This window comes from Parus major, chromosome Z (assembly GCF_001522545.3).
Source record: "Parus major isolate Abel chromosome Z, Parus_major1.1, whole genome shotgun sequence".
Lineage (NCBI taxonomy): Eukaryota > Metazoa > Chordata > Aves > Passeriformes > Paridae > Parus > Parus major.
In genome coordinates this window covers 57,467,349-57,539,236 of record NC_031799.1, presented here as the reverse complement: position 1 = coordinate 57,539,236, position 71,888 = coordinate 57,467,349, and the positions used below count along the sequence as shown (strand labels likewise).

General features: G+C 40.5%; 1 protein-coding gene and 1 long non-coding RNA gene across 2 annotated transcripts; one reads left to right on the top strand and one right to left on the bottom strand.

The window, feature by feature from the left end:
• The first annotated feature begins 14,845 nt into the window (after nucleotides 1–14,845).
• On the top strand, nucleotides 14,846–46,727 carry LOC107216433 (3'-5' RNA helicase YTHDC2-like). The gene is made up of 30 exons (XM_015653590.2): nucleotides 14,846–15,026; nucleotides 15,267–15,357; nucleotides 17,002–17,198; nucleotides 18,958–19,157; nucleotides 19,807–19,973; nucleotides 25,465–25,567; nucleotides 26,792–26,948; nucleotides 28,740–28,847; nucleotides 29,973–30,121; nucleotides 30,496–30,631; nucleotides 31,025–31,151; nucleotides 31,396–31,461; nucleotides 32,408–32,586; nucleotides 32,762–32,858; nucleotides 32,939–33,026; nucleotides 33,119–33,199; nucleotides 34,208–34,290; nucleotides 35,329–35,434; nucleotides 35,569–35,688; nucleotides 36,054–36,326; nucleotides 36,777–36,903; nucleotides 37,881–38,086; nucleotides 38,507–38,702; nucleotides 39,623–39,732; nucleotides 40,962–41,251; nucleotides 41,678–41,855; nucleotides 42,815–43,018; nucleotides 44,347–44,529; nucleotides 45,691–45,794; nucleotides 45,947–46,727. The coding sequence occupies exons 1-29, from the start codon at nucleotides 14,846–14,848 to the stop codon at nucleotides 45,751–45,753; spliced, it is 4,266 nt and encodes a 1,421-aa protein (XP_015509076.1). The 3' UTR covers nucleotides 45,754–45,794; nucleotides 45,947–46,727.
• Nucleotides 46,728–57,452: 10,725 nt separating this feature from the next.
• On the bottom strand, nucleotides 57,453–57,877 carry LOC107216434. Its single transcript, XR_001525531.2, has 2 exons — nucleotides 57,704–57,877; nucleotides 57,453–57,596 (listed from the first exon to the last, which is right to left on the bottom strand). It is a non-coding gene; the product is annotated as an uncharacterized LOC107216434 (long non-coding RNA).
• Nucleotides 57,878–71,888: the final 14,011 nt, after the last annotated feature.

Here is a 71,888-nt window from a genome sequence, read left to right as displayed (position 1 = left end):
GTGTGGCAGAGACACCCACTATCCACATTCTTGGAATTGTCACCAGTGTTGATGCCTAGCTGAGGTAAAGGTTTTTCTGGGTTGTGCTTGTACTGTCCTTTCATTGTCTACAAACAAAGTGAGTTTGATGTGATAAGTTTTGTTTCCCTCTCTCTTTGGACTGTAGGATGAGAGGCCTGGGAGGTTACACTCTGACCCACTGGGACAAATATGAGAACCCTGGAGGATGAAGACATAGTAGCTTGAGAAAGGATCAGACAGAGAATCCAGAACATTGATAGAGACATCCAGAACATTGGTAGAGACATCATCAAAACAACACGTGCCCATAGTTCAGACTTCTTCTATATGAGTATGATGTCTCCATCAATAAATATATGTTCATGGCAACCACCCACCATGATATGGGCACTGACAATTGGATGTCATGTGTCACAGGGCCCGTTGTGACCCACCACAATATGGGCACTTTATGACCTGTCTCTGTTGCCAAGGCATCCACCCACATAATACCAGAGAATATAACAGGACATGAGGGAACAGAGCAGGCCTGCAAAGAGGCCCTGTATACCCACCTCATGTCTTGCTGATGCATATATTTTCCACTTTTCCAATATATCTTCCATCCCTGTGGCTGCAGCCCTCAAACCCCAAGCTCCAGCAGGATTAACCAAAGAGAACCCCCAGTGGAAAGAACCCCAAGCATGCCCAGACTGACCTCAGTGAAAGGGAGGAAAGGGGAGGAGGGGGAAGAGGAGGAAAATGAAGATAAAAGCCCTGGGGCTACTCCAGTACAGCAGCCTGAAGAAGTGAACGGACTCCAGCAGCTGCAGACAGGTAAGTGGCTGAGCTGGGTCATCCCATCCACTCTTAACATCCTCAGGGAAGAAGGGTAAATGGGAATGGGGCTGATTCCCCCAGTACTCCTGCATCATCCACTGGGGGAATCAGCCCCAGGCTGCAGCCAGAGAGACAGGGATTGGTGTCTCCACAAGCTATTGTCTGAGAGCTGGCCCTTGCTGGGGAGTGCAGGGCTCAACTGTGTTCTTCAGGCCCTCCTGCAGTCCCTCAGGTCTGACTGTGCTTGCTTTTTGCAAATTCCAGTTAAGAAACTGCCAGAAGAGAAGAAGTACACCCATTGCCACTTACACAGAGGTGCACAGGTACTTGCAGACTTCCTTGCCTGGGCTGGACCTGCTGCTGCACCTTAGCCAAGCACGGCTGCAGAGCACTAGACTTGACATCCCTCTTTTTCCTGCCCTAAGATATTTCAAGACAACCATGAGTCTATTGATAGTGAAGACAGCAGCATCCTGGCCCATGAGGGCATGACAAATGCTTACATCTATAAAGCAAGGGATTGTCCTGCCGTGCTGGATGTGATCATGGGAAACAGCACTCCCAGACTGAAGACAGTAAGTTGCCTATGGCAAGGGCTTGGCCAATCAGCAAATGTGTACATACTCAAACTGGGTCTGCTACAAATCCAACAGACTTTTAGCTCGCACAGTGTGCTAGAAAAGGAAGGCATTTCATGGGGTTAATCTGGGTAAATTGTAGTGGCACTCCAATTCTCTGCCATGTCTCCTCCAGGTGCCGACCATTGTGAGGGACATTTACCAATGGCTCTCATGCATCACGGATGTATCTATTGAATACAGTCTGGATGAAACCCTGCAGGAGATGACCCTTGAACAGCCACATGATGTGGTGGTGACCCTCCTGCGGTGTGCCCCATCATGTGACAGGTAAAACACCCACTGGCCTGGAGGGCTCAGGACTTAGCAGCCTGAGAGGCCATCAACCTGTGCACCTTGCCCCACATGTGCTGGCAGAAAGGGGAAGATTTTCAGGCCACTCTGACGCCCTTCTTTCCCAGTCATGGCATGATGAGGCCCTACTGCCATGCTCCTTCCCTGCCTGTCAAGGCACCATCCTTTGGCTGTCTGCTACTCACAGTAACAGTCTGGATGGGTACTGCTGGAGAGGGGCAGTGGGCAGAGGCAGAGATGGGGACCAGCTGGAGTCTCTGCAGCTGCTCAGGCCACTGTGTTGTGGCCAAAACCCCACTGACACAGAGTTCTGGGCCTGCAGTGTTGCTATGGCCATGTGGAGGGCGATTGTCTCCTCAAGAAGAATTGCAGAGAAGGTGCTGCCAGAGCTCCTCTGTGTGCTGGAAGACTGGCCGCAGCACAGCACATCCACCTCTGATAAGGACAATGCAGATGTCTTTTCCTTGGCCGTGAGTTTCTGGATGACACCCAAGCACATCCTCAAAGGCTGCCTCTCTGGCACCTCTCCATCCTTTGTCCCCCACCACTGCATCCCCTGCCCCACTTGGTGTGCTAGAAACCTGGGTTCATGGCAGGTGCAGAGGCAGCCAGGTCAGATGCTGCTCCCCCTGCATCTGCCCTGGCACAGAGCAAGGCCTGAGCTTCATCCACCCATGGCTGGGCCCTATCACAGAAATGTCTCAGTGCTAGCATGGTCTCTGGCTGTTTTGTTTTTTGCAGGCAACCAGAGCACTGTGGGAGATCATTCACCTGCCCCAGTGCCCAGAGATATTGATTATGTATTTCCCACGCCTCTTTGTGGCTCTGCTCTTCCAAGTTTTCTCCAGCACAGACCAGCTGCCAGTGGAGGTCAAAGCCTTCTGGAGGCGATGCCAGCACAAGCACTGCCTGCCCAGCAACCCCACCAGGTGCGCCGTTCTGGTCCTCCCATCTCTCCAGTACGTTTGGAGCTGGGGCCAGGATCTGTGGCATGACCTGAGCTTTGCTCTGCACACAGATTTGCATTGGTGACCCTGAAAGCGCTGCTCTGTCACCTTGATTATGAGGATGTGGTGTCTGGAGTTGAACGTGAGTGTGGTTGGGACACACTCCTCAACCCTGACACCCACCACAATACAATGGGTCTTCTGGCCAGGTGAGAGCCCCACTCTCCCTGCTCCAGCTGTTACTTCTTCACAGTATGTACATAATCCCTGTGGTCATGAGTGAGGGGGACTTTGTCACGGATGGATGGTGCGGCAGAGTGACAAAGCCTTGAAGGGCTTGGGTGCATTGGAGCACCCACAACCCAAAATGCCAGTGTGTCTGCACTGATGGCACAAAGCAGGAGTTCTGTCTGCAGGCAGCCTCACTAAGGACAGCCTGCTGGGTACAGGGAATTTGCATCATGGGCTACTCAGCCTGGGCGACAAGACTGGCCCGTGGGCAGAATGGGTGGGTTTTCAGCCTCTTCATTCCTGAAATGAGCCTGCTGATGTTCACCTTCCTCCTTGCAAGAGGCAGTGGTGAAATATGAGACCTCTGTGAGTCAGTTGCAGGAGAGGTCTGCCTGCCCTGCTCATAGTTGAAGATGTCTTTTTCCCCTGCCAGAACAATGCTCAGGATCTCACAGTCCTCTTGTTACCGGATTGCACGCTACCTGTTCAGGCTGCTCCGCAGAGAGGAAGCCCACTGGGAGGTTGCTGCCATGGCTTTCCTTGTTGAGGTGAGCCTGATGGTGAGCACTGCCTTGCTGAGCTGTGTCCCACCACTCTGCTCTTTTGGAGGTGCAGCTGTTGGGGAGTCCATCTGGTGAAGGAGGGGTAGAGGTGGGCTCTACTTTATGCTCTTTGTCTCTTTTCATTGGGTTGATACTTACGACACCTATGGTTTGTGCTATCCTTGTGACAGCTCCTCCTCTTCCCTCATGCTTTTACAAGGCCATATTGCAGGCTGACTAGAGTCAGGGGATAAAGTGGAGCAAGTGAGCAACTTGTGCTTGACAGTGGAAACACAGGGGTGCTCTACAGCCTCTACTACCTTTGGGCTCTGCTGCCATTGATCCTGCATATGCCCTTATTGCTGTTTGTGCCTAGCCCTGTGCAGTGATAAGGTTGTATCAGCTGTGCATCCCTGACACTGATTTGTGTGTTTCAGATCCTCCCTTGCCTTACCACAAAGCAATGGGGTGAACGTATCCTACAGCTTTTCCCAATCTACCTGTGGAGGGAGTCCAGAGTGATGCGTCTCCTGGTGCTCAGATGCCTTGTGGCACTCTGCAAGAGACCCTCTATGGTGAGAAGCAGGCAGCCAGCCAGTCAGTGGGTGGTTGAGTAGCACAATAGCTTGCACTTGGCTGGACTTCAGAATGGCAGCTTCTTCCAGCTCTTCTGGCTTCCCAATCATCTACCAGACCCCATTGGAACAGGCCTTTGGCTTCTGGGCTCTGAGGCAGTAGCACGGGATTGAACTGCTGGAGTGGTTCTGGCCATGCAGCCTTTCATGGCTTCACAACGTTGCATTGTGTTACACACAGGCCAACACAATATGGTCCCTTACTGAAAGCCTCACAGAGCTGCTGAAGGAGGAAGACAGGGAGGTGAGGGAGATGACCCTCTCTGTGCTAAGTGACATGCTCCTGAACAGAGATGAGCCAATTGCTACTTCCATCGCTCTGCAGCTGGTTGAGGCACTCCGGACACTCTTTGTCAATGTAAGGCTCTGTGCCCCCCACCACATGTGCTGGGTGCTGACAGGAAACTGTTTCATTGTGGATTTTCAGTTCCATGCCCAGGTGGGCCTGGAGCAATCAGTTCTGAGGTTCTTGCTCTCTTCCTTTTTACTAGGATACTGGTCCTGTGCAGCTGCTCTCTATTCGCCTCTTTCAAGCAGTGATGGAGTTGGTAGAGAAAGGGGGTAAAATGCCCCTACAGAGGAATGTACGCCAGAGCCTGTTCCCACTGTTCTGCCACTTGCATGACAAGAACCAGTTTGTGGCAGAGGTTAGAATTTCTGAAATTCTGGTGACCAATTTGGAGGTGACTTGGCTGCCTCCTGTGCTGATGCCTTGATGAGCCAAAGGCCCATGCATCTTCCTTCTCTTAGCTACAGAGCAGCAGTTCTGGGGGTACCTCTGTTCTGCTGTCCTGGAAGTACTAGATGCCTGAGATGGGTCATACCTGTCACTCTGCCCAGGCAACAAACTGACTCATGGCTTCCCAGTTGCTGCATCTTCCTACTAAGGGGCAGGAAAGGCCCTGAGCCTTGCCCAGGTGCAGGTGATACAGGTTTTGTGCTCTCAGCAGAGGTTAAATCTTGTGTTATCTGCTGCTCTACAGGCCTCTTGGGAAACTCTGCTTCAACTTAACACATTTCTGCAAGAAAGTAAATTAGAGGATCTGTTGGAAAGCAAATGGAGAGGTGAAAAGTGCATGGTAAGGATGGACTCAATGCTTTTTAAGACCAGCACAGTGTATTGCAAAAGAAAGCACTTCATGGGGATAAGATGGAGAAGTGGCTCACTGTAGTGGCACTCCAATTCTCAGCCATGTCTCCTCCAGGTGCCGACCATTGTGAGGGACATTTACCAATGGCTCTCATATGTCAGAGATGTGTCTGCTGAGCACAGACTGGATAAAACCCTACAGGAGATGACCCTGGAACAGCCACATGATGTGGTGGTGACCCTCCTGCGGTGTGCCACATCATGTGATAGGTAAAAGACCCACTGGCCTGGAGGGCTCAAGACTTAGCAGCCTGAGAGCCCATCAGCCTGTACACTCTGCCCTCACATGTGGGCAGAGGCAGAGATGGGGACCAGCTGGAGTCTCTGCAGCTGCTCAGGCCACTGTGTTGTGGCCAAAACCCCACTGACACAGAGTTCTGGGCCTGCAGTGTTGCTATGGCCATGTGGAGGGCGATTGTCTCCTCAAGAAGAATTGCAGAGAAGGTGCTGCCAGAGCTCCTCTGTGTGCTGGAAGACTGGCCGCAGCACAGCACATCCACCTCTGATAAGGACAATGCAGATGTCTTTTCCTTGGCCGTGAGTTTCTGGATGACACCCAAGCACATCCTCAAAGGCTGCCTCTCTGGCACCTCTCCATCCTTTGTCCCCCACCACTGCATCCCCTGCCCCACTTGGTGTGCTAGAAACCTGGGTTCATGGCAGGTGCAGAGGCAGCCAGGTCAGATGCTGCTCCCCCTGCATCTGCCCTGGCACAGAGCAAGGCCTGAGCTTCATCCACCCATGGCTGGGCCCTATCACAGAAATGTCTCAGTGCTAGCATGGTCTCTGGCTGTTTTGTTTTTTGCAGGCAACCAGAGCACTGTGGGAGATCATTCACCTGCCCCAGTGCCCAGAGATATTGATTATGTATTTCCCACGCCTCTTTGTGGCTCTGCTCTTCCAAGTTTTCTCCAGCACAGACCAGCTGCCAGTGGAGGTCAAAGCCTTCTGGAGGCGATGCCAGCACAAGCACTGCCTGCCCAGCAACCCCACCAGGTGCGCCGTTCTGGTCCTCCCATCTCTCCAGTACGTTTGGAGCTGGGGCCAGGATCTGTGGCATGACCTGAGCTTTGCTCTGCACACAGATTTGCATTGGTGACCCTGAAAGCGCTGCTCTGTCACCTTGATTATGAGGATGTGGTGTCTGGAGTTGAACGTGAGTGTGGTTGGGACACACTCCTCAACCCTGACACCCACCACAATACAATGGGTCTTCTGGCCAGGTGAGAGCCCCACTCTCCCTGCTCCAGCTGTTACTTCTTCACAGTATGTACATAATCCCTGTGGTCATGAGTGAGGGGGACTTTGTCACGGATGGATGGTGCGGCAGAGTGACAAAGCCTTGAAGGGCTTGGGTGCATTGGAGCACCCACAACCCAAAATGCCAGTGTGTCTGCACTGATGGCACAAAGCAGGAGTTCTGTCTGCAGGCAGCCTCACTAAGGACAGCCTGCTGGGTACAGGGAATTTGCATCATGGGCTACTCAGCCTGGGCGACAAGACTGGCCCGTGGGCAGAATGGGTGGGTTTTCAGCCTCTTCATTCCTGAAATGAGCCTGCTGATGTTCACCTTCCTCCTTGCAAGAGGCAGTGGTGAAATATGAGACCTCTGTGAGTCAGTTGCAGGAGAGGTCTGCCTGCCCTGCTCATAGTTGAAGATGTCTTTTTCCCCTGCCAGAACAATGCTCAGGATCTCACAGTCCTCTTGTTACCGGATTGCACGCTACCTGTTCAGGCTGCTCCGCAGAGAGGAAGCCCGCTGGGAGGTTGCTGCCATGGCTTTCCTTGTTGAGGTAAGCCTGATGGTGAGCACTGCCTTGCTGAGCTGTGTCCCACCACTCTGCTCTTTTGGAGGTGCAGCTGTAGAGGATTCCATCTGGTGAAGAAGGGGTAGAGGTGGGCTCTGCTTTGTGCTCTTTGTCCCTTGTATCTGTGGCGACACTGTCACTGCTGTGTGTGTTTCAGGTCCTACCTTGCCTTAACTTAAAGAACTTGGATGGACGAATGCTACATCTTGTCCAAATCTACCTGTTGAGGAAGTGCAGTGTAATGCGTCTCCTGGTGCTCAGATGCCTCGTGGCACTCTGCAAGAGACCCTCTATGGTGAGAAGCAGGCTGCCTAGCTGAAGCTGTGCAAGCAAGCAGTGTGTGGCTGAGTAGCACAGTAGCTTGCACTTGGCTGGACATCAGAAGATGGGCAGGTTCTTCCATCCTTCCTAACTCCCAATTTGCTTGCCATAGCCTTTGGCTTCTGGGCTCTGAGGCAGTAGCATGGAGTTGAACTGCTGTAGTGGTTCTGGCCTTGCAGCCTTTCACGGCTTCACAACATTGCATTGTGTTACACACAGGCTGAAAGCATGCAAGACCTTACTGAAAGCCTCACAGAGCTGCTGAAAGAGGAAGACAGGGAGGTGGTGTGGCTGACCCTCTCTGTGCTCAGTGACATTCTCCTGAACAGAGATGCACCAATTGCCATTTCCCTCGCTCTGCAGCTGGCTGAGGCACTCCAGCCACTCTTTGACAATGTAAGGCTCTGTGCTACCCCCTGACTCCCTGAGATGCTGCCAGGAAACTATTTCCTTGTGGATTTTCAGTTGATTCCCAGGTAGGCCTGGAGTAGACAGTGCTGAGGTTCTTTATGTCTTCACTAGGATGCCAGCCATGTGCAGCTGCTCTCCATTCGACTCTTTCAAGCGGTGATGGAGTTGGTAGATCAAGAAGAACGAAAACCCCTGAAGGACTGTGTGCACCAAAGCCTGCTCCCGCTTTTCTACCACATGCATGATGAGAATCAGTCTGTGGCAGAGGTAAGGACACTGGGCTACTGGTGTCCCCTGTGAGGAGGCTCAGCTGCCTTCTACTGTAGCATCTCAAAGAATGCAGTACTCCTGCCTTCTTCTGGCCTTTGGCTGGTCCTGTGTCCTGGGATGCTGTGCCATCTCCCAGTCTCTGCTGCTCTGCAGGCCTCTTGGGAAACTCTGATTCAAGCAACAATATTCCTGAAGAAAAGGAATCTTGAGCAGCTGCTGGAGACAGAAGAGCTGTGGAGGTTTGGTCAGCGCCTGGTAAGGGTGGCCCCACACCATGTCTGAACAAGCCCTCTACCCTCAAAACCCACTGTGAGGGGCTGGCAGCTGTGGCCCCTGCCTACTGCTGCACTCATCACCAACAACCTGTTCACCACATACTACTCCCCTTGGGTGTGTGGCCCAGCAGGCTCTTCTCCAGGCTTCTGTGCAACCCTGAGCCAGTCTGTCAACAAAGCCCCAACCCAACTGTGCTTTGGCATCAGGACAGCACTGAGGCTACCTGTGGAGTAACCATGCTCCCTCCAGCCCAGCTTCTGGCTGGCCTTCAGGGGTTTCCATGCAGGGATGTCAGTCTGGGATGCAGGGGCTGCCCATCCAAGGGGAAGAGTCATTGCCAACCCTTCCCTCTGTCCCCTTGCGCTTTCTCCAGCTGGAAGAGGAGAGAGACAGAGCAGATGAGTACCTGCGCCAGTCTGTGATGTACCTGCAAAGCCCACAGAAGTCCATGCGAGAGGCAGCCGTCAGGCTCACTGGTGAGCCAAAACCCTCAGGGTCTCTCACTGCCCTACTGCAGTTTGGCCCCAGCCCCAGGAGCAGGACTCAGCCCAATAGCTCTGGTTCCCTGACTGTGCCTCAGGACTCCCTGCCTCTCCTACCCTTGCCCTTGTGCTTTATACATGGGGCTCAGTCCTACCAAGGGGAGGAGGACATGTGGCCAGGCTGGCAGCACTGGTGCTGGGGAGCTGTGCCACTGGGGTGATGCCAGGCTTGGCGTCCCAAGTGCTTAGCAGCTGCTACTTGAGCAGGCAGCAGGAACTGTTCCAGGTCACCTGTGAGGATCAGTGAAAGCAGTGGGATGTCAGAAGGGACAGGTGAAAGATCCTGGGCAGGGTTCTGCTCTCTGTCCACACAAGGAGTGGTGTGAACAGAGCAGACAGAGATTTAAGGGACACAAGAGGTATTCATGGCAAGCACTTTAGAATTTATCCTCTTCCAGTTCCCTTGTGTGCATGGGAAGATCTGGGATTGGGTGGGGTGGAGACAGGGTGGGGCTGCCCTCACAAAAGAGATTCCTGGAGTCCCTGAAGGTCTGGGCTCTGACCTTGTCTCTATTCCTCTCTGTTCCAGCTCTTCAAGGCACAACAAAAAACTTTAGCCCTTCCATCTCTAACCTCATTACTCAAGCCCGGCACTTTCTAAGAACTGCAGAGAGAAATCCTTACTCCAGATTCAAGCTTCTGCAAAACCAGCTCTGTGAGGCACGGAAGAAGCAAACTTCTGTCTCGGGACGTGGCAATGTTGGGTTACGCTGCAGGAAGTCCTTGCACTGCTGACCCCAGGAGCTCTCAGGGCCATATGAATGGAAATATTAGGTGGATTCTGGCCTCTCCCAACACACAGAATATCTCTTCTCTTAGATCACTTTTCTTCACCCCTTTTAAAGACACTTTTAAAATGCAAAAACAGGCACTATTTTTTGTGAACTAAAGGTTCACAGTCTCTTTCTTTGGGCTCCTGACAGTCAGAGCCAAATCTGCAGCTGGCACTGCAGCTGAACACTGAGCTATCTGCACTGATCATATATCTCAACGCTCCCACCCATATTTTAATTGAGCATATCTGCTAATACACTAGGAGAGAAAAAAATGTTTCAAAGCATTTAACCACTGCTCTTACATACAGCATTATAACAAATAACAAACTTAACAGAGTTAAGGCTAACAAGAGTGTCATAGGACAGAAATATTTATCAATATGAAACCACAAAGGACCCTCAAAAATCAGTTACTGATCAAGAGATTGATCCTTCTCTATTTGTTAGCATATTGAGTCAGGCAGACATCACCATCTAACAGAGAATATTCTGAATTGGAAGGGACCTACAATGATCATTGAGGCCAATTCCTTAAATAAACGGTTCATATGGTGATTGAAGGTGTCTGTGACCTTGGTATTATTAGCAAGCTGATTGATTGTATTTGATAAGGACGGTAGAACAGAACAGCATAGCCTTGGAGAAATAGAAACAGGACGTAACTTAATCAAGCAGAATTCATACAAGACACAAGCAGGATGCAAGGTAAGCTCTGCAAGGTTAACAAAGCAGGAGTTTTAAACCATTTTGCGCTTACTCAAAAGTAGGGGTCAAGGAGCGGCCACCTCAAAAGAACATCAGATGTTGAAGACCACAGAAGACTCCCTATGAACCATGTAAGGACTTCTGATAAGGGGTGTGACTATGTAACTTAAAGTAAGACATGTACATCAAGTAAGTGGTGATATCTAACGATTATGTAAATCAGCGTGGCATGATAAAAACTCTGTTTAGCCAACAGTCAGGGCAATTAATTAGAGGAAGGATCCTCCAAGTGACCAGCATGCTTCAATAAACAATGTCTGTTTTCTAATTCTCAAAGCTGTTGTAGAAAGTTTCTATCTGGAAAATTTTGGTATCATATTTGCTATATATAATGAGCACTGGTTTCTTTATGAAGGCTTCTATTCTTCCTCCTGAATAAGTCTTTCTTGTTGGGAAGGCTTCTGCCTAGCCTGACAGTTGGTCTACTACCACCCTGCCACAGGTGACATTTCTGGGGGGTCTCTTTGCAGTCCCTGAAAAGGGAAATCAGTCCATAGTCACCCGCCCAAGCGTGAGCTCATTCTGCTACTTGAAAACTCATGTCATGTTGGCCAGCCATTTGTGATTCTCTTTTGTGGTGGCATAAATTCCTGGGCTGGCCATATTTTTTTGTACTTGGATAACTATTGCCTGTGTCCCTCCATGGGATTTATCACGAAACCACATAGCCAGAGTGACTAAATATTCTTTGTCAGAATTGGTATTCCCCTAATTGCCCATATCCCATCATAATTTTGAGTTGCCTTTCATTTTTCCCATTGTACCTCTTCTTCTGTAGAGAAGTCCTTCTTTTACATTGTCTTAGGGTTTATAAAATTTGGCATTTCCTCTTGTCAGCCATCAGAGTCACAAGAGTACATTATACTGGGTGATGTGAAAATCCATGTTTTTTTCCCACAACACCCCCATTGCGTGACACAGCCCAAGAGCATACCAAGAATCTGTACAGACATTCACTCATTTCCCTCTTTCCGTAAGTGCTGCATGCATTAAAGCTACCAGTTCTGCTGTTTGTGCATGCATCCTTGCTGGAAGTGGTTCTGCTTCTGTTACCTGTCCCCAGCTCACTACAGCACGCCCAGCCTGTTGCTGTCCTTGGAGGGAGTAGCATGAGCCATATGCAAATAGAACTACATCTGGTTTATGTGAGGGAACATCACTTAAATCAGTCTGTGCTTTACTTGAAATTTGCATTACTTTCTCACACTGAGGATGTTTTTCTCCATCATCAGGTACTGCTATTAGGTTTTTGGATTAAAGGTGTTAAGATGCAGTATCTATGTGTCCGTTGTGGCATTAGGACTTTGGGCTCCTCCCGCTGCTGCCGATGAGTTAATACAGGCTGGCGCTCCTGCTACAACTGTGTGTAGTTGCAATTATTTCTTATGAGGTCCTAATTTCTGCATTACCTCTCCATTAGCCATACTCTAAGTTCTCAGTGGTCTCAGTCAAGGACTTAGTCTGTTCCCCTAACCTAGGAATCCATGGATTTCAGATCCCACAGCTCTGAGAAAACCTCATGCCTACTTTTTGTGATCAGACATGAGAGCTTAATTATGGCCTCTCTTTGTTATCATTTATTGTCCCTTCCCCATAATGCAGCCTAAAGATTTAAATTTCCTTTTGACACATCTGAAAGCATGGATGGAGATGCACTCTGTTCCCTTTCTGCTAGGGCAGCTTAATCTACCAATTACAAACATTCTTTCTCATCACATTTTTCTTAGAAGTTATTTTCATGAACTGTTTGTACAAGAGCTGATTCCAGTAATTTTGTATCTTAATTGCAGTGCAATAAGTGCCAAAGCCTCTGCAGATTCAAGGGGCCTAACATACTTCCTAAAAGTAAAAACACTTTCCCATTCACAGTTATTTTTTTCTTAAAACAGCAGCTTTTCCTTTTGTTTTTCATCAAAGGGGCAATTAAAAACACTAGGCAACAGAGACAGTTCCTTGCTCAGGCAGTACTCTTTGTATATTATCCTCCTGGAAGAAAATTAAACAGAATTCCTCAAGTTAATAGATATAACATTGTCTTGAAATTAAAAAGATTTCCTGCTCCTATGACCATGCCAGTAAACCAGGCCACTAAGAATGCTCTTTGTTTATAAATAGCAAATCTTACCAGACAACTGCAAGAGTTCTCCATATTCTGGAGGAAGTCTTCAAATATTTTTTGCAAGTTTACTATCCTCTTATTTAAAATAAATGTACACATAGAAAAATGTGGGGTTTTTAACTACACACACACACACACACACACACACACACACACACACACACACACACAGAATTATCACTATTACAAGCACAAGTACTAGTCATGCACATAAGAAAAATGGAGCAGCATTTCAGCATGACTTCTGAAGTACCTCCTTTTGGCATGGTATTTCAAATTTACACCACAACAATCAATTCAAATAGTCACAAACAGCACACAGTTTGAAAATGAGCGTACCTCTACATCAGATCTTTATGGGTACAACCCTTTGAAGAGACGCTATGTGCACATAGCAGCAATCTGGAGTGAACAACTCCTTCAGTGTGTGTGCTTTCCAGAGATGTGGTCCATCTGTGCACGAATTGCCTATTTGCTAGTTGCAAAATAAACTCTTGAAATGTATTGAAAGAATCGCCACACACTAAAACACTATCGCTTGCACATGATATAGCACAGGTCTTTAAATTGTTTCCTACTTAATCTTTTAAAATTCTTTAACAACTCTCCTACCAATGTTTTTTCGCTATACCAAGTTTAGTTGATCCCTCAAATCATCTGTCAATGTTCCTAGAGCAATTCTGGGAGATAGGCAGTTCACCTGCTGTGGATATGGGTGCAGTCTGACATGGACTTTTCCTTCCCCATAGGCTGGTGAGAACTCACTGGGCACTGTCAGACTGCTCCCTGGAGCTCCCGATGGCTTCTCTGGGATAGGTTTCATCAGCACACTGGGTGCCTTGTGACACCCATCTGTGCCACTCTGGATTTGGGCATCTGAATTCATCTCCTCACTCCAGTTGGTGAAGACCAGCAGAGATCATGAACCATCTGTTCTGAACAGCCTTTGCCTGCCCATTTAGGACTGCCTGACCCCTCTTCAACAGCTGTCCCTAAACCTCAACCTCCCTGCAGGTCTTAGGAAGGACCCCAGCCCCTGCATGCCTTACTAGGGACTCCAAAACCCCTGCATGCATCACAGGAGACTGCAGCCCACACATGCTTTAGGAGAGACCTCGTCTACCCTGCACACCGTACAGGTCACCTCAATCTGCCGTGCAGCTTGGGAGAGACTCTAAAAACCCCTGTGTATGTGCCTTTTGCAGAGGAGGCTGTGCTCCCATACTCAATGCACTAATCAAATTTTACCAACTATGGACATAATGCTGCAGCAAGGAAAAGTCTGGAATTAAGAAGTTTATTAAAAATAATTTGAGACTGTTACAGTTTATATTGAATATATTTGGGGAATTTTAGCATTCATCCTTTTTATCCTCCCTGCTTCAAAGATCTCTGGTCAACTCACATAGTTCCCCATGGACTCCACAGCAGTTGGATGTTTGAAGAAGGGGGGCTGTGAAGATGGTGGCCTAGGGTCCCCATTTGGATTGCCAAACTTTTAAGAAAACTTCCCTATCTGACTGTATCACGACCCATTTGTTTGGGGACATGATGTTCGCTGTGAATTCTTTGTACACTTGAATAAAGACAGCAGTCCATGTGTCAGGGACTTTTATCCTTTTACTATACAGTGACCTGAAATGCAGCAACTGGCCCTTCCAGCACTTCTATGGAACAGTAGAAGTGTTGGCTAACAAGCTCTCATTTACAACTAACAACCTGCCAATCCTCATCACAGCCTTTGTTACAAAGCAAGGGGTAAAATATGATAGCCATACTTTGCCAAGACATAACAAGAAAGGAGAGACATAAAGATGGAAGAGAGAGAAAGAGAAGGAAAATCTTGATGACTCCGTAAAACATTCAAAACAAGGCTGAGGACTGCGATATTACCACCTACACTTAACGCCATTCAATGAAATGACATGATTCGCGACCTGGCAGGTATCAGCGCTGCTTCTCCAGGCACGGCCGACAGTGACACTATTGCGCAACACTGCTTCCACAACACACACCCTTACACCCTGCCGGGAACAAACACCCCCAGGCAGGGCCTTCCTTCCGTTTGCAGAGCGGCTCCGCCTCCCGCAGACTCCGCTCCGCTGCCAGCTGGGCCCGCTGCCGCCCGGCGCTGGGCAGACGTCACGGCGCCGCGCCTGCCCGCTGCTGCTGCCGCCGCTGCTGCCGCTGCCGCTGCCGCTGCCCGGGGGCAGCCCTGCCGCCCCCCACGTGTGGCGGAGCCGCCGCTCTGTGGCGGAGGCCCCGCTCTGTGGCGCAGCCATGTCGCGGCCCAGGAACGTCCCGCCGCGGCAGCACGGCGGGGGCGCAGCGGGCTCGGGCGCTCCCGCCGCGCCGGGCCGCGGCCGAGGCGGCAAAGGTCTGAGGGATATCCGCGTGGACGAGGAAGTGGAGATCGCGGTGAACCTCGCTCTGGAGCGGTTCCGCTACGGCGAGGACACGGGTGCGTGGGGCAGCGGCGGGCGGGGAGCCGGGCCCGCGGGCTCTCCCGGGCTGGAGCATCTCCCGGGGAGGCCGTGTCCCGCACGGGTGCCAGGGGCCAGCGCTGCCGCCAGTCCCGCTGTGAACGGGAAGAGTGCTGGATTTGGGGACCGATAAACTCGCGGCACCGAGGGCATACGTCAGGGATACTGCCTGTTGAGTTTTTATGTTCGGGTTTTTAGTTTCTAAATTATCTTTCCAGAGATGGAATTCCCATCTTCTTTCACTAGAACCGAAAGAGCGTTTGTTCACCGGCTCTGTCATTCTCTTGGACTGATATCGAAAAGTAAAGGGTAAGTTTGACTTTCACGTATTATTTTCTCTTTTTGGTGCAAATTATGGGATTTCGTTATCGGTGTTAAAACTGTCTGTACTTTTAGCTTATCCTGCAGTGTTTACGGGAATGGTACCAGAGGAGAAACTTCAGATATAAAAATAAGTGTCTCTGTGCTTTGCTTGATGTCTTGAGTTGAAAAAGTGCATGCCACACTAGTTTGCAGTGCAGTTTTGAGAACTTCATGTGCATAAAAAAGACTTCTCACAAAGATCCTTCCTTGTTTGTTTTTTTTTTTCCCCTGTGCTAATATGTTTTCAAAGGTTTTACATAGAGTCTTCTTCATTGACAGAAATGTAACTTAGAGTAGCATGTTGGAAAGAGTGCTTCTGTTGGGAAGCATAGAAGAGGGTTCAAGTATTACTAGCTGGCAGAGGGAGATCATCCTTCACTGCTACTCAGCACTGATTAGGCTACACAGGGAGTGTTGTGGCTGTCGGGTGCTGGGATCACCAGGAGGACAGAGGTCTAGACTGGAGAGAGTTCAGTGGAGGACCAGCAACCTGCTGAGTGGCATGGAGCATCTGCTGTATGCAGAAACGGACAGAGTACTAGGTCTTTTCAGCCTGGAGAAGACAAGGCTCAAGGAGGTCTCAACAGTGTATTTCAGTTCTTGAAATGAGGATGTATCAGAGGATTTAGAGAGGACAGAATCCTTTTTACCAGGAGCTGCTGGAGGTGGCTGTGCCTCTCCTCACAGAGGCTGTCTTTGCCAGCACCTGTGTACCTGCACCAGTCTTCCACTCCTGCCAAGGACAGGCCACTGGGCTCTTAGTGTGGCCTTCTGTTCTTACCCTGAGAAGTTGTTTTGAAAGTATTAATATGTTGGTTATAGCCCAGGCACAGGTTGGTTCAGTTTCAAATATATTTACAAAAATTCTTTGCGTTTTGGTGTCAAGAGTCACATTTTTATACACAGGGTGATGAGGGGAAACAGCCCAAGCTTTAGACTAGTTTTTCCTAGAATAATTAAACGTTACACAAAGATCCATTTTCACACAGCCCAAGAGTTCTAACTCTTGAGGCTCAAGGGATGCCAAGGAAAGATAAGGGGTCCATTGATCCTGTAAGTAGATCAGTGATATGGTAAATGTTTTGGCTCCATTTCTACATAACAAATCCTTGATAATGAACATCCTGATACCTGATATGTTTTACTGGATTGTGTTAAGGCTTGGAATGCCACTAGCAGGGAGTTTTTTTGTCTGTTCTGCCTATTTGTTGTTTTTGAACTTAAAAATCTTTCCAGTTAGTCTGAAAGTCAGTTTGGTGTCATAACTCTCAGTATTGTTTGATAAAATGATTGGTAGTATTGATAGGCTGTATTTTGGGAGACAAATGCAGTGATAACTGGGACATGGTTATCCCATGTCCGCAGTGGGATATTCTGCACTACCTTGCATGAATAGAAGGTGCTTTTGATGGTGACTGTTGTGAATGTTGCATTATGCTACTTAGGACATTATTTGGAGGATTCTAATTTTGCAATTGTATTTGAAAACAAGGTGAAAGTCATCTTAAAAGAGTTCTTGTCAAAGATCATTACATAGAGGTAGCTAGTATGTTTATTCCTGAAATGCCTTTTTTTTTTCCTTTCTCCCAGAAAAGGAGCAAATCGATACCTAACTGTAAGAAAAAAGGATGGATCAGAACTAAAACGTGCAGTAATGACTTGTGCCTTAACTCCTGGTACAAAACGCGCTGTTCATACTTTAATTCAGAATTTTCCTGTCACACATAAAGAAAGAACAGAACTTCTGCCAAAGACAGAACGAGGGAATGCCTATGCTGTTGAATCTGGTATGTTCGGTGTATCTTGTGATAAGGACTTGTCAATCAGCAAGAGTACTTGAAAAAGCAATTCACAATCCAACCCCAAAGAAACACCTCTTATTTTCTATCTCTTCTTCTGTCCTAACTGAAACTCTTCTTTCCAAACAAACCTAATAAGTTTTTTGACTTTTAATTCTTAATATAGGGTATTTTAAAACCAGTGTCATAAGGTGCTCAGGCGGTCATGTCACCCACATTGCAATGTTTTCCCTGTATCAAGTTAATTTTGATTCTTTGAGCCAATTTCAGCCAGAATTTTTTTTTTTAATTTTTTTTTTTAAAAAAACCAGTTGTGAAATAATGGACTCCTGCAAGTTCCATGGAGTAAGATTAAAGAGACAAGTGTTACCATCACTCTGTGTAAGAAAACCCTTACGTGATAATGAGACTGGCTGTTGTGCCTTTAGGAATCCATGTCCTTGATAAAATAAGGAGTTCATATTTTGTTTTGTCATCTAAAATAGGTTCAGTGTCTAAGACCTATTATGTAAACTCAAACTATTATATAAACTTCTTGATTTCTAATGTATATAAAGTTCTCTGGAAGACAAACTTCTGATATAAGATGTTTAAAAAACAATGCTTTTAACATGACTGTTGCCTTAACAGTTATGTTTATGAAAATTTTGTTGTGTTTCTGTGTATAAAGCTGGGTGTAGTGAACAGAGAGCATAGCAGTGTGCCTTGTTTAAATGGATATTTATTATTCATTGTGTTTGTGCTTTTAAGTGCTTGCTTTGCTAGTTTTCTTTCTCAGTTGTTTAATTTGTTTAATAGGATTGTTTAGTGGACAGAGGGAAACTATAATAAAAGTACAGAAAAGCAATTTCTTGTGGATGTAGAGTACAAATGAATGGTGTAAAATTTATCTTTATTTTTTTATAATGGTCTATAGCTCTTTTAATTTGTTTGTGTCTGTCTTGGTAAAACAATGTCATTTAATATATGAATCTGTTAATTGAATGAAATAATTGCATTATGTTTATATAATTGCATTAAAATTGCATTTATAGTGACCTTCTCGTTCTTCTGAAAATAATTATTAAGGAATTGCAGAGTAGCATTTAATGTACTGGTGTTGAAGTAGCATCCTTAGAAGACTACAGGGTTTTAGCTACTTATACATTGCTTTCTGATACATCACACCGCTGTGTGGCTCCAGGGCTCTCAGTACATCATGTTTCAATTAGTATTTGTTAAGACAAATCTTACAGACTAGGCTACTAGGTTGTGTAAGACTGACTGAAAGGAGTTCTTAAAAGATCAATAAGGATGTGGAAGAAGGCATATGAATCACAGTAAAATTGTCTTTTTGTTGGAGAACACACTTTTCAGTTTGGACTGACTTAAATGTTTAACTCTGTGGTGGATTTTTCTAGGGAAACTCTTGAGATGAAAATGTGTAAACAGATACAAAGGCCAAAGCTTTTTTTCTCTGATTTAGTTTATATTTCTCTTTAAGGTTTTCATACCTTTTTTTTAACACGAGCATTGTGCTGTGATAACTCAGTTCTGCTCAAAATTTCTATGAAAGTAAAAACATCCTTTGAACTGTATTTATTTCAAGCACCATAATAGGATGTGTGAAAATCACTTTTAAATATGTCATGGGTTTCTCACTTTATCAACAGGGATGCTAATAAAATCAGGAGTGTTCATTTTTAAGTACAATTTTAACCAGTGTTTTGGTGACCTTCCTTTATAATTTATTGGCTTCTTTCCACAGAAAACAAAGAAGTGAACAAGACAAGTGGACGACTTAGTGATGGTATCCCCCAGGTTCCAGTGAAAAGAGGGCAATCAGAGTTTGATTCCTTCAGGCAATCACTCCCAGTTTTTGAAAAACAGGAAGAAATTGTTAAAATAATAAAGGACCATAAAGTTGTTTTGATTGTAGGAGAGACTGGATCAGGAAAAACTACTCAAGTACGTTTCTTAAATGAAATAAAAAACATAACAGTATTTATACCAAACAATATTTGATGTCAAATCTGTAATAAGGAAGTTTTTTTTTTTCTATTTTTAAGGCTTTTGTTTTCCTATGTAGTTCAAAGTGTAGTGTTCCAGTTAACTTTTTGCTTTTGCAATACTAAACCAGCAGATACATATTAAAATTTATTACTATTTAGAAAAATAAATTATTCTGCACAATTATATGATGGATATCAGTTTTTCATTAAAATCATAGAATATTGAAGGGAAAGCAGCTACGGTTTTGTATACCCCTTTACTTCTAAACCTAGTTCCTAGTAACTAGAGTATTAGTGTGTTACAATGAAAGATTATCTTAAGGTTTTTTACAGTAATTTTCCTGAAGCAGGAGAAAAAAGCTGCAACTTCTGTTTAGGTGGTTGGGTGTTTTTGTTGTTGTATTTTGTTAGAAAGAGACTAAACTTAATAGCTGAAACTGATTTTTGTGGCCTTTTTAGCCACTTCAGGTACATTGGCAATGATGATCTTATTGTGAATCATTTTGCAATATGTGTGATACTGAGGTGTAGTTACTTGTTTCATTGTGATAAAAAAGTTACGAGCCCATCAAACTAAAAAGTAAAATTAAACCACTTCTTTACAGATCCCCCAGTTTATTCTTGATGACTGTCAAAAAAATGGAACTCCCTGCCGTATATTTTGCACTCAGCCAAGACGTTTGGCAGCACTTGCTGTGGCTGAAAGAGTGGCAGCAGAAAGAAAAGAAAAGATTGGCCAGACAATTGGTTATCAGATCCGATTAGAAAGCAGGTACTGATGGCATTTCTTAAAGTCAGTTGATCTAGTGTTGGTGTTCTGTGTTTTTAGTTATGCGATTATTTAAACTATAATGTATTTGGGATGCAACCCAGTAAAATATCACTGTGTAAAAAATGTAAGTAGGATGTGTAATTATGGGTAATGAATGTTTAAGAGTTGAAAAGGATGTTTTTTCTCCTGTATTTTGCAGTTTCATGCAGTGAGTTGTTCTATAGAACTGAAGTGCTTTCTCTTGCTACAGAGTATGTGTGTGGATATTCTTGTCCTTTATGCTTTTAATATAGATGAATACAAAAGTTCTGCAAGCTTTAAAAATAGGTAGGAAGACCAGCATGCTGTGACAAAAGCCATGTAGGGAGAGTTGATTGGACACAGAAAGAGGAAATCAACAAAATTGGAAAGTAAACAATGCTGTTTAGTATTACCAGTCCACTTTGGGTTAAATTTACTCTGTTCTGTCTTTAAAGCAAAAGCAGAAATTCTAGATGACCTGATGAGTTTGCTCCTAAAGTAGGGCAGGGGTGGGTGGAAGTCTGAAGATTGTGTGTGATTTCTAAAATCTTTGAATTGTGTAAATAGTGGGATTTTCAGGAATGGGCAGCAGTTGGAACACAAGTGAGAAGAAGGTGGCAAAAGGTGTGTCTGGTTATCTTGCTTATATGCATAAAGATAATACATTTCTAATGAAAATGAATGCACTTGAACAGCAAAACCAAGTTAAAGAATTTTGATATGCATACCAAAGATCACACAGCTATTAACCAATTAGAAGAGCAAGTAAAGGTGAATTGCAAGTAAGGTGAATGAATATGGTGTGGAAGAATTATGCTGAATGAAGAAAAACAAAGTATAGGTCAGATGAAAGAATTGCTGGAAGTAGTAGAGGAGAGCCAGCATTCGCTTGACAAAGAGTAAAAGGGAGGGATGGCAATGTTTCCAACTTGTCAGAAGGGTTGGATGGAAGTGTTTGTAGTAACACAGAAATCTATTTTTTTATCTTTTAGTGTCTGTTAGACAGTAATAGTGATTTCTGGAAGGCTGATGAAAAAGACAGAAGAGTAGAGATTAAAAAAGTAAAGCACTTCCATCTGGTATGTGTTCGGTGAATTCCAACATGTATGAGTATTTTTGAAGTGAAGAAAGAGTTCCAGACTTTAAATACAGACATATGTATGTGTGTTCCTTTGTATAGTACTCTGCAGTTTTTTCTGGAAGCTTTCAGTACTTCAGGTGTCAGTGTTGGAGGAAGTAATTGCTGTTACTACTTGCACAGCTAGCACTGCCACAGGTAGTAGGTAGTTTTAAAGAGTTTTAGGTTCAGCTGATTTCTTTGAGATTCAGTCAAGTATAGTGTATTGTGTTTGTATGGCAATGTTTTGATAGTGAGGGGGGTGGTTTTTGTGAGAAGAAGCTTCCCACATGTCTGATAAAGCCTCTGCCAGTTGAGAGGTTGTTAGAGAGACCACCTCTAGCCAAGGCTGAGCCCATTGGTAACAGTGAGCATGACTCTGGAACAACATATTTGATAAGAAAATCTGTGCAGCAGTACAAAGAGAGGATTGCCAGTATTTGAGAGGAATAGTTCTGCAGACCCCAAGGTGCCAAAGAAGGGGCAGGAGGCGCTGCAGGTGCCGAGGCAGAGATTCTCCGGCAGCCTGTGTTGAAGACCATGGTGAGGGAGGATGTTACCCTGTTGGTCCGAGTCAAGATCAGAAGCCAATTTTATTGAGTATACAAGGGTTATATAGGGTTTAACTTGTATGGCACTTATATAGGGTTCTATATTTGGGAACAATTTCCCATTGGTTACACACTCTTCATGACATTAGTTACCTGGTAATCATTACAAAGTTTCACAGCATGTCTCTTGGTCACTCCTACCCCAGGGAGTAGTTCTCTGTGTCTGTCTCTGCCATGGTTTCTGTTTGATTAGGCCTAAGACACTAGGCTCCTTTATCAGTTCCATTGTACCTCTGTTTTATTCCCCTTACTTCCCCCTTCCCCTTCAACCAAAAATATCCTCTTAAGTGACTTGTCTATTAATTTCTGCAGGCACTGTAAAATATAAGGACTAACTCTTAACTGCATAATATAATGCCTAATACATATAAGCTTATTTTAATTAGATTTCTTACCTATCCACTGAATCTTGGGTCTCCCTGATGTTGACTTAGCCAATCAAGTCTGTCATCTACTTGCAGTTTGTTTACACCCTCTTTGAGGGCTTGAATGCTTGTGTAGATTGAGAGAGAGTGGTTGCATAAGTTCATACAACACATTCTATCAAACTCATCACATCCATGTCCTTGTGCTAAAAGCAAGAAGTCTATTGCTGCTCTGTTTTGCAAAGTAGCGTGTAGAATAGAATAAAATCAACATCAGTTAAAAGTCCTGTTAATGCTAAGGGCATAGAATTACTTTGTTTAGGTAGTCAGCAACCTAATCTATTAAGTAATCCTAAAGTTTTTCCCCGCTGCTACAGCAGGGGTAAAAGACAATTCTGCCCATCGCTGTCCAAAAGACCAAAAATCAAACTGGTCATCACAATTATTGTCAAAAGCATGTAAGGTTCTTAGTTCTAGAGGGGTATTTATGTTGACATATCATGGATGTGGTTGGGGTTAAAAGGGATAATCTCCCAAGGCTACATGGTCCTCCTTTGATATTCAATGGGATGGCAGGCCAAGCCCTATCCCCACAAATTAAAAATACCCCAGGAGGCAAAAGTAATGGAGCATTGGTAGAGTGAGGAACGATAGTGGATGTATAATTAATTAACACCAAGCACTCGCATTTTCCTTCGCAGGGTGATGAGGGGAAACATCCCAAACTTTGGACTGATTTTTCCTAGAATAATTAAACCTTACACAAAGATCCATTTTCACCCAGCCCAGGATTTCTAACCCTTGAGACTCAAAGGATGCCAAGGAAAGATAAGGGGTCCATTGGTGCCAGGCTTTCACATGATTGATGTTTTTCAACATTATACCTGCATGAGTCAGGCAAGGCCAGTTTTCTGAGGGCAGAGCGACAAGGCATCTTGGAAAAGGATTGTCAGGCGATGCAGTGCCCAAACACAAGGTATCCTGTCCTGAAATATTTGCTAAGGTTATCCAAACATTTGGTTTTGGTTAACAGACCATGTCTGAGCACTAGAAACAATTCCCAGTAAATAATACAACATTTGGGAAGTCATTGTTTATCCTTATTTTCAGTAGCTACAAGGAACTACTGTTCCACCCAAACTGGATTTTCTGTTTTCCAGGTTATTTTTAAAGTGACATGCACTTCAGTGACCCCCATTAAAAATCTGATTGAATCCTAAACCCCCGGTGAGAGAGAACATCCCTCCCCATAGTACCTTTGGCAATGATAACACAAGTGGTTTGATTGAGGTGAGGTGTCCCTGGGGACCTGTGATCTGTATCAAGTGGTGGCTTTGATAGCTCTGACTGCTTCCCCCGGTGCCTGAAAGCACCTGTGTCATTTCAGCAAGTGACCATTGTGGGGCCATTGGGCTTTAGAGATAGCTGTAAAGTCAGCCCATGTGTGTCTATGAGGCAACAAGTGTTATCTTTTGTCTTTTTAATGTCAGGATACTATGGCATGTGAGGCATGGTTCAAATATAGGTTGTACTCAGGGTATTTGGGGTGTTCCAGTGGTCCCAAATCTTCCTGTTCAGTTATGTCTGTGAAAGGTGTGCTCGTGGTTTGGGGAAGTAAAATTAATTGATCTATTCAAGGTCCATGGGGCATGCTGCAAGGGGTGGTCGAGGTGTCCAAGCCATGATCATTATCTCATTGTTGGAGTCAGACCCTGTAACCCCGGGAGAACAAACAGTCCCCAGAGAGGTCGATGACTGACCTAAAGGCAGTGCATGCATACAACTGCCCTGGTGGTCCGAAAATTCCTGTGAGGAGCAAATGAAGAGATCAATCAAGTAATGTTACTGATGGAGGTTGCCAGATCCAGTCCTGCGCTCCCTGCTGTGGCAGGTTGTAAGTGGGTGATGGGCTGGTGAAGGCTGCTTGTGGTGGCCAGGCTGAGGCTTGCTGTGGTCCGCTCTGAGGCATCGGCTGAGGTATTTGTATCCTGTGCATGGGCTTCAGTTCCCCAATATCGGGTGCCCTTCAAAATCATACTTGGAATGACACGGATTAGCAAAATGCCTTCCCTTAGGGCACTGAGGGCAAATACCGGGAGCTTTGGATCTTACCTCCCCCTTTTTCCATTTTTGCATCCAAAATGGCATAGTGAGTTGGGGTTAATAATAAATTCACCAGTCCCTTTAAATCATGAGGGGTCATCAGCTGAGTTGACAACATAGACTGTAAAAGATGAGCAAAATAGAGAGACCCCAGCCCTTTATCAGTTCCATTATGGTCTCTGGTTTATTCCCCATATTACCTGTAGCCCATGGAGGTCCACACTGGAGCAGTCCGCCTGCAGCCTGTGGAGGACCCCAATACCACAGCAGGTGGTGCTTGCCCATAGGAGATTGTGACTCTGTGGGAAGCCAGTGCTGGAACAGGCTCCTAACAAGACATGTGGCCCCACAGAGAGCAGAGTTTTCACTTGAGCAGTTTTGCTGGTGGAACTTGTGAACCCATGGGGGCCCCATGCTGGAGCAATCTGTTTCTGAAGGACTGCAGCACATGGGAGGGACCTACACAGGAGCAGTTTGTGAAGAGTGTAAGAAATCCCCCCCATAAGGAGGAAGGAGCAGCAGAGACAAGATGTGAATTGACCACAGCCTCCGCTCCGTGTCCCTTTATGCACTGAGGGGCAGGAATTAGAGAAAATTGGAAGTTAAACCTGGGAAGAAGGGCAGGGTGGGGGGAGGTGTTGTAATGTTTGATTCTATTTCTCGTTATCCTATTTGGATTTAATTTGTAATACTCTAAACCAAGTTGCACAAGTCAAGTCTGTTTTCCCTATGATGGTAACTGGTGAGTGATCGCTCCCTGTCTTTAACCTTGACCCATGAGCCTTTTATTGAATTCCATCTCCCCTGTCCAGCTGCAGAGGAGAGGGATAGAGCAAGCCTGTGTGGGTGCCTGGTGTTCAGCCAAGGTCAACCTACCACATGTAGACAAAGACTGTATCTGAAGTTATTCTGAAGAATTGTGACCTGTTTCTTCAAGGCAGTCCACACTAAATTTTCCAGTAAACTAATAGGAAATGGTGAGGTTCTCAAGATTCTGTTTTCCTTGCTTATTAATTTAGAAAAAATTAATCTCTTATTTTTTATTAATCCCTTGTCTGAAGTTTTGGAGCATCAGCTCTAAGAATCCTTAGGAGCTCTTAGGGAACAGGTATAGTTTATAAACAAATAGTATGTGTGAGCTCTTTTTGGTGACAGAACTGTGATTCCACTTCTGGTGAGCAGCTGTTCAATCACTAATTTTCAGTAAATAGTGGAAAGCTAGCAGCATTTAAATGGTGAAAAAAGCTGAGGCATGTTTGTTCACTGTTCTCTAGGGTTTCTCCGAGGACACTGGTAACCTTTTGCACTAATGGCATACTGCTTCGCACACTGATGGCAGGAGACAGCACCCTATCAACCGTGACACATGTAATTGTGGTAAGGATATTGTATTTCCTGTGAGATAGAGCAGTAGATATTGTTTCTTAATTGGAAGATGAGACTCTAGTTTTCCGTATTAATTTGATGGAAATTTAAGTTGTTTTTGTTAAGTTAGAATCTGAATTAACTTTAAAGAGTTACTGATTTTTTTATTGTAATGTGCATATTTTTCTGGGGTTTGTTGCTTGTTTTTTGTTTCTTTTTTTCTTGTAAAAGCATCTTATGTTAGGTTTGTGTCAACAGTTAATTTTGGAATTGTGATGCGATTGTGGAGGCCAGAGGTCAAAATTTTTCTCAATTTCCTCTGTTAGCAGAAAAGCTTAAGGAAGGCTTATGTAGATAGATGGTTCAGTGTGAGTATGTCAGAATTTCTGTTTTCATGTACTTGATTTTGCAGTACCAATTTTTCAGTCCCTTTGTTTGCGCAATATTTTCGACATGTAGTCTTAATTTCCAGCAAATTATTTGTGTTCATTTATGATTATGTGAACTTCCTATTGTGGAGTTTGGTAAGTCAATGAAACCAGAATGTTTACTGTAATTTCTCCATTGCTGAAAACAGAAAAAAACAAGGTAATTTTAGGTGCCTGTCTGTTTACCAAGGAGGAAAAAAAGCACAAGAATGGTTTGTGCATTTTTCACTCCAGCCTGCAGATCTTGTTGATTCATACATTCAGGATATAAAACTAAACAGAAGATAGACAAAGATGATTAATTAGACATGTGCCTTAATGATAAGCTTTGTGCATGATTTAATGGATCTAAAAAATCTACCTTTTTTTTTTCTCATTATGTGGTATCATGCAGTTCTTTTAATTCTTATCAGTTGTGAAGGGGAATTTTATTGACATAAGATTTGTCAGATTTGCAGTTTGTGGTATTATCTTGAAAATGAGTTTCAATTGGAAGAATTTCTTTCATACACTCTTTTTGATCTCTGAAATTAAGATTTATGCATTACAGTGCAGTCTGCATTACAGGTTATGCATTACAGTGCAGTCTGCTCTGATATCTTTATAAAACTTTTTGAAGTATTTTTGACTCCTGGATAATTTAAAAAAAAAACCCCTTCTTAAGCTAAACTTAAACATTTTAATACCTCTGTAATGTACCACCAAGTTACATGTTTTAATTTAAAAAAAAATCATATGTGTGAAAAGTTATGGGCTTGTATCTGTGATGCTTACATGTTCTTTTTTGATTTTCTTTTCTTTCATACAGGATGAAGTACATGAGAGGGATAGGTTCAGTGACTTCTTGCTAATAAAACTGAGAGATGTGTTGCAAAGCCAAGCTAATTTAAAACTAATTATTTCTAGTGCTGCTCTAGATGCAGATCTCTTTATTAGGTATTTTGGATGCTGTCCAGTAATACACAGTAAGTACCTAAGTAAACTCTTAAATCTCGTATACCTGCCCTGAGATTCATAGACCTTCACTGAACTGTACCAAATCATTCTGAGATAAGTACAGTGACCGTCACTGAAAGTGCTTGTTCTTTGTTTACTTGAGGTTGTTACTTCTTAACTATTTGCATCCACCTCAAAGGGAACTGTTTTTATCAGATGTTCTGTAAATGCAGGGATGTCCTGGCCCCCATTCATGTTCAATTCAAGGAGGAAAAGGTTCTTAAACTGCTGGTCTGCATATAGATACAGGCCTTAGGATTTACAAGAATGTGATATCTATTAGTATATTCCATTAGAAGCTAGTTCTAGCTTCAGAGATTGCTAGTAGTTAGTGGATAAAACTCAGATGACTGTATTTATTAATTTCAGAAACACAATCTTAGGCAAATTGGGATTTATGTTTTAATCACATGATTCTTTTCTTCATTTAGAATTTTCTACAAAAGTCATTGGTTAATTTTAGGGGATGTTCATGAGAAAGAGTTATTTTTTCTTATTTACATAAAAGTGTTCATTTCTGGTTTTCCGTTTTGAATTGTTGCCTAGGAAAATAAGGCTTGCAGCTTATTGCAGGCATTAATCTGGAAATTACACATGATTTTAATATCTGAAAATTTTTTTGGAGGAGAAAAACCTCATCATAATTTTTATGTGGCTTTCCAGTTTACTTTTTTTGAAGCTTCTTATCATTTTGGATCAATAGATTTATCTTGGACATTCTGACTACTATCTCTTTCTTCAGTTTGCTGCAGTGGTTATACTGTTACCAAAGATTGGACTTCACAGGATAAACACAACTGAAAAGATGCTTTCTCCAAGTTTGCTAATTTAAGTATTAAGAAAAAAGGGTTTAGATACTTTGTCAGTTAATATAATGAGAAAGGTTTGATTCTTCAGCAGTTTAGCTGACACAATCCTGACCACAGAAACCAACATTTTTTAGCTGTGGGTTTCTGTAGAGCACAGAGTTTGTGGTTAGTGTTAGAGGACTTCCTCCATGACAGCTTCTAAAAAAATGTGAATTGTAGCTTGTTCTTTCTGAAGGAGAGAAAAGTCCTAAGTGATACAAACTTGGTGGTAAGTATCTGCTAAGGAACCAAAAATAGATATTAATCCTTCCTGTGTAAAAATATAATTTAATATGCATAAATAAGGTCTGGAAAACAGTAATGTTAAAAGAGAAATCAGGCTAAGTTCTTAGGAGAAAAAGACCATGGGAAGTAAGTCAATAAAAAAAGCCAAAATTTGCTGCACTAATTGAGGACAAAGATTGAACTGTCCATCTCCTAATATACTTCTCATGAAAGGAGGTAGTTGAATACAGACAATGGCAATCTGCTCGTGGGATTTTGCACTAAAACTGTCTTAATTGCTCTTATATTAAGCAATTCAGGTGGCTGACACAGTGAATTTTGTCTTGTACACTGAAACAAAAGTGACTATTCTCATTTGATAAAATTGCAGTAAATAACTGTCAGTCTTATATCTCTTGCTTAATGGAATTGAAGAGGTTAATGAAAAACAAGGTATTCATCTGGAATTTCCTTTTAGATTTTTTTTTGTGGCCCAGTTGCTTAAGGAAAATAAACTCAAGTGAAAATACACTTGCAGGACTTTCCAAGGAATTTAATAATTCATTAAATCAGGCCCTAATCATGTTTAAATCACTTTCCTGTCTATAATAACTGCTTTTAAGAACTAATGTTCTTAAAGTGAAGCTTGGGAATATCTAATCTTCTGTGAATTATTTCTGCTTTTAGTCCAAGGAAGACCTTTTGAAGTCAAAGAGATGTTTTTGGAGGACATCTTACGAAGTACTGGGTATACAAACAAAGAGATGGTAAAGTACAAAAAAGAGAAGCAGCAAGGTTGGTAGACTTGTTAACTGTTATGGCTTGACAATAAGTCTCATTGATTGAACAACAAATAAGATGATTCTCTATCAAAATTCTAAAGTCGTATTGTTAAATGAGACATGATTAGATGACAGCAAGTATCTTTAAAACTCTGTTTACGTTGTTGATGTAAACTGTGATTGAAAAAAATATTTTTACTTTCAGCAGTTACATTCTTTCAGTTAGTAAATGTTACATTTTTCCTAATGATGAAGTAGAATTACTTACATGTGGGGGCTTTGCCCTTGTGAAAATTAGGGAAACATAAGATACAATATGCTGACATTTAGGTGCAAATTTAAGTGCAGCCGTTAGAGAAAGCAGGATTTTGTACACCTTGCACAGAAGTGGTTTCTGCTATCAACATTTTTAAGTGCGTTCTTCAGACATGGATGCATTCAACATATTTAGGTCAAGGAGCGGTAACACACTTGAACCAAATGCAAGGGGTTCTTTTCAATTACCTTGAAAAGAACCCCCTGGTTTTTTTACTTAATTGATTAAGTATTTGGGTATATTGATCACAATATTTGAGAAGTTTTGGAAGTATTCGGCTGAGAGTAAATGATCCTTAATGACTATTAATAAAAATAAAAAAGGCCAACCCCAAAGCTATAACATACAATCCTAACTACACATTTTTCATGGTGCTCAGCTCTGATCACTGTGGGTAGAAAAGCTCAGTTGAGGCACTGATGGCTTCTACTGTTTCTTTTACCTGTATACAAAAATTAGTTGTTTCATGCAAGAGTTGTATCACTGCTCTTTGGCATTTCACTTTTGGAGAAAGATCTGGATTGAGAATTCTGTAGAAATTACTTAGGAAGCTCGTTTGAATGCAGCAAGTTGCAGGCTTAATGGGTTAAGCAACCAAGGGGTATTTCTTACATTGTTCTTATAGCAGATGTTTGCAGTGGTGCAGTTTGGATGCCCTTAATCATAGAATTTGTTTTGGACTGGTAACAATGTTCTAGATTAAATAAGAGATCAAATACTTTTAACTTCTTAGCTATTAGATATAGCTATTTTTTTAAAACTGAAATTTATGGATAATTAGGATGACTAAAACTTTCCATGGAAATTCTTTATGCATTGTAGAAGAAAAACAGCAAAACACACTTACTGAGTGGTGTTCTGGTCAAGAAAGTAGTAGTAAGCTGGAATCTGAGAGACCAAGATCTGTCCCAAGGGCAACTGAAGAGGGTAGTTTGTTGGGTGATGATGGTGACACAGTATTTAATCAACTGGTAAGTTTTTCCTTTTGTTGGGAGATGTGTTTAAATCTGCTTTAAAAACTGTTTTCCAAACATACTACTCCTGTAGAATATCTTGAAGGATATTAACATATTTTATAGATAATTTTTTTTTAATTATCATTAATTACTCTAGCTGAAATTTGCTTTTTACTAACAATGTACACAACTTTTCTTCAGCTTAAATGGCTGAATTGCCATTTCTTAAATACTTGCATATGATACAAAAAATTCTTTAACTGCTACCTTAATGCTGGATTTCTGATTGTTACTTGGAAAAGTAACTTCAGTTTCTTCATGTGTAATATATGAGAATAGAGATAAGGTTTGGAAGACATCCATCTTTCAGGATTGCTTTTTCTCTTCAGACTGAAAAGGATGCGAATTGTCTTGAACTATGGTTAATAAAAGAAATGGATTCTTGTCTTTCTGACATCTGGTTGCATAAAGATATTGATGCCTTTGCTCAGGTGTTCCATCTTATTTTAACTGAAAATGTCAGTGGTAAGTCTTACCATCTTATTACATAAGAAAAAAAATAATAACAAAATTACTTGAATTTCTGTGATTGCTTTAGCTCCAGATTTAAAGATTTTTAGGTTTGAATTCTGATGTCTATTGGAAAACTAAATAGAATTAGCAGAATGAATGAATTGTTTAGTTATTTTTTTGTTTGTACTTCTTTTGAAGTGTTAACAGAGAGTGTGTCTAAAGTAGTGTTAAATTCACAAGAACTGAGTTGTGGGAAGAAGTCAGAAAACAAATTCCCTCTGGCATGGATGTTCAAAGTTATATAAACCACATTTATACCACATTTAGGTGAAAAAGTAATTATGTTTTTATTTGGTTTGCTGGTTTATTTCTTTGTTTATCTATTTATTTATTTGTAATTCTCAGTTGATTACAGGCACAGTGAAACCAGTGCGACTGCACTAATGATTGCTTCTGGGAGAGGCTTTTTGAGTCAAGTAGAGCAGCTGATCAGTATGGGAGCAAATATCCACTGCAGATCATCTAATGGCTGGTAAAAACAAAACATAGGTTTATTTGTCAATATACAAATGAGAAAGAAATTTCTATAACATTTAAATTGATTGCTAACTTAACAGACTACTGTAAGCCGTAGTAAATTTTGACATTTGAAATATTTTCTAGCTTCTGTTCATCACATATTCTGGAAATTATAAATTGAATTCTTAATTCTGTGTCTTAGGCTGCGTGACTTTTGAAGTGAGAAGTTTAAAAAAGATTTCTGTGTGCTCTTTCAGGATGGCTGTGGACTGGGCTAAGCGCTTTGGACAGACAGAGATTGTTGACCTGTTGGAATCCTACAGGTAAGCTACAACTACTTTGCAGAAACAGTTGAAGGGAAATGTTGGAGGAAAATTTGCACTGTGTCTTCTAATTGGAACAGTTTTTAGCTTTTTATGCCTTTAAATCTGACCTAAATAGCCGGATTTATTTGAGACCAGGAATGTTTCAAAAATATGCTCTTTTAAAAAAAAGTATTCAGTGTATTTTAGTGATTATGTTTGTGCAAATCCTAGGATAAATATAGTTAGAATCATGTAGACTTCTTTCATATTATTGTTTTTTATCATTTTGGTGTGGGCATTGCTATCATGATTATACATGTAGGCAGGATGTGAGTATAGTGACTTACATAAATAGACAGAAATACCAATTCTACCATGTACAATTTTAATTTCAGATGCTTATTTAGGAAACAAATCCGTTGTGGTTTTATCTATACATTGTTTTCTATACATAGTAGCCATATTAAAGAAACTTAATAGAAGCAACATTCACACTAGGTAATTTGGGAATTGGTTTGTGATTAACTTAACAGTTATAGTTCAGTAGTTTTGTAGGGACCAATATTTTTAGAACAGGTTTTAGTGTTGTTTCTGTTTGCATAGTAGCTGCTTATGGGAGGAAGATATTTGGGAAATACATTTATTTTAAATGCTTCTTATTTAACAGATAAACAGATAGTTTATCTTATAGTCTTTATACTTTGAGTTCTGACACTTTGCTTATGGCTGTGTTTCAATAAAGAGTGAGAAAATTAAAGTTATGCTAAAAATTGAAGTTTCATGCTTTGCTGGATTACACTTATTTCAGTGAAGAGTAATAGTATTTTGCTGGTGCTCTTCTGCTACATTTTAAAATAAAAATTTCAAAGGAGTAGTCTTGTTAGTGTTGATCTAAGTTTAGTTGGTGGCTGAATGACGTGAAACAAACAGCCTTGACTCTGGTCTGTGCATTTGTCTATCTTAGTGCTTCAGCGGGTTTTGGAAATCTGGATGAAAGTTCCCTGGTTCGAACAAGTGGTAGTGACCTTAGTGCAGAGGACAGAGAACTGTTGACAGCTTATCATCACAGTTTTGATGATGAAAAAGTGGATTTGGACCTCATTATGCACTTACTTTATAACATCTGTAATAGTTGTGACACTGGTAAGTAAAAATGCAGACTCCCAGTAAATTACTGTATATTCAGCCTTTGATGAATCCTGCCCTTCTTTTGGAAACACTAAATAGGTAAAACCTTCCAAATGCTAGTCTGTACAGTACCAATACATATTTTAAGTGAATTTTCCTGCTTAACTCTGCAAACCTGCTGCTTTTTCAGGAGCAATTTTAATATTTCTTCCTGGATATGATGAGATAGTTAGCCTGAGGGACCGTATTCTTTTTGATGACAGGAGATTTGCTGACAACGCTCACAGGTAAAGCTTCTAGTTCCTATGGTTGAGGTTTTCATTGTGTCTTTTAAAAATACTTAAATGTGCTCTTTGTCTTGCATTAGATACCAGGTTTTCATGCTTCATTCAAATATGCAAACTTTGGATCAGAAGAAAGTGCTTAAAAGTCCACCTCCTGGTGTGCGCAAAATAGTAAGTCCTAGATGATTTTGTCAGATATTATATTAGTATCTTTTGTCTTTGCTTTTAACTATAGTTTTGGTTGCTTCTTGTTTCATTTGCAGATTCTTTCTACAAACATAGCAGAAACCAGCATAACAGTCAATGATGTTGTATTTGTTATTGATTCAGGCAAGGTGAAAGAGGTATGATTGGTTAAAACTTTCTGTGACAAGTAAACTTACTATATTCTATTCTATTATTGTTATTCTATAGTATCTATATTATATAATATATATAGTATATATATTATATATAGCTTATATATATATTTATAGTGTAATTATATAATAATAGAGTACTATTTTTTATAGTAGGCTGAGAGGGAGTGCATTTAACAAAGATCACTGAAAAGTTTTGATATTTGTTTTATGACAAGTACTGTAAATAATTAGCTGTTAATGAACCTTCTAAAAAGTATTGTTGATTGCAATGTTGATATATCTCTTTTTTTAAAATTCACCGTTTCTGTTTCTTTTTTCAAATATGTTTAAAATATGCATCTGTTTAGACTGCCATCTTCCCAAGACTTAAAAGAGCTCTGGGAGTTCCCTTTGTCCTACTGTTGTGTCAAGTCCAAATCAAATCCATTAGATTTTTAAGTATTGCTTCCTATGTGTTGCATGCCCATTCCCAAGTTATGTGTTAAGGAATGGAGAGATAATATAATGCGGTAGTTTAAGACCTATATGTCTTTGAAAATGAACTTGGGTTTCATAGGGGAGATACATGCCAAATTTCTAAAGTTCCTGTGGTAATGCAATATTTCTGTAACTTTGCATCCAGTGGAAGAAAATAAGGATGTAATTTCCAAGTGAGACAAAGAATAAAACTTTAATCAATACAATCACATATTTTTCCCTCATTTGTGATAATTCAAAATACAGTCCATATCTTTCATTGATCCAAAATTACTTACGGACTAGAAAGGAAACTTCAATTTAGGAAATGGTAGCACCAAGATAATGCAAAACAGGTATTATAAATTAAATTGAAAGGAAGCACTTCAGAGCATACTTTTGTGCCAGAAGCTGCTGGCGTTAAAATTTTTTTTTTCTATTTTTAAAATAACTTCTGTTAAAAGCTTACTAATAATTTTTGTGTCACGTATCATGTTTAATCATGGTTTTATGTTCCTTGCTCTGCTTCTATAGAAGTCTTTTGATGCACTGAGTTGTGTTACGATGCTAAAAATGGTGTGGATTTCAAAAGCCAGTGCTATCCAGAGAAAAGGCAGGTAATAAATGCTTCATACTGATTTTTATTTTTCAGATATCCACCGTCCTGTATGTTAACTCAAGAGTAAAGTACAAATCTATAGCAGCCACACTGGCTTATGTTTCTAGCCCAGCCCAGTATAGTGTTGAACAGTGACTAATGCTTCTTTGCAGTAAATTTAGAATCAACATGTATTTTCTTGGCAAAATTTCCCAAGACATTGAGAAGTGGCACTTAAGAATATCCCAGAACTTATGTTAGGTCTAGGTTGTTTGTTCCCCCAGGAACTTATTTCCTCTTTCTGCCCTGTAGCACCAGCAGCCGCAGTAACTTGTCTGTGGGCTAAGGACTGCCTACTTCTAGTTTTTAATTGATATCCTGATATCCCTTCTTTAGAAGTGATACTGAGCAGAGATTCCTTATTGACCATCTCCAAACTATTCATGACTTAATAGGCCATGATCATACTCTTCCCAGTGCAGTGAGTGAGGGCTGAGAAGTTATGCCTGTAGATAGCAGCAAATGCCTGTTTGGAGACATGTTGTCATTATACTCCAGATTTTTGAGCATGAGTTCTGAGCATTTGCAGTCACTGTTCCTTCATTAACGTGTTGTCTGGTCTTCATTCTACCATTTACATCTTAAACGTCTAACTGGGGAATGTGAAGAAGAAATAAAGTGTGCAGCTTAGATTCCTTATGGCACAAGTTGCCTGAGATTTGGATTGATCTCAAGTTAGCAAAAAAATTATGTCACTTTTTTAGATAGGTCTTACTTTTTCCCACCAGATTTTTCAGTGTAGGGTTGAAATTATAATTTTTAAAAATATTTTTTATAATAAAGTGATACAAATTTCCCTACTGTCAAAAACAATTAATATATTGGAAAACTCTTTTAATTCATATGAGGGACTTTCTCTTAACAATAAAACTACCATTCTCGTAGACCTTCTTCTGCATTTGCATTCTCAGTTTGTGTGGGTTGTTCTTTGTTTGGTTGGGTTTTTTTTAAAAACATAAATTCTAATTTTCACAGTTTCCCACATTTTATTTTCCAGGGCTGGGCGCTGTCGGCCTGGAGTCTGTTTTCGTCTCTTCAGTAGGCTCCGATTTGAGAATATGTTGGAGTTTCAGACTCCAGAACTTTTAAGAATGCCACTTCAGGTGCGTGCTTACCTAGAAGTTACAACTTTTAAAAAATGTATTGTTGTCAGACCATTCTAATAACTCGAAAAAGGTGTATAGGCATTTTCTCTTTCCCAAACTTTAATAATGTTTTTCTTCTTTTTAACTTGCAGGAGCTTTGTTTACACACAAAACTTCTGGCTCCAATTAATTGTTCAGTTGTTGACTTTCTTATGAAAGCTCCTGATCCTCCACCAGCTTTAATTGTGAAAAATGCTCTACAAATGCTCAAGGTCAGCAGAGGATTACATTTAGATGGGAATTGTGTTTAGTTAGTATTTGTGGTGTGGTAACATGTCTTACTGACTTAATTGTACTGAAAGTCTTGTTCACTTACTTAAGGATGCTTTGAATTTTTGTTTGTTTTCGTTTTTGTGTTTGTGTGTGTGTGTGTGTATGTATTTTTCCATGTTAAGGGAAGGGACTATTGTAAAATCTCATCTTGAACTGAAACTAGTTTGACTTGATTCTTTAGGGTTTGGGAGTGAATCTAGGTAATATCCAATATTGGTTGGACATTTCTACTTTCATTGTAAATTAATTTTGCCCCCTTCCCGTTCTTCCCCTTGTCCCTACATCCCCACCTTTTTTCATACAGACTATAGATGCCATGGACCCTTGGGAAGATCTCACTGAACTTGGTTATCATCTCACTGAATTGCCAGTGGAGCCACACCTTGGTAAAATGGTGCTGTGCGCCGTTGTTTTGAAGTGCCTGGATCCTGTCCTTACCATTGCCTGTGCTCTTGCCTACCGAGACCCTTTTGTGCTGCCCACGCTGGCCTCTCAAAAGCGTGCAGCCATGCTGTGTAGGAAGCGTTTTACTGCGGGAACCTTCAGCGACCACATGGTGCTTCTCAGGGCTTTCCAGGTATCCTTTCAGAACGAGGACTGTTCCCTCATCAGAGTAAATGGCCCACCAACCAAGCTGGATGTGGAATGGTAGACCATGGCTTTCCTGTATATTGGACCCACAGATTTTTTTAGGGACACATTTTATCTGACGTTTTCGAACCTGGTTAAATTTTGTAAGTTCCAGCAAGATGCCACTTTATATCCTATTACGTGGGTAACTTAAAATAGCAGTCTCGACATAGTGATCTCTATAATAACATAATGAACTTTAAATAGCATAATTATCATTATGTTTTGGTTAGGGAACAAGGAAAGAAACGAAAACAGTAGTTAAATTAAAAAAATCAGGTTTGATACATTTGCTTTGATTTATTTTATTGACCTAAATGTAATTTTTAAAAATATTCATTTTTAAATTTCAGATATTTAAATTAATAGGCAAATGTTAAAAAATTATTCTTTAAAGGGGTGGCAGAAGGCACGCAGTGATGGCTGGGAAAGAGCCTTCTGTGAAAAGAACTTCCTGTCTCAAGCCACTATGCAAATCATCATAGGAATGAGAACACAGTTGCTTGGCCAGCTTAGAGCCTCAGGTAAGTAGGCTGGAAAAAGTTTTAAGATAATTCTAGAGTTAAGTGTATACAGATTGTAAGGACATAGTGTTCACTTGTAATTTTCCTTCCTTAAGTTGAAAAAGACGAGTACATGTTCATGTACTGGCGTGGGGGAGATGCTAGGGTGAGAAAATGTGGCTGGGTAACAGCTGGCATAACTGAAAGCAACCTGATTGTTCAAGATCCTGCTGTCTTGCAGTGTGAGACAAGTTTTCTTGTTTTTTTTGTGTTCTAGTAAATATTTTCCTAAGGAAGTTGTTGAAAGGAGTTCAGACCCTAGGTTCCAGGGCTGAATCAGTTAATTTCAGCGCAAGCTGGATGTCCCTGGAGAGTGTCCTGGATAAAGAAATCCCTTTATCCCTTACTGTCGGTGTGCCCGATCTTCATGTGGCCTCTCATGCTCTTCTTGATCCAATGGCAGTTTATGGTCTGGAGTCTTCCACTGTCTCAGTGTGGGCAGCCCATTCATTAGCTGCTCTTAAATTCCAGCTTGGGGCAGTCGAAATTCTCATTCTTTATCCGACGGTAGCTGTTAATTTCCCCTGCTTAGCCGTTCATGCTAACAAACAGTTCACCTACACTGTATTTAAAGTTCACCCACACTAGGTTTTGAGTAGGGTCCACTCAAAGTGGACCACATACACCAAGTAGGTCCACTTAAAACTGCTAAGTTATAAGCAAATTGCAGTTTAAATCACACAATTTCTAATATTCTGTTAAGTAAAGAAGTGTTGTGAAAAGTAATTCTATTCTACATAAGTATGACATCTCTTACCAGGAATAATTTCAGTGTAAGAGTTTCTTTGTGGTGCTGTTAATGTTGGTCATTGTGAAAAATGCAACTAATTTGTAGTTTATTTCCTTTTTTTTTTTTCCCAAATTCCTTTTGAGAAGCAAAAAAGTAGATCTTAAATACAAGCAAATGTAACACAGTTTTGACCTCTTTCTTTCTTCAGATTTTATTAGAGCCAGAGGAGGAGCTGATATTAGAGATGTTAATGCTAACTCTGAAAACTGGGCTGTAGTTAAAGCTGCCTTAGTGGCCGGGATGTATCCCAATCTTGTGCACGTAGACAGAGGGAGCCTGGTTTTAAGTGCATCAAAGGAGAAGAAAGTGCGATTTCATCCTACCTCTGTTCTTAGTCAACCTCAGTATAAAAAGGTAAAGCCACTTCAAACCTAAAATATTTTTTCCGGCAGGTGATAGAATGAAAAATTTGAGTTGGTTTATTTTTCCACTATTTCAGTTACCTCTACTACGTGGAACAAGACAAAATAGTAAAAAGAAAAAGCTAGTTGTAAAAGTATTTTGAAGACATAACAATCTCTGCTCATTGTTATGAGAAAAAAATTCTGCTCTGAAACTGATATTTCTTTAGATGCTCTTTTAAAGCAAAATATTTTGTTTCAAGGTGATAGGATAACTTGTAAGTCTGGTTGAATATACTTGCACTGTTTTTGTTCTTGTGTATGTAAATACTTACACATTTATTTCTACATACATAAAGTAAGAAGTAAGTTAAATTTTATATTAATTACACATAAATTATAAAATAGCCTAGTCTTATTTGCTTCTGCACAGATTCCCCCAGTGAATGGTCAAGCTGCAGCTGTTCAAGCACTTCCTACAGACTGGCTGATATATGATGAAATGACGAGAGCTCACAGGATAGCAAACATCAGGTGCTGTTCTGTTGTAACACCTGTCACTGTGGCTCTCTTCTGTGGACCAGCTAGGTTACCAAGTAATGCTTTACAGGCATCTTCATCCTGTCAAGGTATACTGAAGTCTGGATTTGGAATGTTTGCATTGGTATTGTACTAGTATGTGATTTGGAAAACTTATTTTTCAGGTCTATTTTCTACATATTTTGGCTGATTCTTAAAATGATAGAGTATATATGTATTTTTTTTTCTACAGCCTACTTTATTTGATACTTCAAACCAGATGATTGAAACTGAATAATGTAGTTAACATGGCAAATAATCATATTGCTTCCAGTTGAAAGATACATTTTAAAGATAATTTTCTACTGATAACCTTTAATGTCAATTAGCCATATTATTAGCTAAAAGTAATAGAGAATTTTTTAGAATTTTCTTTTTTTCATATGTAAATGGAGTACTGTAAGAATAGAAGCAAAACTAATCTATCTATTGTCAGTCCTGTAGAAATACTCGTTTGAATTGAAGTAAGAGTCCAAGCTGCATTTCCTGACTTGCTCCAAAACTGTTACCCTTAAAATAGTGTTACTGCTGATTGAATTATACTTTGAAAAAGAAAAATGAATCCTTAATAGCCATGTGCATTTATTATTTTTTTCTCTTAATGGGACTTTAAATATGGTGTTGTACTAAGATATAAAGCATAGAGCAAAGTGTAATTTTACAAACAACTTCAGGCAGAAGTTTGATAATGGCTTGTTATTGAAGAAGGTACATGAAGGAGACAGATCACATCTGTATAGGTGTTTATGTAGTAGGGCCCTTAAGAGGTCTGGGAACTTGTTCTCCTGACTGAAGCAAAGACCTTCACTGGGGTGCATATGCAGAAATGAAAAAGTGTGTTTACAAATGTTTACATTTTAAGTGAAAATTTAGAAGGAAAATTAGTTTATTGCTGGCAACACAGTAATGTTCAAGATTTTTTGTTTTAAGTAATACAGGAATGTTAACACAGCTTTTATACCTTATTCAGGAGACAGGGTATCCAGTGATAGCAGTGACAGTGAAGTGGAGGACCGAAAAGCTTCTAATGTATCACTGCTGAAGCTAGATGAATGGCTCCACCTTACACTGGACTCTGAAGTATGTAATCTGTCACTTCCATGCTTGTTTGTGTAGGAGAATATTTATGCCATAGTACCCTAAAAAGATTCCTAAAACAGTTGGATAACCAAAAATTAACTGTAACAATGGCTGTTGTGATCCCTTCAGATGTCTCCGTTTTACACAAAAACATACTAAATGAGTTAACCTTGATTTCATGAGTTCAGTAAGAAATAAGAAAAACATACAAACAGGGACTCAATCTCCTTTTGCCCAGGCTTGTGTGAGTTCATATATTCAACATCCAAGTTTTAGGGCTCCCTATGGGTTGTAACAGCCCATAACTCTTAAATCTGTGAGCAAAAAGGAGGAAAGAATTAGTTACCTAGTCAACTGCAGGAGTGCTCATTCTTCTTCCTCTGTCATGGTGTGACTGTCCCACATATCACACTGGGAAGCAGGAAAGCCTCAGCGGTCAGCTGCTGTTGGATCTGCTTCAGAAGCACTTTTGATAAGCTGATGTTTTGTGATTTCCAGCTTGGCAGTTAGATCCATTTCCTTAAGTTACCACATTCTAAAGAAACTGCTAGACAAAAGAAAGTGGCTGCAGGGAACAGCAAGCACTGTTGTGGTGGTAGTGACTGCATAATGGCCCTTCTGCTCTTTGTGGTCCCCTGTATTGCCCAGCACACAAGACCTTAGCCTGAGCTGGGTTAGCCAAAATTTGAGCAGGAGCTGAGAGAACAGTAAAAATGGCATATTGTGTTATTTCCTTATCTGAGGGGATGAATAAAGTTGCTTGACTAAAATGGAGCACCTAAAACTGGAGCTGCTGAAAAAAAATCACTGTCAGATTTTATAAAAAGAAGAAAAAAGTCCTAGGCATTGAAGATACAGGTCTGCCGGTTATTGCAAAGCTCTGATTGTGTTAAAAGGTAGAGTAATCAGAGGTCTTTTCTATCAAGTATATCTAAAGAGCCCATAAATATAAACTGAACTTGCAGGAAGGGCATTAGACATAAAATGTCTGCTTTTAGAGAGAAGATAATTTTTTAAAGTGAAAAATGAAAAATCCTGTGTGTTTACAATAGAATTTTAAGTTTTGTGGAGTGAGGCATGAAATGTCTTCAAAATTATCTCCCCAAAACCTTAATCTTGCCTTTCAGTTTTCCAGAATGCCAGCTGCTGCCTGATGGGAAAGGGTAAGGTACCTTTGCCTAACTGATCTAATTTTTATTAGTCCTTAACAGAACTGAAATTCATTACAGGCTGCTGGTTTGCTGTTGCAACTCAGACAAAAGTGGCATAGCTTATTTCTGCGTCGTATGCGATCTCCTTCTAAATCGTGGTCTCAAGTTGATGAAGCAACTGTAAGAGCAGTTGTAGCTGTTTTAACTGCTGAAGAACAGTCTGCAGGTTTGCAGCAACCTTCAGGAATTGGTCAGAGGCCAAAACCTGTGGCTTCTGAAGATCGTCTTTTAGCATCAACATGGAGATCAACTAACACCAGGAGAAGTACAGCAGAAACTGAGTTCTCTGACTCTTCTAATGCTGAAAAGTAAGATGTTGAGATCTTCCAGAGACTCTAGCTATAAAAGCATCACTTGAATTTCTGCTAGTAGTAAGAAGAAAGAAACAATATAAATACAGCTGAAAGCTTTGATACTGTCCTGTGCTGTGTTGTAGTTGTGATTTCATTGAGAACTGTTTTATATATATGCTGGCTGCTTGGAAGAGCAGTCAGAAATAGTGTCCAGGAGTTGTGCTCCTTGGGAAGTAGAAGAAGAGGTTTAACCATAACACTCAGAATGAATGCATGCTTGCTTGCTTATTGATTGATTGATTGATTGATTGTATGAGTGTTTAATATGTTTTGGAATTATGGATGTATATGGTCTTCCTGTAGGCTGATACATAGATTTAAATTGTTATGTGATCTCTTGCAAAATTCACAGTCTGTTTTGTTTCTACCTTTACTTTTTAGAGTTGTAATGAGGTCTCCACGTCCCATGCTTCATCAGCCAAAGAATTACAAACGAAAAAATATTTTGCACTCCAAACAAACTTCAGATGACAGATCGGATCGATCATCTGTGAGGTCTGCAGACAGTAGTAGCTTCCCTAGCCCCTGTGCTAGTCCATCTTCTCCAATATCTGGAAAGGTACAGTTCTTATAAACATACTATCCTCCTTTTCAAAATTAATATAATCTCTTGCTGATATCTTTCAGCAGCTATTAAGTATTGTATTCATAAATTAAGAACCTAACCTAGATTTTCATTGTTAAGAACCACATAATATTTTTTGAGGGGATTGAAATACAAGAATAAATATCCTTGTTATACTAGTTGAATACAGTAAAAATACTATTCTCTGCAGACTTCTGAAGTAAAGCTATTCAAAGCAGAGAAAAAAATCCAAGTTTGAGGGGGAATTTTTTGTTTGTTTTTTTTGTTTGTTTTTTTTTTTGTTGTTTTGGGGTTTTTTTTTTAAATTTGGTATAATAAACAGTGACAGTGTATCCAGTGCATGCATTTCTGAATGCTGTGGATTCTGTTTTCCTCTGTTTCTGTTATAGCATGCATTGGTACTGGTTCTTTTAAGTTTGTGTTACCTTCTTCATTATGACTGCTTGGCAATTTTTTAGATGATTATTTGATAAAGCATACATTTTTAGTGAGGTTATTTTCATAAATCTTCCTGTGTTTTTTTTTTTTAGTTCAGCCAGTGTTACAGGGAGAAAATTTGTTTCCTGAAAATGAAAATGCAAGTGTCCTGTAGGCTACAGTCTAGAGTGATTAATTTTGTGTCATCTGAAGTTGTTTCATATTTAAAAGAATTGTAATTAGTCACTGGACTATGTAGGCCTGTTCTGCCATAATTGTTTGCTGCCCACCATGAATGAATTATAATTTTGAAAACTGCTTAAAAATGTAAAATAGATGTAAATGTACTTTTAAGTTAATTCTGACAGGGAGATCTGATAGATAGCATGTTTCTTGTGTAATCTTGGAGAGGAGAGGAAAAACTCAGTGAAGAGTCTGACTGCATGTGAGTGAAACTTCAGAACTAAAGCTCAGTTTATTTTATTGTATTTATTAATTTAATTTAATTCTTTCAGGCTTCCAAATCACCTTCACCAAGACAAAATATGCCAATTAGGTACTTCATAATGAAAAGTAGCAACCTACAGAACATTGAAATTTCTCAGCAGAAGGGTATATGGTCCACTACTCCAAGTAATGAACGAAAACTGAATGGAGCCTTTTGGGAAAGCACCATGGTTTACTTAATATTTTCTGTTCAAGGGTCTGGGCACTTCCAGGTGAGTCCTTAGCTGATACCAACTGTTGGTGGTGGTTGATGGTTTAGGAGAGTGCAGCAGATGGCTGTGTATAGTAAGGGAGGCCTTTGTTTATGACTTTGGACTTTCTAATAAGTAGAGGATTTTGCCAGTGTCTCTGGTTGCTGAGAAAGTGTACTTTATTTTTCTCCAAAATAGCCCCTTTTAATGAACTCAATTTTTTCCTCAAAGGATAAAACTAAATTACTTCCAAACATATTAAATCAGAAAAATGTTTCTATCCTAAATAAATGCTTTAAAACAGCAGCAATAGAACAAATAAAGAAATCCATACAAACCAGAAGGTTGCTGCCTTTTTCTCTGCATGCCAAAATAAATCTTGTAAGTGAACAAGAAGACACAATCAAGTCAGAGCTTTCTAAAGCTAGGAAACTCATATGTCTTCAATACAAATTTTAATAAAAATTGTTTTGTTGAAACTGTAGTTTCTCAGAGTTATGGAACTGGAAAGTCATGGCTGTATTTCTTCCAGAGGTGTCTTGAGTTAACGTTTTGTGAGATACTTGTCAATAATTTGCTGACAAATTTGTGGCCAGTTTAAAGGTAGACTTGACCTGATAGTGCAAAGTTGCAGGCTAACTGCATTGTAGAGCCTGCTAAACTAAATTGTTCCAAGTAAAGAGAGCTCAATTTACCTCTTTACATATTAAAAACTATTAATATAAGTCAGCTGAGCTTGGATTTGTGCTTTCTTCCATTTCCTTTCTGAATACTTACCTTGTTGGAGTATCTTTCAGCTTCATTAAAGAAGGAACTTAAAGCAGCTTTGACTTCTTTGGAGAAGAGCTCCACAGTTTTTAACCATATGAAAGTTTGTTAACAAAGACATAGCAATGGCAGGCAGGAAGGCAGGCAGGAAGGAAGGCAGGAAGGAAGGAATAGATTTTTGAAAGAATTTTGTACAAGTAGTGAGGAATAGCTAATGGACATAGAACATTAGTCTTGATAGCTTGCACTTTAAATGTTTTTTTAAATGTTTTAACAACAGCTTTTCAGCCTCTGTTATAAAGCTTAAAAGACCCGTGAATGGTAATTGTGAGAGATGAATTGAAAGACATCCTGTGTGATCAAATTCTAGAAGGTGCATTTGACGTGGGAAAAACAAATTGTACTTCTACCTATCTAGGTGTAAATATTTTGGAAGATCCAACTTCATGTGGCTGAGTATTTGAATCACTTTGAAACTAATTTGAAAGTTTCATATGAAATCTAATAATTTATTTAATTCCAGCATAAATAGAATATGCTCTCATTTTGTCTGTTCTTTCATATTTCAATTTTTCTTCCAGGGCTTTGCTAGAATGGGTTCATCAATAGGGTGTGAGAAAAGTCAGGACTGGGGATCTCCTGGATTTGGAGGTGTATTTAAGGTGGAGTGGATCCGAAAGGAAAGCATTCCTTTTCATTTTGCACATCATTTGCTGAACCCTTGGAATGACAATAAGAAAGTACAAATAAGCAGAGATGGACAGGTAGTTATTCTCTTCTAAAGTCTTCTTCACTTGGTAGAACTGTGTTTTGTTCATTAGTTTGTTCAGCCTTGAACTCAGCTGTGCTCATGTATGTATTAATCTGAATCACAGTTCCTTGGTGCACATTGTACCTTCTGCTAATGCAGAATTACTGTTGAGGTAGTGAATTTGTTAAAATCAAACCAGTGTCTTGCTTAATGTTGTTTAAAAAACCCCAAAGATTCAAAGCTCGATTTTCCCAAAATAAATTAGGTATTGTTGGTGGTTTTTGTTTTTTTGTTTTTTTTTTTAAATTCCTGGAAGTTTGTTTCCTGTTTTATTCAGATGTGTTCCTCAAGATAAGATTGTCATACCCAAATAACTGTACATAATTAGAGGTTTGCATTTTCTATAGAGCCTCAAGAGAATCTTGATACTTGGGGTAGAATAAAGCTTAGTACTGTTCTCCAATTTGTTAAACTAAATGCAACTACAAAAAGCCAAAAAAAAAATTTGCAGAAAACTCTATGGGAGTTTTTGCATTCTTCTCAGTCCCCTCAAAATATCTCCATGATACAAGATTCTGGACCTAAACTTTTTGTGTTGTCTTCTCACTGCTTCCCCAAAACCTCTTCAGTTTTAAGAACAAGGAAAGGAATGTAGCACATGTTGAAGTTGACAGTGCCTCTCTTCTAAGTGGCTAAGACCTAAAGAATCTCAACAATATCAAAAATAAGTGATTCATATTAATGTCTGTGATTCCACCAAGAGCCACTGCATTATCTGTGACCTTCCTTTCCATGTTCTCCACCACATTTAATAGAAATAAAACATGTGGACAGTAATGGTCTTTACTTAATAAGGGAGTGACCTGTGGAAGGCATGAATTGTATGGTGCATCTGTTCCTGTGATGATGTGTTTACTGGGAATTCTATTGTAAGAACTGACTTCTTGCCTGAAACAAAAAAACTCCAAACAACCTGTAGCCCAGGATTGCTTATGAAAGTTTTTAATCTCCTGTTGAACCCTTGTAGTAGGGATAGTTCTAATACAATAGCAAGAGTAACAGCTCTTTCAGAAAGACCACCAGCAACCTCTTCTAAGGATTTTGTAATAAATAGTTTTTATATGCACAATGACAGCGGTGCTAATAACTTTTCTCATTTCCTGATCGTTTCTAGGAGGTGGAACCACGAGTTGGAGGGCAGTTGCTGCAGCTTTGGGACCATATTCCTTTGGAATGAAAAAACTCAACTGATTAAGCATGTCAGATAATGTGATAGAGGTAGTTATTATTTCATGTATTGCATTTTGGTTTTATGATATAGAGGAAAAGGTATCAACATACTCCATGTCATTATGCTACTGTCATTTGTAGCTTGTGGAAGAGCTGGTACACAGAGGACTAAATATTTTCTTCCTTTTGATTTTTTTTAGCTGACACTGTTGAAACATCAGCTCTAACCACTAGAATCAGCAGCATGTCTACAATACCAAGATAAAGGTAGAAGGTGGTACAACAAACTAACTGCTGAAGCTCTTAGTCATAATGTGCAGCTAGCAGTGGAAGAATAAAGAAGGAATTATGTTTGTTTCAATGTTTCCTTGTTGTAAAAAATGTCAATAAGGTTATCCACCAATCTTGTTTTTGACTGAATTATTTTTTCTACAGTAGTGTGCAGATACTTGAAAGTGTGGTAAAGTTCAAAACTAAGTTTAAAGCAGTGCACCACATATAAGTTTTTGTGGGTTTAAAATAGCACAACAGACAGTTTACGTTCTTAATCCAGTAAATGTATGAAAAAAACCAGTTCAATGTTAATAATTCTTGCAGTTTGAGTAAAATAAATAAATTGAGATGTCTCTAAATATATTGGGAATTCTGTAATTGTTTGGTGAACCTCTGTATGCACAGTACAAGGGAGAAGAATATATTTCATACAAACAATTAGATAGCTGGAGAATGCTAGTTTTTGAATTCTAGTTTAAATACAGAAGGGAAAGAAGCATGAGACTTTTTTGAGTGTGGATTGGTCCAGTGGTATTTCCAGTTTCAATTTTTTTTTCTGCCGTTAAAAATATTCACACTTTGACAAGCTGAAACAGTCTTTCAGAAAGAGGCCTGTGGCCAAATGGAATTCTAGTAGTTCACTAACTTGAGCATTGTTATAAGATTTCTACGTCTTTTCTAAAAAATAAAAAATAATTACCAGTACAACTTGCTTCATCTTTCAATGTAGTCTTCAATTCTTCTTTCTATACCTCGTCTTTCAAGTTCTTCTGTACTATTGTTGTTTTGGATTATTTGGGTTTTCCTTAGTCACTAATGTAGTAAATGTGAGGCTGTCACAAATTCAGTCTGCTCACTGCCAGCAATGTTGCTTATTCTTAGGTTAAACAGACAGCTTTTTCTGCTTCTGAGCTTCTGCTTAGTTTCTCATGTGTTCTTATAATGTTCTTTTACTTCAGGCTACTCCATGTATTTGTTAACTCTGGTGCAGCATCATTAGAAACTTAAGTTAGACCTGAAACAGGCTACTGCAGGACCTGGTCCAGTCAATAAAAAGACTGCCAAGGATATGAATGGCTGTGAAAGAGAAGGAGACAAAAACGGTATCAAAAGTTTTAAAAGAAAAAGGATCTTTAGGCATTAAACAAGCAAACAAACAACTTTTTTTTTTTTAAAAAATGTGAATATATATATTTTCATCTTTAATGAAGACTGATTTGCACTAAGTAGTGTTCTCTCAAATCCATCTTTTTTTTATGGGAGACATTTATTACTAGTTTAGCAGTCAATTTATGTAAAAATAGTCAAGATAACATGCAAGAACTCTGCACTAGGAAAACAGTCAGATTTTTGGCATGTGGCTACTTCTCTCTGCCAATCAAGATGCAATCATTTCCATAAACAGGCCTCTCCAAGAAAACCTGTATGTGGCAGCTTGTGCTCAAATCCATGTTCTGGCTAAGACAGGAGACAAATGCAAAGTCAAAGTTAGTTTTTATCTGCACTGCAACCATTCTCTCAAAATCAGATGTAGGAAAACTGGCACTTAAGTGGGAATGTGTTTTGTCTGTTTTTTACAGAATCATGGATCGAGTTGTTTAGGTTGGAAAGTCCTTTGATTCCAGTGCTTACCATAACACTGGCAAGTGTAACAAAATAGCCACTTTCTCTTAATCATTAAGTGAGAATTAGTTGTTGAGGATGCTGGAAGTGAAAATGGGGAGAATTGAGAACAAAATGAGAACACTAATGAGAACAAAAAATGAACAAAAGAGCCACCAGATCAAGAAAATAAAAATAACACATTTACTTTAGTAGAAAATGCTGACATAGCAGGCTGAAAAACAAGAAAATAATTAATTTGATGGGTACTAAATGTCTGTAGGAAAAAAAAAAATTGGCATATCTAGGTACCTGACCTGCTATTCTGCTCTCAAATCCCAATAAGTACCAACTATACAAATATTTAATTAGTTTTTAGCATAAGTAAGATTGGGGAAGATATTTGTGATTAATTTATTGAAAAAGATAATCAGGAAATCAAACCCATTTTCTGATATTTATCATAAGAAATATTTCTGACCTTTCTGCACAAATGAAGATAGATTGCTATAGTTTTGCCAGGACTCGTAACTTCTTCACTGTTTTGTTTCACACTTGAACTATGTTTAATGTGAGCCATAGAGGACATGTGATGGTTGTGCATTTTGTGGAATTATTGTAAGTACTGTTTTTCATCTGTAGAATGGTTCCCATCGATACTGAAAGCTCAGAAAGGGTTCAGCCTTTCTGTGTTGCTAGACTTCTGGCATGGATGTGTTCACAACATAGACACGTTCTAGTATTTAAGCCTTTCTCTGCAGGTGAAGACAATTGCTATATCATGATGAAGGGAAGTGACAACTGAACATCTGCTTTGAAGACTTCTGATTTGTCTTCTTACCACATAGCTTCTGAAGGCTCATAAGCCTTGACCTCCATCACTTGTTTGGCTGCTTCCCTGGTCACACAATCACTTTGGGTCTTTGATGAGTATTCAATATGACACCAGCCCTTACCCGTCATCTCTGACAGCAGAAGCAATTTGGCTATCCAAAGATTTCCTCTTTTTAAAAGGGAAGTTGAATAATGATCCACGTCATTAGGGATAGCCACAAAATGGTTAATTACTGCAGAACAGTAATTAAGAAAAGCCATGCTAGGTATTGGGATAAAGGGGAGGTGTTTCTGACTAGCATGTCATGTCACTAGCAAGCCATCTCATTCCCTGAATTGGGATGGGAGAGAAATAGCAGCTTAATTATATGGGGAAAGTTTTTTGGCATTTATTTTGAATATGGCTGTGCTGTTAACTATCATTGTATGAAGGTTACTATGATTTGTCACCATATCTTCCTTATCTCAGATAACTTGTGGTTTTTATCTGGATCTCATAGCAGAAATATGGTGAAGAGGGTCCTGATGCTGAAATGGTGGCCAAATGTGGTAACTCTTTTCCCTATTATTTTGCTGCATCAACTCTGCTATTGAAATTGGAGGAAGAAATTGGTATACTTACTACGAATGGCTTTCTACACTAAACCAGGATACTGAGCATAAGTTGAACATTGTTAGGTTGTGAAAAACCAAGGTGCTAGTCATGTCCTCTCTGACTGCTACCCTTTCCACATGATCAAAGTGGTCATTGCTGTTCATTAGTATGGCATTTGGAGGGATCCTAATTACAAGGATCCTAAGAGGTAAACTTATTTATTTGTAAGAGAAGAAGCTGGAACATGTCTTTTTCTCCCTAGGTCTGAGACTTATGAAAGGGGAGGGAGAAAAATCTTTTCTAAATGTTCAGCTTCTCAGTATTCCCATTGCACAAGGTACTCTTACTTGGCATAAACTGGATTTTGTGGACTTCTTGATGCCTTTTTCTATCCTTCAGCTTTTTTTCTTTTTTTATTGTCTTCATGCTGTCAAATAATCTTTTTGAAGCATTATGAAAGGAAACAATAGATAAAGCTTTTGTATTGATCTTGCCTGAAGTGGCTCTGAAGTTGTTCTGCAATCTCCTAGAGCATTCCCAGTGCCTGTGGGGCAACTGGGATGTATCTATTGACTGTTTAGGAGAACCATAAAAGTTTGGATTTTCTTCACTTCTACTGGTGGAGAGAATGTGTTGAGTAACAGACGTAGAACAAAATTGTATCTCTGCATCTGGAAGATCATAAGGACCTTGCTTTGATTTCAGGTGAGGATAAGTACAGCATGGAGCTAAGATCCAGATCCAGGCTGGAGAGATGCTGAGTTTTGCAGTGGTGCCTGCTTCTGTTCATTAAAATAGATGTCTCTGTCTTTCCTTTACTGACCTGAAGTCTGTGAATCCTGCTGCAGGTGGGATTTTATACTCTGTTTGGCTGGATTGCAGGAAATTAGTACTGAATACAGAAGGGGTGAATTTGGCTGATGCACTGCTTCTGAGCATGTTAAATTAGAGGAAAAAATCAGCTGTCTACCCTTTGGTGGTGATCCAAGGCCTAAATGAAGTGTAATGTGAGAAGTGGCCTATTGTGGCAGGCAAAACAAATAGACCTGGAGAACTGTGGTGAAAGCCTAGAGAATATCTGCTAAAAGTTCTTTGGGATTGTATCAGGTGTTGAAAAGGGTGCATATGCCAGATGCAACTGGGGAGTAATGTCTGGGAGCTAGTCCAAATAATTCAATCCTGGTAGTTTCTTGTGAGGGATATTTTTCTGTGATATAGCTCCTGCATTTGATATAGGTCTCCTGGGATGCATGGTGGCCTACCAGCCTGCTGGTCTTCAGCATGTGTGAAGGCTTTGTCTGGAAGGTGACACTCAGATCATTCCCATTCTTCTCAGGGCCTGGCAGATGTTCTTCTCCATGTGGGGCAGTAGCAGTTCTGGGTCCTGCTTGCCCAAGGGAGCTGCCATGGGCATACTGTGTCCCTGGTCCAGTGTGGCTGCTGACTGCTGGCTGGGCCTCTGGATCCCAGTGGAGACCACACAGGAGACTCGTACAGGAATACAGGCCATGTACACTCTGTATGTGTCATGGGATGAGGTGCGGTGCAGTGCAGCCTTCAAGCTCTGAGAACCTGTGCCTGTGCCCTGCTCACCATGGTTGCCCCAACAGTTAGGGGTCACATTCTCCTCCATTGGCACCTCTGTGTTCCTCTTCTGCAGGACTGCTTCAGGAGATTGCCAGAAATAAGAGGAGGAAAACTTGTTTACAAAACTTGTATTAGTGTGTCCATGGCAAAACCACCCCCTTGTCAATTCCCCCTTAAGGGGAAGGAAGCTTCCAAGTCTTGTAAATGCTTGTGATAAAAAGGGGCAACAAAAGTCATAGGGTCTGCAAAATCTCACCAAGTTTTTTAGTAACTTACACAGTTGGCATGGAAATTGCCATATTAGTCTGCATCCTACCCTATACACAAGGGTGGGGGTTTGGGAGAAAGGCCAGGGTGAAAGGGAAGGGAGAAAAACAGATTCATTAAACAGAGGGAGGGAAAGAGAAAAAGAAAAAAGAGAACAGGAGATGACTAGCCCTGGTTCTAAATTACATGCTTGGCATGGAAATTGCTGTTAGTCTCTAGCCTACCCTATATATACATTGCAGAGGGTTTGGGAGGAAGGGATATGGTGAAAGAGAAGGGAGAAAAGAGGTGCCTTATTAAAGAGAGGGAGGGGGAGAGAAAGAAAAAGGGCGAAAAAAAGATACCAGCAGTCCTGGTTCCAGCATCAATTCAGATGATGGGATGTCATTCCTCGTTCCATCATTGATCCAGCTGAAGGAATGTCATTCATGGTTCAAACATTGATGCAGATGATGCAGGGATGTCAGTCCTGGTTCCATTGTTGATGCAGATGATTAGATGTCCATGGTCCTGGGAGCACTGCTCAGGATTCAGGGACATCCTTTTATGGGTGGGTTTCCCTGACCTGAAGAAAGGTGTCTTGCTTCCTATGCCAATTTGTTGTCATGCATGGTCTGTCGTTTCAGACTTTTCTGGAAATGGGTCACAGGCTTTGTGGCTCTTGCATGGTCTTGACTCTGCTCTACAGTCCATGCTCACTTTTTGGCTTCATTCCTGCCCTTTTGCTGTACTGTGTTGTGTTGACCTCAGCAACTAGAACAAGGATATTTGTCCCGGAGGAGTGCTGTCCTACCTCCACATGGCCCCCTTCTCCAGTCACTACTTGTTCTTTCTCATGTCTGGTTATTACAAGCAGTGCTGGCTTCCTCCCAACAGCTCTCGTGTATTTTTACCAGCAGTCCTTGGCTGACTCCACAGCCATCTGGCTATTGGTGTTTAAGACACATACACTGGCCTCTAGTCTTCTGGGATTCTCCACTTGTGTTGCTCCTGTGGGATGCTGAGCAGGCTCAGGGCCAGCCAGCACAAGGGCCACTAATCCTCAGGCCGTCCCCCAACACAGGCACAGCCTGCTCAGAGCCTGGAGAACCTGCCTGATGTGGGAGGGATGTTGGCTGTCAAGAGCCTGAGCCCTGCTGGGGCCATGGGCTTCCCTCTGGCAGCGTAAGGCCTACCTAGGCACCTGGCCAAAGGCCCATGCCTCATAAGTGGTGAGCCCCTCTTGTGCAGGAGCTTTGATCTCTGTCCCTTTCCACCTGCACTTGGTGTGTCTTGTCTTCCCATTTGGAAAGTTCTTTGTCACATCCTGCTTAGAGCAGGTCATGGGCTCTGTAATCTTCCTACATCTCCTGCTTGAGATTCTCCCTTTCAGCCATAGGAAATATGATTGACAAAACTCCAGAATGGGGCCTGGAACTGAACTTTTTTGGCAGGAAAGACAAAAATATGATCCTTCCAATGTACTTCTGTGCAGAAGGATATGGGAGAATAAGCTTTAGCAAGCATTTAAAGAGGCAAAGAATTTCTGAATATGCTGAAATGAACCTCCTGAAAAGAGACCATTTTGTTGAGGTGATTCTTCCCTGGTTAAACTGACTGCAAGGTAGTTTTGTTGTGTCAATACTTTCTTTCTTTTGGCACAGATTTGTGTGGCTCCTCAGTGTTAGTTATAGCTGTCTTTATTGTTTGAACAAGCTGAAAACACCATGTATGTCCACTTTTGAGAAACATTTTAGGGAGCAGCTCAATGTAGCTTGCTTTTAAATGTGTGTTATCTTTTATTTACGTTCAGTTCAACATAGCAATGACATTTAATTTTACAAGTCTCTGAACACATCTTCAAAAGTTTGGGATGTTTCCTTCTTTTTGTTTTTAATATTTAGAAAGTATATTCTGAGTTAGTTTTTTTTCTGTATTTCTGCCTTATAAAATTACTCCAAAGGTGAACAGAGTATAACTGCAGTGGTGGTATGGTCTCACAGAAACACTTCAATAGCGATTGCAATAAGAAGTGATTGGTTTGGGAGAAGCTTATCCATAATTAACACCTCCATCTTGATTGTTAGATCAGAGCCAAAAAAAAATTCCAAAGAAATGTATCCATTAGACTATATATGAAGCTGGTAAATATGGGGTTTAATTCTATGATCTGTACCAGCCTAGTTCTAGGATATAATATGTAATCAAGATGATATTTCCACTTAATAGTTCTCAGTGCTTGGAGGGTTTCCTGAAAACATCTGAATTGCCTCTTTCTTAATATTTTACATGTAAATTTAATTCTAATTTTATCTGCTATTAATAAAATAAATTGATCTGAGATAATAGGGGCTAAAAGACTAAATTTTCTTACCCAAATAATATTGTTACTTAATTCTTAATCAATTAATCAGTCTCTAAAAATCTTCTTGAATTACTTTAGAATGTCCTATTTAATCTTCCTTTCGAAGTGTTTCCAATGTAAATAACAAAAAAAGATTTTTCCTCACTTAAATTTTCTTTTTTTCTTCCCATCAGCCTTTTGTTTTCATGTTCTAATCAGCTTTCTGGAAACTCCTGTAAACACACATGATCGCTAGGTGGTGATGTTCTGCCAAAAAAAAGCTTAAAATGTGAGCATTTCAGGTTAATGACTAAAGGATGACAAAGGCCAGAAAATGTAGATATTACAATTATTTAGTTATTGTAGTTTTGTCTTTACAGTTTTGCGAAATTTTTAAGTACAATGGGAAAAAGGCACCTCTTTTCTGGTTGACTTATTTCAAATTGACAAACTATTTTTACGAACCTTAATTTGAGAAATGGCCTTGGACATGAATAATTGCATCTTCCATCACCAGGCAGTTTACACTACTGCTGTAAAGATCTTGGGAAGGTTGGTGGCACCTGATACTGCACTTTCAAATCTTAATTTTAAAAATATGCCTGGAATTGATATGCAGAAGGGAGTAAATAAGGTGCTGAGGTTAATGTGTATTTCTAAGACATTTCTGCTTTCATAAATGTATTTGCTTTGTTTTATGTTTTCCTAATCGATAAGGAGGTACAAAAGTGCTCCTTAAAACCGGGATGGTCCTCCCTTAAATAACAGGATGATTGTTGGTTATGCCACAGGCAATAGTGTGCAGGGTAATTAAACTTTCAGAATAATCATCCTTTCATAATTTTGAAACAGATGGTAAAACTTCTTCAGTTTTTTTCTGGAGCACCTAATTTCTTATCTCCCAAAATTTTGACCAGATAGGTAGAATTTGCCTTTCCAAAGTATAACAGAAGTCTTGGTCTTTACCTCTGTATTAAAAAGAAGCTGAAAAGACGTATTTAGTTATTTTCTGTCTGGCAGTGGCTGCTTGCAGTTTATGTTATGAAACTTGCAGGAAAATAGAGCACCTGTATGCTAAAATAAGTGAATTCAGTCCTATCTGCCTTTTGATATGTGCTTCTCTGTAGCATGACTCTCCTTTTCCAGCAAATACAAATACTTTCTTCAGAGTGGCTACCATTCCTACTTTGCAAAGTTATTTGTCTTTGCAATCTCCTTAATGTAGATTAAGAAGGAGCAGATACACACTGGAAGCTATGAAATAATACAAGAGTCTTCTGGATAGTTGTCCTTGCTCCTGTGGGTTATCAAGAATTTTAATCTATGAGCACTGTATTTTGGACTGGATAGCACAAGGGGAAAGAAATAGTCTCCTGAGTCTACAGCAACCTGTTTCAGAGTTCCTAGATGCCTTTTAAGAATTGTGCATGTGTGAAGTGGTGAATCAAAATTTTCCACCCAGATCCTATTCCTGCCTATTGCATTCCAAAACTAGTTTCTTAGGTCTCATTAAATAAAAATAAAAATAAAAATATAATTTTTCTCTCTTGCCTCTGCCCTAAAAAATGCTTTCTAAGATAACATTTTTAGGGGCAGTAAACAACAAATATTTAAAGAACTTACAGCTACCCACCAATCTCACAAACAACACAGTCAGTTATGAAATGCAAACAGAGAAGGAGAGGGAAAGGCATTGAGACAAGTAGGTGCAAAAAACTTTCCAAGTCTAGTGATGTCTATGAGTCTTGTGGGGTAAAAAATAAAATAATCAGCATGATTTATACCAGCAGAGTAAGTGTCTTGTGCAAATGCAACTCATTCTGACAAACAAGTCAATACAGTTTATTTCATTTGTGGCAGCAGTAACAAGCTGTGTCAGCATAAGCAGACTTGCTGTGTAAGCTGTATTTGTCCTGTGGGGGTTCATTAACTTTATCTGCCTTTTAGAGGAGCTTCTTGCTTACTTACTGGCAACACATAAAAAATAAGAGAGACGTTAGTGACTTAAAATTTTCGTCTGATTAATAAGTTCTACGTGCATCCATTTGTAATGTGGTGACTGTTCCAGCATTGCTGTAGGTAAGGATGGCACCCCCTGATATGGAGATGGCTTCTACGCAAAAATAAAAGTACACTATGATAGCTTGCTTTTTCAAAGCAGAAAACATGCACCCTGTGCCCAGTTCCACAGCTCTTACTTCCCCATCTGAAAGCTTTTGTTTGTTTTATGCCATGTCTAATTATGTTGCAAAAGGAAGATTTTTCCAGAGTGGAAAATACCAAGATTCTATTACTGATCATATCTTGAAGACAAGAGTGCTGTTAGAAAGGCAACTCTATCCCAACTCTGTAATACTGAAATCTTAAGAAACTGCTGGGCAACCAACAGGATGCTGTGGAATTAAATTAAAAGATTACTATAAAGATGCCTGTGTTTATTAGACATATTTTTAATTTCATGGTCTCATTTTAGAGCCTACAAAGTTGTATCCAACAAGATAGGAGGAAGCTTGTCCATCAGCTTACCTGGGTTTATCATGTCCAGAGGATGACTCCTTAGCACTGCTGGTGAGAGGAGCATTTAGCAGGAGTCTGTGGTTATCCAGCACATTTTTTCATTTAACCAGAAATACTTAATGAGAAAGTGAAGGCAAACATTCTAGCACATTCCCCTTGCAATTAAACATTCTTCAATCCACAGGCTGCTGGCATTCAGTCATTTGTAAAGCTAATAACCTTTGAAATGTCCTCATTCTTAAGGAAAATCTGTTATACTTTCTAAAAAAAATAGGTTTTCAGCTATGCTTTCCATATTTAATATTAGGATTTGGTTGAGAAAACAAGATTCATGTTTATATTTCAAAAATTGTGTTTTTTCTGTAAATGTCTCAATACTGTAACAATGCTTGAATTTTACAGATTTTTAATGCTGCTACTTAGGAACTCTGCAGACTCCACATCTGGAAAAAATGCACATCATCTTAATCATAATAATCTTTTAGGTTAATTTTGTTTACCCCTGACAAAAAGCCAATTTTTAATATATTTAATTATGTCACACATTTTCTTTTATTGTGAAGCCTTAGGAAAAAGCCAGAATTTAAGCTTTGAGGGTCCTGCTTGTAACCTCAGTAAAGTAACTTTGCTTCTCTTGTATGCAACCATGGTAGATCTCAGTAATAGCAATATATTTTGGGTAATATTGCAAAGTAATAAAATGCTGAAGCCTGTTATCTCTGTTGGTGATGCATTCAGAATGGCATCCATTCTTTCAACATTTAACTGATCCTGCTTTTGAGTGAGAAGAGATTTTGGGCATTCAGTTAACTTCTGGAACTGGAAACAGCCATCAATAGCACTCTAATCCCAGGGCTGTGCGTAGGTAACTGCTTTTGCTTCAGTATTTTCAGGCAATACTGGGTAAAATTACTGCCAAAAATCAGTCATAAAGTGCTTTTTCTCCTACAGTGTGAATAGTGGGATTAGCATAACAGTTATTTTTCTTAGTTTTTCTCATTTGGAAGATTTTCATCATGAAGATCCCTCGAGATGTCTGTGCAGTTAAGCCATTCAGGTAATGCCAAACCAAACCTCATCAAAGCCGTTGTGGGGAGCCTGTGTGTGCAGGGTAGTTCTGAAATACCTGGTTGTACAAGGCAAACCTGTGCCGACAGCAGAGCTCTCTGCCTGCAGCAGAAGACTGAAATCAGCATCACGTCCTTTAACTTGTCAAAATCCATAAATAAAGTGAGGGGATAGTGTAGACTCTGCTGATTTGGAACAGAAACCTTATACTACAGGTTACAGTGGACAGATTTTGCATTTGAGAGGGACACTGTCTTTGGGTTCCTCTTTAGTATATCTTTGGATATACCTCTTAATTTCATGCCTTTTTGCGTAATTGCGATCAGATGGTGGTAGCTCTCTGTCCTTTGATACTTTAGAACTTTGAACTTATGATAGAAGGGTAAAGAAAGAGTTCTGCTCGTCAAAAACTAACTGTTGTCCACTGTGTTTTGCACAGCTAATCAAGGTAATTAACAGAGCAGTTGTAAGTATTATGGCCATCTGGATATATAGCAAAAACAAAGGGAGAAGAGTTAAGGTCTCTCAGCTGTAATGAGGTAGTGGTTTATAAGTATTTTTTTTTTTTTTTTTTTAATAAACTGTGCTGGTTTGAATGTCAGCCAGCAGGAGAAGTTAAGCCCACACAAATACCTTGCCAGAGATTTTAAGCTGAAGTTACAATTTAATAGAAAGATTACAATAAGTGCAATGAATACAGAAAACTGATTGGAAACTGCAGGGTACAACCTGGCCCCCGTTAGTCAGTGTGGTGTCTCAGTCCGACTGAAACGTGGTTGCAGTGCTGTTGAGAGATGATTGCATGTTGTAATTGATAGCCTGAAATGTATTTTTTCCTATCTTTTAGTTGTGATTTCTACCCCCCAGTTTTTCTTTCCCCTAACTGTTTACCTGGTGTCAAGTTACCGTGGTTACCGAAGTTTCTCTCCTCGGCTCCACGGCGAGAGGCCGGTTAGAGTAAAGAGAAGACCCTGCTGGCATTTCCAGCTGCTTGAAGTTTCTTTAGCCCAGGAAAACACGGAGTTGGGAGAAGAGAACCCTTCTTTCCAACACGGAAGTTTGTAACTATTTTCCTGTCCCAGAATGCCTCTGAGCTATGGAAGCTGGGAGGGCATGCTTACCTTCTCTTCCGTTTCTTTCCCCCCTGTGTTGCCAGGAAACCAAGCCCCCCCTCTCTCCCCCTCTGCCCCTCTGTGGAGAATACTCCTACATCTTTGTGGGCATTTGAAGAAGTTGGTGTCTGTTATTTCTTATCTTGGTGTGTGTAACCTTGATTTGTAGAAAGTTTGTAAGATGTACTAACTGAGAAAATAATTAGTTCTTTCTCTGATGTTCCCTCCCTCCGAGAAACCCTGTTAAAAGAAACCCCCCAGACCCCAAATCCTTTGTCTCTCGTCTCTTGGATTCCCCTTCACAGAAATAAACTGTGGAATGCAAACCAGAGAAAGAGTCCCCCCCCTGATTTCTTTACTCGCTCTATAGACTTGGGTTCTTGAAGGAAATCAGTGAACCCCACAAACATATGCTGGCTCGAAACTCGAGTGAAGAGAAACATCATCACGGAGCTAGCCAGGCCACACTCGAGAATCACCGAGTCAATTGCAGTCTCTTCAAAAGACATGGTCCTGTGGAAAGTCTGGTCACCCTCCAGATGTCCAATGGTGGTGGTGGTGTCCTGAGCCACAGATTATATACAGGCAGGAATGTTCAGTACCTCCCCCAGGGTGGGCATTTTCACAGTGGAATGATGTAATACTATGAGTCATAGGATATTTTGAGGAGTCCTTGATTGCCCATTGGCAGAGATGGTCCCCCTTAGGCTGCATGTATTTACCATGTGGAGACAAAAGAAACATTACACCCAGCTCATTAATAAAATATTTCATGAGCAGAATGTGGTATTGGTTAGATCATGGAGTGTATCTCACATTTTCACCCTCATTTCATTGAGGAAGAAGACTTCTAATTTTGATTTCTTCAGCTGTGAGTGTAACCTCTGTATTACCCCTTGGCCAGTAGCTAAGGGTTAAGGTAGGTGACAGTGAAGGGCTTTTTGTCAAGAGACCTATGTCCTATCTGCATAGCAACAAGTGTTGTGGAGAAAAATGCAAATAAATCTGGAGCAGTGAGGTTTATTTTCCCCTGAAATATCCAGAATCTCTACTTACTATAAAATAAGTTTTTTTTGAAGGTCTGGAACAGAGAGAAGCACTCAAGTAATTTGTGTATATTGATATCAAATTGAAAAATTGCTGTTACCTTGCCTTCTGAAGCTATGCCATGTAAGACAGTAGAGCTTTTGTTTTCTGACACTATCAGGGCATTGATGTGAGGTTTCTTTCCACACTGAATTGCTTCTCTGAAGGTGATGTTTTGCAGTTTGTGGTGGTGCCTGTGATACTGTAGTGATCAAACCTGTATTGACCATAAAGGTCAGTATCTCTTCCATCTAGTGCTTTTACCTCTGTGAGGCTGGCCAGTTTGTTCCAGACTAAACAATAGTGGAAGTGGAATAGTGGCTTCTTATAAGAAGCTGTTCTTGCAGAATGATGTCTTGTATAGCAGTGTTGCTCGCAAAAAAAAAAAATTGATCAGGGCCTGGATTACTTTACTGTCTTGCAAAATAGATTAAATAATCCAGAGCAACCTTTATGAATTAGCAATGTTAAAGTAGCAGTGTTGCTAAATCTCTCCCTCTTGGCTCTTGTAAATGAAGCTAGCAGATTTTGTTTTTGTTCTGCTTCAATTAATTTCCAAAACATTCATTATTTCTGTGTTCTACTATTTACATATAGCCAACAAAATAAACAATTGCAGTAAATTGTGTCACAGTGTTTGGTATGGGTACCAAATAAAATCTATCTTCTTTTGTTATATTTAGTAACTGTTAGTGAGGTTTGGGAGTCTCAAAAACTCTGTCTCAATGGGTTGTAAGCTATCAGTGGTGTGTACTCTGCTTCACTTGCTGTTTATCGGTTATTACTGTTACCAAAGCGGGGTCACATTTCCTTTGTGTCCAATGCTTTAACCTTGTGACTTAAAAGCAAAATTTGTAATCAAGGTGCAGTAAAAATATGGAAGTGTAATTGAACATATCCAGGCAGTACTAGTCTGTTTAGTATTCAAAGTACGGTGTCAGCTTTTGACCTTCTCATTTTATTGGCATAAATTTCTTCCCTTACTTCCCTGCTAACTATTAGTTATCTGAAGGTTCCCAGATGTGTGTTTCCCTCTATCTCCAATCTAAATTGCATTAAGGAGGAATCCACAAAGCTGTGTGCCCACAACAGACTTCAGTGGTTTTGCTGTTATGAGGAGACAGAAAATGAAGGATTTGTTTTCCTCTGTGTGTATGCGCCAAGATATGGGACACATTTTCACCACCTTCTCAAGGGAACCTGAAGGGACAAAAAGACAACAGAGTTTGTCTTGTTGTTGTAGCTGTGGAACTACAATTAGTGCAACAGGATGGGAGCTATAAAGTGGCTCCTGAAATATGCTTGTGATTTCTTAGGGACTCTATAGATACTAGATTACTGGCATTTCCCTACCTTGGCAGGACTGACCCAAATGTCAGTTTTTCATGGAAGAAAATACACAGAAAAGGGCAGGAAAAGGAAAAGGCTGGGACAGGGAAATGTGCTGGAGAGAAAGAGAAGGTGAAGCACCTGTCTGCTGCAGGAATTCACAGGGGAATATTTATGCAAGGTTTTTAACAGTGAAGATGGTAGGCTTGTGGCTACCAGCTTTCTTTTTAACCTGAAAAGCTTTTCAGGTTTTCACAGTTTTCCTGTTTAGTAATTGGAGAGTTTTAAATTTTCTCAATGCAGGTGGGTGCCTTTGTGATACATAAATACCTACCCAAAACATAATCTTTCAGCTTCATTGGGACTTCCAGCCCTATGTGATACCACCAGGGCAAATTTGCAAGGTGAGAGGACAGCCTCCAGCAACTCTCTGTTCCCCTCCCCGAGAAGAATTTATAAACAGGGAAACTGCCATGGTGAGAAGAGAATGTCAGGACATCAGACTGCTTTTCCTGATGCTTGGCTCTTTGAGGCTGATTCCAACAAAGTGATTATTTATGTATGTCTGCAGCAGGATTGGCATTTCCTCTTGTGAAACCTCAGGAGGTGGAAGTCATAATAAATGTGAGTGACAGAACTGAATTATGAAAGAAGCCAGAAAAATTCCACAGGGGTGCCAGAAAATATTTTTTAAAATATAAGATACATTTTCTGTAGGAAAATACTTTAGTATTTAGGATAATAAATTCTCTTCATACTTTAATGCATTGCTTGACAACCAGTCTTTGCACTCAGATAGCCTGGAAATTATTCAGAGGAATCAAAATAATCTTATAAGTACTCATTTATTCATGAACCTCTCATTTGGGTGATTCCCTCTGCCACCCCCCTTCCTTCAGTCTGCGGCAGATGAAACTGTTTTCAAGGTTTTATATTGCAGTGAACAGTATCACCAAGAAACAGACAATTGATAAGAGGTTGCCTGGGAAACCCTGTGCCCACTGATTTTCATTTTGCTGCATTATGTACTTGTAGGTGTAACTATTTTCAGCCAAAAAATCCCCCAAAATTCTTCCCATGGAATCAGTGCAGTGATGGGGAAATTACCTTTTATCTTTATGAGAATTTAATCTTACTTTCTCATTTGGTTTTTGATAATTTCTAACAATGGGGGTGTTTCATGTGTGTGGGTGTGGGTGGGTGCGTGGTGAAGTGGTGGAGGTTTTTTTGGAAAGTCCTTACGGCAATAGAAATTCTGCTTGAGAAAGCAATATGGAAATCAGCTGCTTTAAATGCAGCTCACGTACGAAACATACATCTCCCTGCCAATGGAAAAACCCCACCAGCTCTCAAGAGAGCCCTGCTCTGATCAGTCTGAGTAGATTATCCCTTCAGCTTTAATAATTCAAACTCCCTGTCTGCCTTACAGGGAGTTTTCCTCTGGCTTGGAAGACACATGATGCTGACTTGGGAGATCCCCAGTCTGCTGCTCATATTTTTAATGATAGGTTTGTTCTAGACACTATCTTCTTAAGGAAGAAAAAATAATTTATTTTTTTTCTTTTTCTTTGTAGCAGGAAGATCTGTATAGAATCCAAGAGATTTACATGGATTTTCACCTTCCATTTACTTGGGATTTTTTTCCTCCCAAGTAAGAGGAAAAAATTCAAGGTTAAATAGTTAAGTTATGCTAACAGTAGAAGAACAGTCAAAATCACGATTAGCCTGTTTCACCTTACAAGGTATCTTAGCACCCAAATACCCATTGTGTGCCCAAAGTATTTTCTTGATACAAGATTTGATGCTAGCGTAATAATAAAGAAATAAAGGAAAACCTGATTCCACGTTCTGCATATCCACTATGCAATTTGCTAAGTTTTCTATGTGTGTGTTCCTCTGGTGGTATTGGCAATACTTTGCTGACTTTATTCCTGCAAAGTTTCAGCTCTGGAAACCACAGTAGTAATGGTGAAATCTCAGGAAGCCCTGCTATCCATCTGTGGCCTCTGCTCTTCTGTCAGGATGGGTCTCCCTAGCCTGGCTGAGATGAATAAAGTCAATGTGTCTGTGAGAAGAGGCAATTAAGCATGGCCACAGCATCCTTCCTGCCAGCGGGCAATTAAGTCTGACAGACAGATACGATGAAAGTAGGAAAAAAGGTGGTGGAAATGGTGGTGAAAGAGCTCTTCATCCCTCAGAGTGGTTTTGGTAGGTCAGTGTCCTGCAGTACCACCAGGAGGTTTTCCAGGGTTGAACACGGCGTTGGTGCACTGTCTACTGGGCCAGACCACGTACCCTTTGTGCGGGCTGCTTCCAGCTGGCCGCAGGAGAGGCGGCTGAATCTGCACACCAGTGCATTAACACAGGGCTTGAATGTGTGGGGCAGGAGGGACCAGCCGCACCCTGCGCTCGCACGGGTTCTCTGCCCCCGCCTCACTCACGGAGCAGCAGCAGAGCAGCTCAGCCTGCGGAGCAGCCTGGGATGGTGGGGCGGGTAAATGGGGTCAGACGAGGTCCGAGCAGGTTTCTGCAGGTTCTCACGCTTCTGTGTGCTGCCCTGCATCTGCAATGCTCTCTCGTGCCAGTCGGGGCTCTGACACAGCATCCTCCTGACTGCACATCCTTGAAAATTTTCCCCCCGGGGTGAGAACAGCAGTCCAGTGAATTCAGAGCAATGAATTGCTTTTCTTAGTTGCTTTTCACGTACACAATGGGAGTGACACTCATAGTCCAGGTGACCACGGACCAGTGCGGTGGCTGAAAGCTGCTGAAACACAGTCTGACAGAGGCCCATCCCAGAAAACAGGACATCTATCTTCGTCCTCTTTGCAGAGCCAAACTGCCAATGGGGTCAAACAGTGTACCAGTAAGTGCAGTACTCAAAAGGAGAACTGGGTGCTTTCTCCTTTTCTTCCTCTTTCTTTTCTTCTCGTCCACTTTTTTCTTTTTTTTTTTTTTTTTCTTCCTGTAAAACTTAATTTCTGCTCCTAAGACTGCATTTCTGCCAAGCACCACTTTATTTTCTGTCAAAGGGTGAAGAGGATCAAACCCCAACTTTTATACCAGTCACTTTTATACCAGATGAGTGGTAAAAGCAGGATATTTATATTTCAAAATCTAATAGCATAGAATGTAAATATATCTGACTGTCAAATTCACTTCTGTTGCTATGTACAGATTTTGATGAAGGGTAATGCAGTTCCTAATACTTCACGGAAAGAAGTGATACTTTTAGTTGTTTCAAGTCGTTGTTTGAATACATCTGTTACTTTCATTTATCCAATTTTTTTTAACATACATTTTCTACAATAGATGTATATTTGATTTCTTCTTGGCAATGATGCAGTGTGGAGATTTGGTTTCCATACAAATATATTACATCTTCCAGGGGAATTTAAAATGGCTAGCAACATTGCTTAAGCATAGAAATTCGTTTAGTAAGACAGATTTATTGGAGCAGTACTGAATTAGTTGACATAACATATAACATGCAGTTTGATATTGCCTTCTGCCCTCTCAGCTTTACCAATATTAAGTAGATTAGCTTGACCATGCAATAAGCTGTGCCTGCAATTTCCTCTTTTATGGGCAGGTTAAATGAAACACAACAGAGTAGTTGTGCTGACAATGCTTATAGAGCATATTTGTCTGGACAAAATAGAAGCCTTTTATTTTCCATGCCCATACCCTATTCCATTGATGACACTCTTTTTTTGACACCTGTTATTTTACATGCTGTAAGTTTTCAATTTACATTTCCAGTTAAGTATATTACTGCCTAGTATATTACTAGTTAAAAAGTAATTGGGTTATGACAAGCTTTTTTTACTTGAAGTAAAGTTCTGCTTTCTCTTAATAAAATATTTGTGATTAGGTTTTGCTTTATTTAGTACTCTTTTGGTCTTATTTCTCCAAAGCAGAATGTCAACTTAATTTTCATATTTCCTGTCAGAATAGACAATTCACTGCTATGGGTAAAAAATGTTAGCAAAGGATCCAAATGATACAGAAAAGTAGAAGGTTTTAAAACATTGAGTTTTGAAAAACACACAAAAGATAGCAGGAGATGAGATATAAAGGGATACAAATATTCGAGAATATAAGAATAATATAATTTCTTCACTGCTCATAAGATTTTCCTTGGTATAATAACAACTGAACCACTTCTGAGATAGATAATGGCTTAGACATTGCATCAGGTCTTGCTATATTATTGTATACTAGTAGTCTGCATTGGTAGTAGTCAGCAAGCCTAATTGTTTCTTGAATGTGGAAGAATACATTGCCAATATATACATAACCTGAATCTGGCCATCATAGTGTAACTTGGATAAACTTTTGTGCATCTGAAATTGAGATGAGCGTCTTTGCTCATGCTACTGAAACTGGACCAGAAATTCAAGGGAAGTGTTTCACTCCAAGAATTAGTTATTCAGATACCAAGAAATGAGGCCCACCTAAAAATAATTTGTATCTAGTAAAACTCTCTAACTGCAAACTGACTACAAATGTATTTTGTGCAAAGATCTGGGGCTTTTACACTGATGGAAATACTGCACATCTAATAAAAACAGACAGCAAACATTTGTACAAATTAACTACTGCCATTTTCTATCCCTTATGTTCCTCAACCACAACCCCTTATCTTGTCTCCACCCCATCACTCTGAAGCACCTTTCAACCATAGGAATGTAGTCAAAAAAGACATCCAGAGTCAATTAGAGGTATCTTTCTCTTAGCATGGGTTCCATTGTCCTGGGCAACCTCCAACTTTGAGCAGCTGGTACCAGAACTTCCTCAAGGTGCAAATTGTCAAAGGTTGGTCCTGCCAGTGCATCTCACATATGTCTCTGCTTTTGCATGCCTTTGCTGTAGGTCTTCCCACTAGAGTTATTACACTGCTGCTGAGAATAATTCTGTTCACCTTTAGTTCAGTTTCACGCAGCTGAGACTAGTTTTCATCTTTTTCACTGGCCTCCACATTACCTCTTAATGTTCTTAATGTACTTACAGTCCTCTCTGCCAACCCTTAGTGGTGGGACCTGAGAGTCATCCTTTCTTCCAAGAAGATAAGTGAATTTTCTCACTTTCCAATAGCTCCTGGAGGGCTATTGGGCCTTAGGCCCTTAGACAACAAGTCAGACTGCAGCCACAGGCATTGAGAAACCCAAAGAATTAATGATCCTCTTAGCTGATTGTCAAACTGCTCAAGCCTCTCAGTACTCTCTAGCTGCTCTTTATTTTTAGAATTATTATATTAGTGTGCCCACTCAGCTATGGCTAAGATGATGTCAGTTTAAAAGTAAAAAAAACTAAGATCTTTATCATCCACATAGTGGTTCAGATTGTGTCAAAATATTCTGTTTCTCTGAAGACAAGACAATTACCAAGATTTGGATACTGAGGCTTGCAGCCTGCCCAGAACATGGCCACTGCAGCCCTCCAGCTCCTCTTGCTTTGTGTGCACAGTGGAGGCTAAAACTGCCATTTCACTTCTCTTCTAGGGGATCTGTTTTACTGAGCATTTACCTAATCTCTGGTAAAACAGCAAAAACTTCTGCTTTGGCAAAAAAGTACAGTAAATGCAATGAAGGATGAAATTTGTAACACCAACTGAGAATGAGAAAAACAGTGGACTGGGAGACTGGAATGTTTATGTGCAGCAAAGTTGCATCAGCACAAGGTTTTGTTGACAGCATCTTGCTACAGACCTGAGCATCTCTAGGCAACTCGTCTGTAATTTCAGAATCTCAGCAACATTTGTGCTTTATAAATTTAAAACTTGCATCAACAACTTTCTGTATATGTGTGTAGTGAACTGCCCAAAATGAGACCAATTCTTCTAGGTTGAAAATTCCAACACACTCTACAGACCACAGGCTGACCCTGATTACCTGTTAGGAGGAAATGGGCACTGACAGTGACTCCACACCTGAATGGTGAGGGTATCTGTTGTGGCCTATGCTTTTATATTGCACATGATAAAAATCCCAGAAGCAGTAGTTCAGTATTTTCCAGTTCTTTCTGACTCAGCAAAGAAAGAAGTTACTCCAAGCATGATGATTTGCGGCTCTTGCAGCTAGTTCCAAGCTATATCCTGCTCCTAGGAGTTTTTCTTTTAATGTGACAAATGAGTAGAAGGCAAGAGGTTAAGCTGGTTTAAATTCTGTTTCATATCTTTTTCCTAAGTAGGTCAACTGACATAATGATTATTTCTGTCATCAGATGAAAACCTTCCCATCCCACAATAGAGCCAAATAAAAAGAAGACATCTTTCTTATAAGAGTAGATAAAATAAACAGTATTCATTTAAATGCATTCCTTAATCTTAGCAGAGACTTCAAAGAGACTGTGTCTATTACTGATATAAAATTCAGAGAGTAAAAATTAGATGTATCTCACTTTGCAACTGCTGCATCATCACACAGAAGTTGGGGGAGCACTGTAAAATAGTAAATGGTCACCCCACATGCAAAGCACAAGTCAGTCTGGTTGCCAGGCTCTTTCTCATGTGATCACAATCCTAGTTTTTTTCTTTATCCCCTCATGGCAACTGCAATAGTAACAAAAATTAAGGGACATCTAAGTGGTGGAAAGAAAGAGACCTATTCCAGATATTCAGAGAAAAATCAACTTGACTGATGATGTCTTTGTGTTGGAGACAATGCAAACACATTTGCAATGACGAACAGAAGACTGAAGGAGTGCAGTGCATCCTCTGTGTTGTTTGAACAGCTTGTTGCAAGACAAATTACAGAAGAGCAACTGACGAGTTTAAGAAAAAATAATCAGGGGCTTAGGGACCATTTTTACTAATTTAGATAGTAAGACAAGTTTTTTCTTATTAAAAGAGGCTTTTCCTGGAGTCCAGTGCAAATAGGAGTTTGGCCTTTGGAACCTAAAGTTATGAGATGGATACAAAAAATATGACTTCTTTTTCTTTACTTTCAAACAGTGCTGTACTTCAGAGTTTGAGTTATGTTGATTTTTGGACAATGATCAGCTTTCATATAAGTAGTTCATATTGGCACATGATCAGATATTTCAATGTGTAGAAAAAAAACTGATGTTTTTTTCCTTATTTTTGCTTTTCCTTATTTTTGCTTTTCCTTATTTTTGCTTTGGTATTTTCCTGCTTTTACAGTCATGACAGGCAATGACCTTAGTAGCTTGCACTTTAATTATGTTCTGGAGAACAAGGATTTGGTTTCCTATTACTTTTAAACTTCACAAGTTGACTTCCAAGTTGTATCCTCATCAAACCTGTTAATTAGCTGTTAATCTTTTTTTTTTTGTCATTCATGTAGTAATTTTTTTAACAGCCATTTCCTTTCAAGGTTCAAGGAATTTCATCTACTTATCTTTTCTTCATCGAGGAGCTGTTCTTCAACACTGATCAGCTACATCACCTTTTGCTGTACCTCTTCAAGTTCTGTGATATCCCTCTGAAAAGAAGATACATTTTTCTGATATTTTTTGAGATTGTATTGTGTTACATTATATTATTGTATTTTATTTTTAATTAGATGAAGTTGCACAAAATATCTGTACAGTAGCAGTGTGTGTGGTATTTCCTGCTTTGTACTTGAGTTCTCCCCTAACACTTCTTAACATTCTATTTGCCTTTTTGACTAATGTGAAGTATTGATGTTATGTTTACATGGAACTGCTCCAAATGCTCTGAGCTTCTTCTTGAGAGATAATAGGTAAATTTAAACCTGTAATTGTATATCATTAAGAGCTTCCTCTTTTCCCATTCATGGTACTTTGCATTAATTGATGCAGAATTTCACCCATTGTTTTATCCCTAATAAATGCACTGGAAATAGTGATACCCATCTTTAACTCATCTCAGTTACTTTCTGCTCTGATTTGGGAAAAAAGTTCTGTTATCAGTAGACTCCACAAGTACAGCCTTGCTCTTTTTCCCTTGTAGCTAGTACAGTGCTGTGGTTTGGATTCAGTATGAGAATAATGTTGGTAACACACTCATGTTTTGGCTGTTGCTAAGTAGTGCTTACCCTAAATCAAGGACTTCTCCGTTTTTCCATGCTCTGCCAGCAAGTAGGTGCATGAGAAACTGGGAGGGAGAACAGCCAGGACAGCTGACCTGAACTGACCAAACATAGAATGCCGTGTTCAGTATTATAAACCAGAGGGAAATAGCTGTAAGGAAGTGATTGCTGCTTAGGGAGAGGCTGGGCATCAGTCAGTGGGTGGTGAAGATTTGTATTGTGCATTGCTTTTTTCTTTAGGATTTTATCCCTCTCTCTTTTTTCCTTATCATTGCTATTAGTATTAATATTAGTATTAGTAACAGTATTACTATATTTTACTTATTTTCAATTACTAAACTGTTCTTATTTCAAACCACATATTTTACCTTTTACCAGTTCTCCCTAACCTACCAGAGGGGAGGCACAGTGAGTGAGTGAGTGAGTGAGTGAGTGAGTGAGTGAGTGAGTGTGTGCAAGGTACATAGTTTCTGGTGGGGGTTAAACAAACAGAGTCCTTTTTTGTGCCCAATGAGGGGCACAAACCATTAAGATAATGGCAGATCTGACCAGAACACATTACAACAAATTTATTATAATCATTAATTGCATTAGTTTAATAGCTGGTCACAAGATTGACCTCTTTTGCTCTCAGAGTTGTTGCATTTGTTCGCAGAGTTGTTTTATGTAACAGCTTACATACTTGCAGTATGTGTTGCCTGTCATACTGTTTATAACCTCTGAGGGCTGGGCTAAAGTTAGCATGTTATACTTCCTAATACTGGCTTATGATATTACTGAATCAGTGGTCTTGAAATTAACCTGGTATGGTACCCCATGTTGCTGTCATGTCTGTACTGCAGGAGCCATCTTTTAGAAACCTAATGACTGCACATCTTACCTTTTCTTCAAGAACCAACCTATGGAGAAGGTGTCTTCACACATTTTCTTCTTCTTCTCTAAGAAGAATTTTTGAAATTTTTGGATAGCCTTGGAGTATTCAAACCAGCATGATGCTATTGCTAGGAACTATGAATGTGGCTCAAATCTTGTGTAGGGTAAGCAATTATTTGTATCTACTCTAAACCATTGCTGCTATTCAAGTTCTAGCAACAGGCACTACTTCTACTCAAACCCCTGTCACAAGCACTATCTCCTCAAACCCCAGCAATACTTACTGCAGCTATTTATGCCCCAGTGATGGGTAATGCATCTAAACCAGAGAACCAACCCATGCCTATATCAGTTGTCCCTATACATGCAAAGAAATGGACACAAAAGGTGTGTTGTTTACTAGAAGAAGACAAAGCAGGGACACCACAAGGGCAGAACGAAGAGGGGGACCAAGACGTAACCACTCCATCTTGGTCCCCTAGTGAGCTGTATGGTGTGTGAAAAGATTTCAGATATTGTCCAGTATGAGCACATTGTTACCTGGCTGCATTGTGGGGTCAGCAGCCTGGAACAAAAAGTTACAGAAGTCAAGCAGCTGGATCACCTTCCAGGGAAAGGGGCATGGACAAAGAGATTGGAAAAGGGACGTGAGTCCTCAGACTCTCTGAAGTCAAAATATCAAATATGTCAAATATGAACTAAAGATATCCCTACAAGGAACATGTTACATGACAACCTGGCAAGTGGACCACAATTGAAATACCTCAGGGAATTAGCCATGCTAAAGATTACACATTTACACACAAAAATCCTGCAATTATCCACAGATCCAGACCAAATCAAATGTACACAAGCCATGTGTGGACCAGTATCTCAGCTATTAACAGGAAGCCTTCTTTTGATCAAGAGAGAGGTTATAGAAAATGCACACCATGGAGTACTCTCTGTATATGGAGAAGACAAGATTAAGTGGGATGTAAAATCTACCACAACCCTAGAGGCATGGGTACTTGGATGTCACGGGAAAACAACCACAAATGAGGGCTCTTCCAGAAAACTTTCTGTCCAGTCTGCAGTTACTAGTTCCCCTGGCAGAGTGGAAGGCTTGGTTTCCCCAAAATGGAAAGGAATTCTAATCTGTTTTCATGAGAAGCGAGTGAGGAATCCTATGACCTGAACTAGAGGGGTCTGACTCCTGCCAGGTGGACTAGTGGTTTACTGAACTGTGTGGACCCGATGGCCTGGCCCATCAGCCCCACAGGGGTCTCTAATAGACACCAGTGCACAATGTACCCATAATGCCATCAAACGGTGCAGGAATCCAAACAGAGAATCCATTTCTGGAATGACAGGGGGATCCAAACAGCTATTGTATTGGAAGATGAAGTCATCCTGACTGGGGCTGAGTGAAAAAAGAACCTCATTATGATTGGCTGAGAGGCATCTTTGGTGTAAACTACTTCAAGAGAGGGTGTTTCAAGGACCTGAATGGGTAACAATTTGGTGCCTTGGTGAAGAAAGTTAAGGAGCTGTCTACCTTGACTAGTCTTTTTGAGGACCCTTCTGTTGTGGGGTTGCTGAAGACAGAAAAACAGCAGGTGCCAATTGCTACCACAGAGGTGCACCAGATGATTGCTCCAACTGAGACTCCATGATTCCTCCCCACAAGGTGGTTTGCTGACTGGAGATCAAGACGTGATCAGCAGGAGCTGCTTACTCCTTAACAGCCCCATAATTCAAGTGTGATAGTTTAACAGAGAATGGAGATTAAAAGAAGACTATTTTGGCCTTGGAGGGAAGGAAAGTTTGTTATTCAAGGATGGCTTCCTCAGGCTCAGGAGTGATACCTCGTGGTGAGCAAGAAATTGGGCAAAGGAGTGGGACACCCACAAGGATGAATAAAGAGCTCCTGTCATTACTCAAGTGTAAGCACAAAACACAGAGGAGATGGAAGCAGGCTCATGCCACTGAGATTTAATATTGAGAGGTTGTGAGACCAGGTAGAAATGAGAGAAAGAAGGCCAAGGACCTTATAGAATTAAATTTGACCAAGGATGTCAAGAACAACAAGAAAGGCTTTTCCAAATACATCAGTAACAGAAGGAAAACAAAGGATAATGTAGGCCCAGGGGACCATGGTAACAGGTTGCAGAGAAGGCACAGTTACTGAATGACACCTTTTTTTGTTCTTCACTGGCAAGACCAACCTGCAGGGATCTCTGAGCCAGGAGATCAGGGTGAAGGAATGTTGGAAGAGTTTTACTTGGTCAAGAAGGGTTGGGTTGGAGAGCACATAATCAAACTGGACATCTACAACTCCATGGGCCCCGGCAGAATACACATTGGAGTGCTGAGACAGCTGATGGACATCATAGCTATGCTCCTTACAATCATCTTTGAAAGATCATGGAGATCAGGACATTGTGCCTGAGGACTGAAGAAAGCAAATGTCACTCCAGTCTTCAAACAGGGCAAGAAGGAGGATGCAGGGACTATCAGCCAGCCAGCCTCACCTCAGTCCCAGGAAAGGTGGTGCAGCACCTCATTCTGGAGGCCCCCTCTATCCACAGGGAGCACAAGAAGGTGATCAGGAGTAGTCAGCACGGATTCACCAAAGGCAAATCATGCTTGACCAACCTGATTGCCTTCCACAATAAAACA

What these genes read in the sequence shown, in the direction of transcription:
- LOC107216433 (XM_015653590.2), top strand. Translation starts at nt 14,846, where the DNA reads ATGTCGCGGCCCAGGAACGTCCCGCCGCGGCAGCACGGCGGGGGCGCA. An exon ending in CTCCTGGTGTGCGCAAAATA is followed by an intron (nt 33,027 to 33,118) that starts GTAAGTCCTAGA and finishes TTTCATTTGCAG; the next exon opens with ATTCTTTCTACAAACATAGC. An exon ending in GTCAACCTCAGTATAAAAAG is followed by an intron (nt 38,087 to 38,506) that starts GTAAAGCCACTT and finishes GCTTCTGCACAG; the next exon opens with ATTCCCCCAGTGAATGGTCA.